The 72,089-nt window shown below is 42.8% G+C and overlaps 1 long non-coding RNA gene across 1 annotated transcript; it reads left to right on the top strand.

The window, feature by feature from the left end:
• The first annotated feature begins 13,066 nt into the window (after nucleotides 1–13,066).
• LOC310835398 lies at nucleotides 13,067–48,087 on the top strand. The gene is made up of 3 exons (XR_014559636.1): nucleotides 13,067–13,134; nucleotides 14,399–14,529; nucleotides 47,838–48,087. It is a non-coding gene; the product is annotated as an uncharacterized lncRNA (long non-coding RNA).
• The last annotated feature ends 24,002 nt before the right edge of the window (nucleotides 48,088–72,089 follow it).

The following is a 72,089-nucleotide window of genomic DNA, read 5'->3' as shown; positions in this document are numbered from 1 at the left end:
GTAAATTCGTGACTTTGGTAAAACTAGTGATTTTTTCTTCTTCTGAATCTAGGAATCTATTCCTGGAAACAAGTCAGGGTCTGTTTATTTAGGGGCACCAACAGTGTTTTCGGCATAATTTTTAAATACAGGTTTCAAACAATCGCAGCTTATAAAACGACTGTGCACTGATAATATTGGCAGAAAATATTGTAGCGCTTCACAGTTTATAAGTACAATGAACATATTCAAACAACTCGGCAGCGCATAATCCTATCACCTCAGATAAAATGCAGATCGATCCTGCCAACTCTTTTGCGTGCATCAGGACTGGCCCATTATTGCATTGTGAAATCAATTTGTCATACCGTATAATTAAGACGAGATTTATTTTGGAAACGTGCAATCTTCTGTTTTTGCTGTTCCAGGCAAAAAACCCAGGAGGTTTATTGAGCCTGGATGTGCAGATGTGAAATATAGGAAGCTACCAACCTCTCTGCTCCACCATGCAGATAACATTTATATGATGTGGGTGTTCCATGTAGATATCTAATCATATGATGGCTCCTCACTCTGCCCTTGTAGAGAGGATGAAATGGGCATTTCACTGGAGCAGGGGTGATGAAGCTTTGGGACTCCAGATGATGCTGAACTACATATTCCATCAACTCAAGATGGAATGGCCGAGAGTCAAGGCTGATGGGAGTTGTAGTCCAATAACATCTGGAAAGCCAAAGGTTCCACAGCCCTGATCTATAGGAAGCTGTCTTGTACCAAGTCAGATCACCAGTCCATCTAGCTCAATAAGTTCTACTACACTGACTGGCAATGGCTTGGCTTTCTCGGGTTTCAGAAAGAAGTCATTTCAAACATTACCTGGAGATGTGAGGGACCTTTTGCACACATGGCATGCACTACTACTGAGCTACAACACTTTCCCCTACAAACCAGGTGTAGTGGGTGAAAAGTTGTGCATATTCAGGAGACAAATCGGTTTAACAAAATGAGACTGTGAAACGTACTGGATGACTTGGGACATTGCACAAGATCTTGGCCTAAGCCAACTCACAGCGGTGCTGCGAGCATAAAAAGCAGTGTGCTTAACATGGGGGCATGTGTCAGTAGGGCGAAGCCATACGTGTTAGTCTAATGTTCATTTTTATGTGTAGCTTGATTCTTTGTAGAGGGTTGGATTCTTAGAGATAATTTGTTCAACACAGGTGGAATTACACATGTATTCATGTATTCATAGGATACAATATACACATGTATTCATGGGAAACTCTATCATTCACTCTCCTGTACAGGAACATTCTATGGTGCCTTTGCACATATGTAGCAGGCAGCAGGTGGTTTTGAGGATATGTTCAAAACATGATTTATAGCATTTCCTATAAAACTGTGTGTAATCCATTCGCCTTGCTTTCTTCCCAGGTTAAGCATGTTGAAAAGACATGGGTAATAGTGATGCTGATAAATCAATTATTCTGAATTACAGACACTGTGCTGAGATACATAACTAATAAATTCGTCTCTGGCATTTCTCTCTTTTCCTGCAGTGTCCCTTTTGCTTTTGACTTCTGTAAGGCTACTGTTCTTGACCCTTGCTTGGTTCATGTTTCCCTTGAAAATGAGGGACAGCAGAGACTGTGGTGTATTTATGATATATGGTTTATTTACACACAGACATAAAAACACAGCCTGAGCCTGCGAATGGTGAGCTCCCAGCATAACACTCCAAGAGAGCCTTGATTCTCCCATAGCTGTAGCTTTGGACCCAAATAGACCCCAGCCATGGCTCTGAGTCTCTATAGCTTACTGCAGTGGTTTCCAACCAGTGTGGCTGTGGCACCCTGGAGTGCCTTGAATGATGGTCTGGGTTGCCACAGGCAACACTGGCCTCTGTCTTTCTTTCCTTCCCTCCATCCTCTGGTGCCCTCTTGCATCTCTGCCTCACAAAGGCTTGCATAGTTGTTTATTGTAGCAGGCCTAGCTATACGCTCCACAGGCAAATGGTGCCTCTGGGACGCACCTCTCTTTGGGGTGGTAGGGGGCAGCTCAGAGACCAGAGTCAGCATTAGTAGCTGCCCAGGGGACTTGCAAGGAGAGGGGAGAGGAGACGAAGCTGAGGGAACACTGCACAAGGGAGTCTAGCACCCACAAACTTTCTCAGGCCAATGCTTTTCCCTGGCACATTAGTGACATCCACACACCCCACAACCTATTCCTTATCCTTGTTATTTTTATGTGGCCTTTTAGATTCAGGTGAGCAGAGAAGCAGCATAAAGCTGGAATAGGGCTATTGAAAATGGAAGAGAAAAAACCCACTACATTTCTTAAGGTTGTGGGGTTTTGGGTTTTTTTTTTTTTTTTTTTTTTTTTTTTTGCTGTAGAGATGACCGACTGAGTGCATAAATTTATTTGAGTGATATGCTTATGTTTGCAATGTATTCATCTGTCTCTCCACCCACAAGCACATTTATCAGTCACTGAAGAAGAAGAAAAAACTCTACCCATACAAAGAATTCAATATAACAGAATAAAAGGCTATATTAGAGAAAGCATCTGCTACAATTATCTGCCTGGTTTAACAACACTAAGTGGTTTTCTCCTTTCTTTTCATCTAGGGTTTTGCCATTAGCAAATTCACATATTTGCCCCTGAGGTTTGCTGGTTTCAGTGCCTGTTGATTACCATAAACTTCAAATGCTGTTTCTTGGGGGTGGGGTGTACGAACTGCCACCGCCCTGCAAAAAACATAGACGTTGGGGTATAATTTCAAATGTGTAATTTCCTAATTATTCTAAAATCTTTTTTCTTTCTTTTTCTTTTGGTGGGCCCACCCCTGATTTAGTGCCTACATTCTTTGCACTATCATGTCATTTAATACTGAGCTCAATTTTAAAGAATTTGCCTTGGGCAAATTAGCACTCAAGTGAAGAGAGGAATGATCTGTACCATGTCTCACACAGCATCGAACTGACAAGGAATAAATCTGTGTGTGGCATTAAAATGATTCACTTTGCAGTGCTTAAAAACTCCCATCCCACCCCATCCTGCCTTCACAATGGCTCCATTCAATTGCATCACAGATCAGGCAATACTCTCCCAAGGTTGCTTTCCTGGGGCTGCATCAGAGAGAAAAGGTGGAAGGAGCACTTGCATTTAAGAGCCAGAAACAATCATGCACAGTTTATGTGTCATGCACAGTTTATGAGTAGAATAAGACAGCCCCCTGTTGACCCAAGGGCAACAAGAACATGAACAGCTCCCTTAGTTGCCACTGCTGGCATAAGGTTCTTTGAGTACCAGATGAACAAACAGTCAGTTTCAGATGCCCAGGAAAAAGGAATAAGAGAAGGAGAAACACTCATGAAAAACCAGAGAAACAAAGAGATGCCTAAGACTTGCTCCCAGCCTATATAAACCACTGGCTAACCACCGGATGATGAGGAATGCCAGCATTTGACATGCTGCTGGGTAGCTTTGTTTCTGCAAAGATTGACAGCTCCCTCTGCTGTTCCTCGTTGTAAGGCGCTGGCGAGAGCGGCTCACCCCTTTGTGCAATTTGCCTCCGCACCATGGTGGACTCTTGCAGTTCCTCAATTAACGGCCATCAAACTGGCGTGCTTTCAAACACACTAGCTGTTATTCAGCCGCCTGACGGCACCTTCAGGACGTCTGCTTGGAAGTCAGAGCCACTTCAAAACCAGGCATGATACTGTTATTAAAGCAAGACACGAGAATCACACCCTCCCTTTGAGGCGTTCTATTTCTGTGCTTGCCCGTCTGCTCTGTTTACAACGGAGACAGGCTTATGAAAGCAGCGCTGACTGGCAATGGAGGAACTTATGTCTTTGGGAAATTATTTTAAAGCGCTGCTCAGACATTTGCAGAGCCGGGTAAGTCTGCCAGTTGCTCATTTACTGGGTTTCACCTGCTCCATATTAAGACTCTACAATTAGGTTTAGATAATTATCATGACAGAACCAAGGTGTCTGTGGTGCGTTCTTGAAAACGCTTCATGGTAACGGCCTGTCTCCAGTTATTAGCACTTGTGGTGTTGGACAGGGCGCAAAGCACACCAAAAATAGGATGATAGAATCAGGAAATATGAACGGATGCATCTAGGACCTGGTTTACATGTTACAATTGCTTCACAGAAGGCATGTTAAATCGGTCCACTTGACAGCTGTCTCCATGGTGAGCTGTTTGTGTGCAGTGGCTCATCACAAAGTACGGATGGGTTCTTCCTACCCCAATAGAAAGCTTCTCCTAAAAAATGGCTTGCAAGTGTGTGGGGGAAATCACACAGTACATGAAAGCCAGTGTCTGCGCATCAATGCCTCATAGAACCAGCCTGCCAGTAGGCAGTCAGGGGACGATGCTGCTGAGTGGTGGAGAAGTGCTGGAGGACAGGGCTTTGTGGGTCATACAGCCTCCTTGACACAGTAGTTCAGAATCATAATTTTCTTCATGTATTGATATTTTGCCAGTGAAAAACATACTCATTCCCTTGCTCTTTGCAAGGCCTGGTGGTAGTAAATTCTCATTAAAGTAATACCGGTACTCTTTCCTTTGAGCAACTGAACTGCTGAGCAAAGTTGTATGCTAACTCCTTCTTGGTGCATGTTTCTATTAGGAGGCTGCCTTAGAGCACCATTTGGACCCAGTATATTTAGAAAGACTGTGCTGTATTTCATGGGAACTATATCAATACACAGAATGTCAAGAACATGCATAAATTGTCAGGAAGGTGAAGCTCTCCTGTACCCTTGTAGTTCACTGGACTGGCGGGAATTATTTAGGGTAGAAGTTGGAATATAAATGTTGGAACAGGATTTTCTGTCCCTGTAAGTTTGCTTTCTCAGGCAGCAGTGAACCAGATGAGTTTCCGTCTAGTACATCCTGAAATTATGTCACTTCTTCAGAGCTATTACCTCCTAGATCATTGTCCAAAGCCTCTCAGTGTGGCAGCTGAACTGCTATAGGTCACTTAAGCGGATTCTCATTAGGGATCCCCCCACCATCTTCTCTGCAATGTAACCTCAAGCATGGTGCATCCAGATCCAATAACTCTATACTTCCATTTCCAGCAAAGGGCCTGCAATCAAATAACAGCGTATGACAGGAATGCATCTGCCAGCTCCACAGAGAATTGAGATGCTGTGCTGGCTCTCTAGTTGTGACCCACTTGAAAATAGCTTCACTATAACGACTAAATGTGAAGCATGTCAAAGATTTATCTACTAATCCTGGCGATAATTGCTATGGAAGGATATTTATGGGCTAGCTCTGCAGCGCAGCAGTTAACAAAGCCATTTATTTATTTGCCAACCGGAGCAGCTGTTTCCTGGGAAAAGTTTCCAGTTCTTGCCTGCCTTTTTTTTTTTTTTTTTTATAACGCTGCATCAGAAACAGATTAGGTCTTGTGTTCTGTGTGCAATTCTCTCTCCACCCCCCCTTTCTGAAGACCGTGGGTGGTAAATGAAAAGCTTCAACCTCTGTTGTATGCAGTGTGAAACCATGTTACAGGCAGCACTCGTTAAAGTAAATGCAAAATGGCTTTAATATATTAAAAGATCCCGGTTAATGCATACTTCTTTGAACACAAACCCATCTTCCTGCAGTGCTTAATCAATAAATTCTATTGGAAGAGCCACTTCTTCTTGCTGCTATTATTTGGGCACAAGTACCCTATCTTCCCAACACCCCAGTTAGCTTTCCAGGCCAAAGCCAGACAATAATGGTTTAGGTCACTTCCAGATGTCCTGCTTAATCATTTGTTTGTCAGGAGCTTAGAATAAGGTTGTGTCAAGCAAGTATTATACAGTGGTACCTCGGGTTAGGTACTTAATTCGTTCCAGAGGTCTGTACTTAACCTGAAACTGTTCTTAACCTGAAGCACCACTTTAGCTTATGGGTCCTCCTGCTGCCGCCGCGCTGCTGGAGCACGATTTCTGTTCTCAACCTGAAGCAAAGTTCTTAACCTGAAGCACTATTTCTGGGTTAGCGGAGTCTGTAACCTGAAGCGTATGTAACCTGAAGCGTATGTAACCTGAGGTACCATTGTATTATCCCACACTTCCCAGCTTATTTTCATGTCATTTCCCTTTGTTTTCCCACAAAGCAGTTGCTGCAGACCGCAGGAGGGGAGCGTGCTCAGAAACCCACAGGCATCTGAGTGGTAAAAGGTAAAGGACCCCTGGATGGTTAAGTCCAGTCAAAGGCGACTATTGGGTTGCGGCGCTCATCTCGCTTTCAGGCTGAGGAAGCCGGCATTTGTCCACAGTTTTCCGGGTCATGTGGCCAGCATGGCAAAATCGCTACTGGCGCATGGAGGACTGTGACAGAAACAGAGCACACGGAAATCCCTTTTACCTTCCCGCTGCAGTGGTACCTATTTATCTACTTGCACTGACATGCTTTAGAACTGCAAGGTTGGCAGGAGCTGGGACAGAGCAATGGGAGCTCACCCTGTTGCGGGGATTCGAACTGCCAACCTTCCAATCAGCAAGCCCAAGAGGCTCAGTGGTTTAGACCACAGCGCCACCCGCGTCTGTAGAACAAGATAAAATAAGCACATTTGCAGTGCTTCTTGAATTCTTCCTGATGCATGAATGATCTCCCTTCAGAGCCATTCCACTTATGTCTAAGTAGCCCCCCCCCCCCAGCAGAGTGGCTGCCTGCCTGTAGACACATAATGCTGGTGGTGTTAAATTCATTTTTCCTTCTCTACTACCTTCTGGATGTGACACATACGGTACTTGGTGCTATCAGAGTAAAGGCTCCCTTTTGTGCATGGCTGCCTGCTGGAAGCCACTCCCAATCCAATTGAAGTACGTAATATTGCTCTATTTTGACAGGGATGGTGGATCTGATTGCAAAACCTGTGAAGGAGGCTTCCTGGGATCATGGTCTCTCTCCTTCCCTCCGTCCCTCTCCCTTCCTCTACATTTTGAGTGAGATGGGTCCTGTGATTACGGCTTCCCATTGAGCCAGCCAGTTTGTTTCTGACGTCTGCAGAATCCCGACCTGTCTGTCTCCTTGATATGAAAAGAAGAAGACGTGCATAGATCTCTGTCTCTTTTTCTCTCTTTCTGCCATGCATACCAATTTGTGCACCACATGACACAGCTCTGCATAGCTCTTTTACTAATTGTTCTTTGCTCCAGGTTTCAGATGTAATAAATTATATGTTTCCCTTACACTCAAACCGACGGGAAGAAGTGCTGCTAGCTGCTTAGCCATTTATATCCATTACTCCAAGGCTCGGTCTGAGTGGGCCTTATCCATACTGCCTTATTTTGGCTGCTAGGGCAGTCTAAGGTTTTCCCCCACCTCCCACCGTGCTTCCTGCTGCCTCTCCCCCTGAATTGCTTTTGCCTGCTATGATTTGGGGATTACAAGGTACTTACGGTATCAGTGCATGCACCCTTGCCATAGCCAGGCAACCCCTCTTCAGATTTAGACTCTTCTACTCCAGACAATCTCACCCCACCCCTTTATGCCTTTATCATATTATGTAGGCAAATTAGCTCAAGCTATCTGCTGATATTTAATAAGGCGCCGAGGAGCAATTTTTCAAGTACGCAGGGATCTCAATCCTTTTCTCCTCAGAAGTGTGTGCATAAAATACTTTATCAGCCCCTATTGTTTTTGCCCATCACCCCCTAGTTTATCATTATGGCAGTGTTAGTGTAATCCTTATTTCTATTCCACATTCTAACCCTCTCATCAAGCCTTAGGGTCAGGATAAGCAAACCATTAATCATGTTCTCACCAGAACCTGACAAATCCTCTTTAATTTGGATCTGCTTTTGTTATATTTGGTTTCCATTCGAAAAGGTGGGGATGAGCTTTGATGGAAAGGATTGAGAGAGACAATTATACAAGCAGGGGTGTTTTTTTGGGGGGGGGGCGGATATGGAATACCACCACCCAACAAATTTAGAGCTCTCTGTTATCATAATTGTGTTTGAAATCATGTTGCATTTGTGGATCCCTCTGCTTATGTGTGATGTTAAAATGAACAGGAGGTGATGGATAATTGGGGGGGGGGGGGAGATGCCTGAATTCTCACTTAATATATTTTTTAACTGTTTCTATTGCACACTGTCAAAGAATTGCAACAATGATGCAACCAGTAATTGAAGTATCATGTACACAACAAGAGCGATGGCTTGTGAGTGTAGTGACCCTCAAAGTACATGAATTGGCTTCTACAGTTATGGACTGATACTTTTATTATTTACAGCCAAAGACCACTGGTGAGTTGGGTTGCAGCTGTTACGTAACCAATAGGGGGAAATGGAATTCCTGCCCCCTCCCCCTGTTAAGTGTTGGGAAATGCCAGGGGAGGAGACAGATAAGACAGTCACCAGGGCATAGGCTGCTGACAGCAGCAGGAACAACTGTCCCATCAGAAAACATTACTTCCTGTGGTACATCCTGCCTTCATCACTTGATCAGCCTATGCTTTTTCCAGCACTTACCGTATTGGCCTGAATATAAGCTTCCCTCTTTCCCCCCAAATTCTGACTGTGAAAAGTTAAAGTGCTGCTTATATTGACCTTACAGTATGCAGCCAGGAGCACTGGGCAAACAGAGCCAGAAGCACGGCAAAGCAGTGCCTGCCTCATGTGTAGTTCCCCTGTCCCCGTCCTCTCCCCCAAAGCCAGGAAGGGAGAGAACAAGGAAGGGGAAAGGCCACTGGCAAAGCAGTGGAGCTCTACCTCTCCCCCCTCCCCAGTATGAAGCAAGGAACAGCGAGGAATGGAGCAGCTTATATTCAGATATCCCCCCCCCCCCAGTTTTAAAGGTGTGGCTTAAATTCGGGTGCAGCTTATATTGGGGCCACTACGGTATATTTCGAGACCATTGATAAAGTGATGTGCAACATTGCAAGAAAGCACCCAAGCCTTCAAAGCTTAGAATAGCAATTTTATAACCCAGTGTTACTTTGGCTTCATTACTTTTCACCTGGTTCAATCTTGCATTCAAAACAAAGCTCTGTGCTACTGTTGTGAAGTCCACACTAGTAATACTGCCAGAGTTTGGATGGCAAAGTTCACAGAGGAAGGGGATTCATAATTGTGAACTCAATGGTTCAGCTCTATTACTAGCCCATTACAATTCCAACGAAGTGCATGTCAGTCTACATCATTATACTGCTTAAGGCGACTGATGACAACAGCTTTTTAAAAATGCCGTTGGTTCACTAGGCAATTTCTTCACTGACATAATTTGTCTTTATTTGGTGGCTGATATGGAACTGCTTAATTTGTTTTTAGTTTTGTATCAATGCATTGATTGTGCGATTGGGTTTCATTAGAGGATTGTTGCCTGTTTTTTAAGCAGCCTTCCCTTTCCTTGGAAAAGTAGGTAGGGTATAATTGTTTAAAATAAAAACAAGAGAAGGGAAAGCATTGGTCAAGCTACAAAGGAGGAAATCATAGTAGCAATGATATACTTTCTGCGTAAATGATCTGGTTACGCACAGTACTTAAGCATGTTCTCTGTGATACTTCAGGTTTTTGTGCGGGGCTTAGACTTGTGCAAAAATCTTAATGATCTGTCATTTTCATTTCCCTGTTGCTACCTTTGAGAATTCTTGGCTGCACACTGTACTTCTGAATCAAAGCTGAAAGTTCACATAAATGAGCAGAGAAATATGGATCCATTATGTCTCTGCGATTGATTAGTTCCTGATTTTGTCTCTCTCCCTTTCTCTCTCTCTCTCTTTAAAAACCCGGTTCTTCTGAGCTTTAAGAAGTTACTTAATAATTTACTTCCTTTATCTACTGCAGTTATCTCTGCCTTTTTAGCTCTCATTCCAGACACAGCAACTTTCAAGCATCTTTTCAGAACTATTGGCTCTTTTGACAGCAAGGAACAAGCAAATCTTACAGAGAGATTTGAATGGAGATTAGACAGTCTTAAATTTGCATTAAAAGCTTAACCTTTTTTACATAATCAAATGTCTTTTATAAGTTAATTTTATGGGGAAGAAAATGATGTAGTCTTGTAACTTTCAGATGAACAAGCCTTCGCCTTCTTGCTAACAAAAATCAACATGCTTGTACTGGAGGCTTGGGTTTGGTGTGTGACCCAAAGCTTCAAGAATAAAGGCCTATCCCTCTACATAACTTACTGAGAGGGACAGGAGAGGGGCTTGGTGTGTGGTGCATGGCAGCAGAGACAACATGATGCTCCCACCATCACACAGCACACCAGGCCAAGCTCCCTGAGCCTCCACCTCCCCCCTCTCAGTGCCCCAGTGTGTTGGAAACCAGGGAAACCCCAATGCCCCATGTGCCCCACCTCTCTGGCCAGTACTCTGTTGTGCCCACCTGCCAGCAAAGTAAGGGCAAGGGAGGTTATTGTTCCAAGGTGGAGTCCCACAACATTTGAATAACCACAGATTCATCTCTCCTGTTTTAATTCATGTCTAAATCCCCAATTAAAAACCGCAAAAGTGAGCAATCTAGAAAGATATCAGAACATAGGAAGCTACCTTATACCGAGTCAGACCAATGGTCCATCTATTGTACAGTCGTACTTTGGTTGGTCGAACGCATTGGAACTCGGATGTTTTGGCTCCCGAACGCCGCAAACCCAGAAGTGATTGTTAAGGTTTGCAAACGTTCTTTTGGAACCCGGACACCCAACGGAAGCTTCCATGGCTTCTGATTGGCCACAGAAGTTTCCTGCAGCCAACCAGAAGCCAGGGGTTTGGTTTTCAAACATTTTGGAAGTCGAACAGGCTTCCAGAATGGATTCCGTATGACTTCCAAGATACGACTGTATTGTGTATTATATAGTCTACACTGACTAGTAGCAATTCTCCAGGGTTTCCAAGAGGGGACATCCCCAGCTCAGCTTGTAGATACCAGGGCTTCAAGCTGGGTCGTTCTGTGGTAGGCCAGTGTTCTACCACAGAATTATGGGTGGTAATACATTAATCAGAAGTTTTTATCTAGTACAATACATAAGGCTTCAAATATATGAACGGGGGGGGGGGGTATTTCTTGGTGGACTAGATGGGTGACTAAAACCATTTGCCATCATGTAATTTTTACTGTTTTACTGTAATTCCTCCCTTCTGCCATTCTATATATGCTACCATTTCCTTTTTGTGTTCCAGGACATCCTCCTCCTAATTTTTGCTGAATGCAGATGATATGAGATGGTTTCCTAAATCTTACATTTGTTGCTCCTCTTGATAGGCTCTTGATCTGATATTTCTTTCTTTATATCTTTGCCTTCACTTTGCACAAGATACTTAATTGCTTCATTTATCACTACTCTGTGTTATTTTTCTGTCATATTCAAGACCTACAACATACTAGCTTTTTTTCTCACATAGAAGCTCAGTCCTTTCATGCAAAAAAATTGAATTTGACTAGGTTCAAATATTGCTATCATTTTATAGAACAGCATTGTGAGCATTATTAACTGGTATCATGTCATAAAGAAGCAATTCAGGAGCTAAACATTTTGTGAAAGGAGCTCATAAGCATTCCTATTTTTTATTTATTTTTTTGCTGCCTCCCCCTACTGTTTTTCAAATCACAATATAGCTAAAATTGGGGATTAGAGATGAAGCTTGTAAATTTCATTGACCCACACACCTCCCCTCATAATTTAAGCCTAACTCAGTTCACGTGACCAATTCCCTGCATTAAAAATATTTTTTCATTTATTTCAGACATTAATTTCTAAGTCTATTTACACACAGGCATACATATCATGACTTCAGATCCTTTTTAATTTCCCCTCCTTGTCCCCCAGCGTCTTTACATTAGCTTTATTGTTCAGAACTCAAAATTCTCTCTTAGGCTGGGCTGGGAGTTTCTCCTGTGTATGTCTCTTGACTATTCACCATCAATTGAGGAGAAAAGATATTGCATAAAAAAATTATCAAAGGGTTTTTTTTTTAAAAAAAAATGTTGCACTAACTTTACTTTTGAGGTCAAGGAGAGGGTGTCTGTGAATAGGTAAAGGTAAAGGTAAAGGTACCCCTGCCCGTACGGGCCAGTCTTGACAGACTCTGGGGTTGTGCGCCCATCTCACTCAAGAGGCCAGGGGCCAGCGCTGTCCGGAGACACTTCCAGGTCACGTGGCCAGCGTGACATCACTGCTCTGGCGAGCCAGAGCCGCATACGGAAACGCCGTTTACCTTCCCGCTGGTAATCGGTCCCTATTTATCTACTTGCACCCGGAGGTGCTTTCGAACTGCTAGGTTGGCAGGCGCTGGGACCGAGCAGCGGGAGCGCACCCCGCCGCAGGGATTCGAACCGCCGACCTTTCGATCGGCAAGTCCTAGGCGCTGAGGCTTTAACCCACAGCGCCACCTGCGTCCCATGTTTGTGAATGGCCTTTCTTTAATTTGGCAACCTGTCTCATCAGGCACATTTACTCTGCATCCTCCCACGGTGCCCATGTACAAATCACAGACCCTCCAAGTCTCCCTATTTTCCAGTGGTGTCCTTGATTTAGAGAAGCTGTCCTGCTTTCTGGTTTGATCCCAGAATGTCCCAAATTTCCTTAGGATGCCCCTATTTTCATAGAGAAATGTTGGAGGGTATGGAGTTATATGAACCCTGGGTGATCTGAAGGCAATCCTGTATAAGGAAGTTTTTTTTAAAAAAAATGTTTTATTATGTTTCTATATATGCTGGAAGCTGTTCAGAGTGGCTGGGGCAAACCCGTAAGATATGTGGAGTATAAATCGTAAAATTATCATTATGGAAAGGGACGTCAGTATTTTCATCAGAAAAATGTTGGAGGGTTTGAAATCAAAGTCCAGAGGAAGATTTATTGCAATAATGTCTCCCATAGGGCCTTTTCAGATCAGGACGTGTGTGAAGTAAAGGGTTGCTAGTTATGGCTGTATGAGGTCGTCCAGCTTTGTTTCAGGGTCTGATCCAGTGATTTGGATTGGGCCCTTATTCACAGGAACACTTGCAGGAGGGCTCACCTTACACCCTGAATCCAAAGCAATAATTGCAAAACTGAAGATTTCGTCCTTCCACTGAATTGCATTGGGAAACCAAAATAGCTGTAAATTTTGGTTTTTTCCACAAAGCTGCATGAAACCTGCTGGTGTAGTAGCCCCCCAAATGGAGATCAAAACTGCCACATTCCAGACAGGTAAGCAGAGGGGTTTCTTTGAAGTTTGCTTTCCGCACAAAACACATTTGTATCATAAAATGCCCATGGGTTTTTAGTTTCATTCCATAGGTGCATGAAGCTTTGCAGACATCGCAGGCCTCCCCAACTTCTCAGAGGATTAAAGGTAAAGGGACCCCTGACCATTAGGTCCAGTCATGACCGACTTTGGGGTTGCGGCGTTCATCTCGCTTTATTGGCCGAGGGAGCTGGCATACAGCTTCTGGGTCATGTGGCCAGCATGACTAAGCCGCTTCTGGAAAACCAGAGCAGCACACAGAAATGCCGCTTACTTTCCCGCTGGAGTGGTACCTATTTATCTACTTGCACTTTGACGTGCTTTCAAACTGCTAGGTTAGCAGGAGCAGGGATCGAATAACCGGAGCTCACCCCGTCTCGGGGATTAGAACCGCCAACCTTCTGATCGGCAAGTCCTAGGCTCTGTGGTTTAACCCACAGTGCCACCCGCATCCCTAGTTCTCAGAAGATTACCCATGCCAAATTTTAGGCAGCTGGATCCAGGCTTGGGGTTCTCTGCTCTGTCCCCCCCCCCCAAAAAAAAAAAATCCATCCCAAAGTGGCTGTAATTAGTAAAACGCTGTGGATGGCATTCAACCTTGCAGTCTTCCGATTGTTCTGCTTGTTGCAAGCATTGTAGATTGTCACATGGAACAATCCCCTCCCGTTTCCCACATGTTGCTCTGGGGGTTCTCTGGACCCCCTCCAGACCCAATCTCAGCAGATGTGAGGGAATAAGACACACCTTTGTGCAAGGAGGAGCCCTTGGGCAGGGCTTCCACTGACAAGGTTCATTAGGTGAATCTCAGCCATTGAAATAACTTACATGCTTAAGTTAGGTCCATACATTTTAATAGGTCTACTTTAAGTAAACCCGGTGGAATACTGCCCCACCAGACACGGAGAATGGAATTTCTGCTATGTTCAGAAGCTGCATTCCATTCTCAACTTACTAAGTTTCAAAAAAGGGAAATGGTCAGTTGAGGGTCTTTCTGAGCTTTCAAGAATTCTTAGGGAAAGCCTGCTGCCAAATTCAGATACACAAGCCACAACTTAACACATTCAGTGTTAAGTAGATGCTGATTGAACCACTGCAACTGGAGCCAGACGCCAAAGTTCAAACCCTAAGTTTTGATTTCCTTTTTCTGTAACATTGGACTTTCTTTTTTTGCTTGCTGCGGTTAATTGGAGCTTCTTGAAAGCTAAACAGCTTTTTCTTCTTCCTTAGAATATGCCTGATTATGACTCATTGTGGTCTGGCGTTCACAGGCTGATCCATGGGAACTCAGTAAATGAATGGTCACAGTGCCTAGCAGAAGGTTTGAAATCAGTTACTCTATCCAGAGGATGCCAATAGAGGTAAGTTGGTTGAAAATGGTACTTTGCAATGAATTGTAATAATATGACATTAATAAAATTATTTTAAGAAGAAAGGAAAATGGAACGTCAGTTACTTATTTGATGGGGAGTTAATCATGACTTATGTTGCAATCCTAGCCCCACTTAACAGGGAGTAAGCTCCACTGAATACAGTAGACTTGCTTCTGAGTAGACATGGTAAGGTTTACACTGTACTTTTGTTGGACTTAATGCTTTAATCCATTAATATTAAGTGTTGTGTTCAAGTAGAATCACATTGTACGGTAAAGGACCCCTGGATGGTTAAGTCTAGTCAAATTCAACTATGGGGTGTGGCGCTCATCTCACTTTCAGGCTGAGGGAGCTGATGTTTGCCTTCAGACAGCTTTTCTGGGTCATGTGGCCAACATGGTGGTGCCCATTTATAATGAAGAAGTTACATTTTCCTAAGAACTTCCATTGTTATTTCTAGACATTTGTAATTCTTATGCACTGTCCCACAATAGAAGCTTCCTAGCTGGTTTTGCACAAAACCCCTTTCACTATGGGTACATGTTATGCTTATGCAAATCTACCATGAGAAAAAATATCTAGATCTAAGCTAAAATAAAAATAAAAATTGTTGGGTGATTGGACTTCTTATCTGTATGTTTCTGAGCCGACAAATGAGGCAACATCAGAGAAGAACCCACATAGGGAAAGGTTATCATGGTAATATGAAAGTGGTACTCTACTTCTTTAGGAACAAGGAGAATTGTCTGCAGAGGGAGCAATTAAGGAAAATCCAAGTTGAAGATATTTACTTAATTAATATCTTATCAATTATTAAGAGCTCCCAGAGCTAGAACATATTTATTGATGTTATGATGATATGACTGAAATACTCACAAAAGTTAATATTTATTTTTGAATGACAAATTCCAGTGGAAAACTAAGGAGTGAACTAAAGTAGGGAGGATTTTTGTGAATCAACATAGCAAAGGCAGGTGCAAATCCCTAAAATTTAAAAGCAGAATGAAAATTGAAAAGTGGTGAAGTTGAGGTAGGGATTAAGCAGGGAAACTCAGAGAACAAAACATGTCAGGTGCAAAAGAAAAATGATCCAAACAATGATGTTGGAATAGAGCCTGGGAAAGAAGTTCAAATAGCAACCATAGGTTTTTTTCACTTGGCCTGAGAGGGTAGGGACCTGACTGATTCTAGCTACAAAAGCTGATCCTGATGTATTGTTTAGGGGTGGTTGTCGCTGTTGCTGATATTATTTTTTGTAATCTTTATTTTTAGATCTTATGATTTATATGGAAATTATTCATTTCGGTTGTGTACTTTTGACAGGGTTTATTGTTTGTGACTACTTTTGCCATGGTTGTAATTATGCAAATCTTTTTATGTTGTAAGCCACCTTGAGCGTAGCTTTAACTATGGGAACGTGGCATAAAAATAAGATGATGATGTTGAGCCATAGGTATGTTTCAGAAATAGTTAAGGTGTGATGAGTCTCATGCAATGGCAATGCATTTTCAGTGACATTTTATTGCACACTATGCCCTCAATATTTTTCTCCCCCAAGAAGAAGATAACGTTTGAAAACCTGTCTACCTGTTTCTAACGCTATCTTGGGAATTAACACGAGAAATCTACATGCTAAATTACAAGATGTGGTGATTGAATTCACTGCCTGAAAAATGGAAAGCAACACTAAAGGAAGGCTGGAATCACAGTGTTAATGAGATTCAAACAATACAGATATGATGGACTCCAGATAAAAGACAAATGTTGGTATCTCTGCATTTTAATCAGCCAGATCACAGTTTTTGATGAACATGCCTAAGGGAGTGTTCTGTGCTCTGCTTTCAGAGTGAGTGAAAGGAAACAAAATGAGCAGTTCTATATGGCACAGTTAGTGACAGATGATGCACTCTTTGGGATTAATGCTAGAAAAATGGGGATAATGATCTTTGCCCCTGCTTAATAAAGTGCTTGCAGCAAATTACCTGGGAAGTAGTACCGAGGTAAATTACTATCCCACTGAAATTGAAGGGCCCAAATGTCTGTTTCCTATTTGAAAAGTGTGCTTTCTATTCGAAATATGTTGCCTGTGAAATCTAAGCTACAGTAATGAAAGTGAAATCTTTGCAAGACACAATTGCTCCGATCCATTGACCCATGTGCACTTGGTTGGTCAGGAAATCTCTTACCCAGGCTGCCTCATTCAGGCTGAAGGAGTAATCAGATCCGTATCCATCGAAAGCTGCTCAGATATGTCTGCTTCCACCCTTGGAACGGCCTGGGAGCTGGTTTACAGCTTACATTCATCTCAGAAAAACAAATTCATGTGATGACTTCTTCCCGCTCCTGCCGCATTGGGTAGAACTTGTAAAAATATATACCCTTCCATCTCACAGCATGAGATATCTCTGCGCTTCTCACAAGGAAGTGGGATATTTTTAACAGCTTGATAGAAATCTCAGGCGGTATGTTTTGTTTTCTTAAGGTGGCAAACCTAGGCATGTTTATTTGGGCCTTGGATGCCATGGCTTCTGCCATGTCTCCTGCTGCAGGGTCTGCGTTGAGCCAAAGGTGAGACTGTCCCAGAAGACTTGCAAACACCATTTTAGTAGCCATGATAACCTCAAAATTAATTGGTTGTTGTTGCGGCAATGAGCTCATCTAAGTTTATTCACACTTGCTTCGATACATGCTAATTGGCTTGCTTTGATGCTATGCTTATCTATGGGTGTGTGTGTGCTGGGCTCTGGGCCCAGAGCAGGGAGCTATATATAAGACTTGGGTATTTGCCACCTATGCCCTCATCAGCCAGGCAGAGTGATGGGAGGTTCCGGCCAAAGTTTGTTTGGGTGTGTGGACCAGTCATGAAGACCTCCCACTGCTTTGGTTTGGTCCACCCTGAGTCTGTAATGGTAGTGGGACTTTGTAGGCCTTTCTTATAGTAAAGCACTAGAACTGGCCACTCTGGTATCCCTGCAGCAAACTACTTGCAAAGGCTCACTTTTGGCCCCATGGATGAGGACAAGGGTCTCAGTGTCAGACTGAGGAGAACTAGGTTTCAGGTGACATGCCACCAGCACCACTCCATTGGTAGCCTTCAGCATGTGCATCTGCCCTACCAGTTGCTGGAAACAACAGAAGGGGATAGTTCTGTTTTCCTCGGGTCCCGCTTGATGATTTCCCACAGGCTTGCCACTGTGAGAACAGGATGCTGGACTGAATGGGCCATTGGCCTGCTCCAACAGGCTCTGCAGCATTATGTTCCTCAACAATTCCCCAGCCTGAGTCTTAGGTTCACCATAGCTTCTCCTGCTCCACAGCCATGAAGGAGTATGAAGCTGCTGAATCAGCTGTGGACCCTTTAAAGGCTGCAGACCTACCAAGTGGGGGCAAAGCCGCTGGAACCTGAGGTCCTGGCAGCTTTCTTCAGCCTTCAGATGGTCATCCTTGCTTGAGACAACATCTTTTATAACTCAGCCAATAGGGCCTACTGGGAACTGCCTAGGACCTCACCTGAATCTGCAGCCTGTCAAGTGGCAAGTTTTAACTGATATGATACATTATCCTTTTGAGCCATAAGCTTGGAGCATTGTTGAATGAAGTAGGAAGCCTTGTGTGATTTCATTCGAAGGGTAGTGGTGAGGGTTCAATTCACATGGATGAGGTTACCCAATAGGCTTGGGGGAATAGGTTGCTTATAAAAGGTTGTGAATGGGATACAGGTGGTGCTGTGGGTTAAACCACAGAGCCTAGGACTTGTCGATCAGAAGGTCGGCAGTTCGAATTCCTGCAACAGGGTGAGCTCCCGTTGTTTGGTCCCAGCTCCTGCCAACCTAGCAGTTTGAAAGCACAAAGTACAAGTAGATAAATAGGTACCACTCCAGTGGGAAGGTAAACGGCGTTTCCGTGTGCTGCTCTGGTTCGCCAGAAGCGGCTTAGTCATGCTGGCCACATGACCCGGAAGCTGTCTGCAGACAAACATCGGCTCCCTCGGCCAATAAAGGGAGATGAGCGCCGCAACCCCCGAGTCGGTCACGACTGGACCTAATGGTCAGTGGTCCCTTTACCTTTACCTTTAAAAGGTTGTCAAGACTCTCCCCTGAGCATTTCCCTCTTCCTGTTTTTCAGCATTTCACTACCATTTGCCAGCCACTTTTCAAAGTTCTGTAGGATTTTTGGAGGAGGTGCACCCTGTTTGCCCTTCAGCAATCCTATGGTCCCTGGGAAAGTGTCCTATAGGCTGGCGGAAGCTACGGATCTCCAGATTTGGACAGAGAGAAGTCCAGTATCAGATGTCTCCTCCCACTGCTGTGGAAACTTCTGCAGTCTTTGCACTGCTGACATTGGAGCTGCGTCATTGGTAAGGTAAAGGTAAAGGGACCCCTGACCATTAGGTCCAGTCGTGGCCGACCCTGGGGTTGCAGCGCTCATCTTGCTTTATTGGCTGAGGGAGCTGGCGTACAGCTTCTGGGTCATGTGGCCAGCATGACTAAGCCACTTCTGGAGAACCAGAGTAGCGCACGGAAACACCGTTTACCTTCCCGCCAGAGCGGTACCTATTTATCTACTTGCACTTTGACGTGCTTTCGAACTGCTAGGTTGGCAGGAGCTGGGACCAAGCAACGGGAGCTCACTCCGGCACAGGGATTCGAACCACTGACCTTCTGATCAGCAAGTCCTAGGCTCTGTGGTTTAACCCACAGTGCCACCCGCGTCCCAGAGCCCAGGGTTACAAGGGAATTTACATGGGGTGGGGGAAATAACATGGGCTGGAAATGGATTCCATCCCCAGTTCTGAAACCATGAAGCCTGCAGCTATTCAGTTTTTCCATCCCAATGTAACAGGTAGAAAAGAGCTAGTGCATATGAATCAACGGCATCTATCATTCCATCCCTTCACATTATTAATAACTGCACTGCACACAGTTCACAGGTTTTTCTCCTATTTTTCTTTTCTAATAATACTTGCTAGTAAAAACATCTGAGAAAACAAAAGAATGGAAGAAGTCAAGGGAGAAGGGATTTTTTGTGTGTGTGCCATTCTAATTAGGAGGGAAAAAACATGTTTTTCTTCTTAAAAATTATACGAATCCATCCAAGTTATAAAACAAGGAATGGGGGTTGAGGAGGAAGCAAATTAATTTTCTATTTGTGTGTTAGTTATAGTCTCTCTCTTAAGAACAGTGAATCACTACTTTTCAAATATTATAAACAGATGGGCCATCACTATAGCAACCGCAAAAAACATCAGGTCAAGCACTAAAAAAACATTTACAAATAATGCTGCCACACATAGAAAGGGACTGTGAAACACTGGACAGGGAGCTAAAGAGACTTAGGGCACAGGTAGTCTTTTCATCACTCCTTCCTGTTGAAGGCCCAAGAAGAGAGAAGACAATACTTGAGGTAAATCACTGACTGCACAGGTTGGGGTAATCAGGAAAGATTTGACTTCTTGGATCATGGTCTCCTCTTCCTTGAGGTAGGACTTCTGGAGAGAGATGGGCTGCACCTCACAGCAATTGGCAAGAGTGTGTTTGCCAAGAGTCTTGGGAATATGTTCAGGAGAACTGATGGAGGAGGGAACACGCTTGTTTTCTCCTACTCTGTAGGGTAGGACTCAAACCAATGGCTTCAAGTTGGAGGAAAGGAGATCCCGACTAAACATTCGGGGGAAAACTTTCTGACAGTAAGAGTTGTTCAGCAGTGGAACAGACTCCCACCAGAGGTGGTGGACTCGCCTTCCTTGGAGGTTTTTAAGCGGAGGTTGGATGGCCTTGTGTCATGGATGCTTTAGATGAGATTCCGGCATTGCAGGGGGTTGGACTAGATGACCTTGGGATCCCTTCCAACTCTAAGATTCTATAATTCTATACTCTTTGCAACCTATGCCTTATGCTACTCACCTACAAATGTCTAAATAACCTGTCACCTGGCCTCCACAGTCACTTACGGAGTCACTGTTAAGACCGTGTTCATGGAAGACAATCTTACTTGGCTGAGTGATCACCAGAAAAGAAGAAGAGAAGACGAAATAACCTGTCACTCATCTACAGAATGTTAAAAGGGGAAAGGATTTCTGCATGGTCATTTGAAATATATTTTGCATTTCAGCAAAACAGAGCTTAATGTCTTTCTCTTTCTTGAAGCCTATATATCTTATTAAAGACAGGACTGCTCACCAAACATTTCATCCATGATTTCCAGGAGTTAGTCGTGATTTAACGCCTGGTTCTGAGGCCTAGCTTTGTCCAGTAAAGCAAGCTGGGCATCTCCTCTTAAAGTAATTTCAGAGGTGATGTGAGTGCTCCTGAAGAAGTGTGCATGCACACAAAAGCTCTTACCAATAACAAACTTAGTTGGTCTCTAAGGTGCTACTGGAAGGATTTTTTTTTTAAAAAAAATGTTTCAACTACGGCTGACCAACATGGCTACCTATCTGTATTATCATCAAGTTTATTTATAAGCCACTTTTCCAAATCATGCCCAAAGCAGATCGCAAAGCAGCGAACACATCAACTACACTCAGTTCATGGGATCTTTCCACTCACATATGACATCAACCAAGTGGTAAGAGGGCATGGGGAGGCACACCCATTCCTGCGCAAAACAGACTCCCCCAAAGTGGAGAATCAAAATTGTTGGCTACCACATTGCAAAGTCTTATGTCAGCTCATATTGCAGGGGTGGGAAACCTTTGCTCCTCCTGCTGTTGCTGGAATAAATCTATCATCCCTGAGCAGAGGCCAGAGTGCTAGAGTTGGAGTCCTACACAATCTGGAGGAGCACAGATTCCTCAACTCCACCATATTGTGATAAGGATGGGGAGAAGCCATAGCTTATCGGAGGAGCACATGTGTTGAATGCAAAAATACCCCAGGTTCAGTCTGTGGCATCACCAGGTACAACTGGAAAATAATTTTCACAACACGCTGGACAGCTGCTACCAGTTGGTGTAAAGGTAAAAGGGTAAAAGGTGAAGGACGACCTTGGGGTTGTGGCGCTCATCTCACTTTCAGGCTGAGGGAGCCGGTGTTTGTCCACAGACAGCTTTCTGGGTCATGTGGCCAGCAGGACTAAACCACTACTGGTGCAATGGAACAAAGTGATGGAAACCAGAATACACAGAAATGCCGTTTACCTTTCCACTACAGCGGTACCTATTTATCTACTTACAGTGATGTGCTTTCAAACTGCTAGGTTGGCAGCAGCTGGGACAGAACAAAAGGAGCTCACCGTGTCACAAGGATTTCGGCAAGCCCAAGAGGCTCACTGGTTTAGACCAGAGTGCCACCCACATCCCTTTTACCATTTGGTGACAATACAGAGCTACATGAACTAATAGTCTAACGCTGTATAGAGAGAGTTATATAGAGAGAACTAATAGTCTCACTCTGCATAAAGCTTCTCCCTATGGGATGCTGATGGGAAAAGGGCCTGTAGCTCTAAAGCAAACCAACCTCTATAGCTGCCTAATCTATTAAATTGGTGACCTTTTCCCACACTCTTATCTTAAGACATATTCAATTAACTAAAAAAAACCTTTATATTTCTCATGTCATGTTAAGGGCTTTCCATGTTCATTCAAGCTTGAGCATGCTGCAAAATTGCAGCCATTAAGGGCTACCACCTTAATAATGACACTCTTTAGGCAATATCCTACCCTGTGAGTAGTTCCAGGTTCACCACTACGTTGGAGCTGGAGGACAGTTAGTGGCAGAGAAATAGACCTAAATGCCAGATTTGTTTGTTCACTGGTATAGACTCCTTGGGTATATAAGCCGCTAGCTATCATGCAACCGGAACTACTTAAATGGCCTCAGTCCTATATATCTGAAGGAGTAGCTCTATCCCCAGCATTCAGTCTGGCCACTAAGATCTAGCTCTGAGGGCTTTCTGGTGGTTCCCTCACTGTGAGAAGTGAAGTTACAGGGAAACAGGCAGAGGGTCTTCCCAGTAGTGGCACCTACCCTGTGAAACACCCTCCCATAAGGTGTCAAGGAGATAAATGACTATAAAACCTTTAGAAGACATCTGAAGGCAGACCTGTATTGGGAAGCTTTTTATGTTTGATGTTTTATTATGTTTTTATATGTATTGGAAGCCGCCCAGAGTAGCTGGGGCAACCCAGTCAGATAGGCAGGGTACAAATAATACTATTTATGATGATGATGATGATGATTATTATTACTATTACTACAATTCCAGAAGTACCATCCTCAAGCTTAACTCACACACACTGTCAAGTTTCAAACCAGTCCTTTGAACCACTTTTTAAATATGAGCCATAAAACTTACTGTTCTCTGCCCACTGGTTTCTCACTGCAATAGTCGGATGAAATTGAACTGACTGACCATTAATAGAGACCAGGCTTCCTCAAACTTGGCCCTCCAGATGATTTGAGACTACAATTCCCATTTTCCCTGATCACTGGTCCTGCTAGCTAGGGATCATGGGAGTTGTAGGCCAAAAATATCTGGAGGGCCAAGCTTGAGGAAGCCCGATATAGGCCCTGCAATACCAAACACCCAGATAAGAATTCTGGAAAGCTCAAAAGCTAGCTCACCATAATGTCACCTATAGATTTCAGACTTGGAAGGAATATCCATTCTTCTGCTTTCTAAATGTTGGCTCCCTTTTTGGTGTTCTGTAGAGTCTAAAGCTGTTTAGTTTTTTGTTTCACTATTGATTGAGATTGGCTCCTCCTTCTCTCAAGTCTTTGGCACACCAATCACTGGTTCAGGAGAAAAGTTTGGGGTAAAAAAGGCTCCTCTGGTTTTAAGCCCCCAGAGAAGTTTCTAGTCCCTGAGCTACCCCAAAAGACACAATTTGGAACGGTTCTCTAGCCTTGGGAGCCAGTTGCTATGCAGGAGCCACAAACTGGCATCACAGAGCAGATAAGGGCGGCGGTGGCGGGGGGGGGGGGGAGCTGGAATTGTCCACAGTCCCACATAATACTATGGCCATCAATGAAACAACCCACTTTCATATCACCACAAGCTGGTAGTCACTAGGCCATGGGAAGACTAACTAGGGCTGGATCTACACACATTAAAAAAACACACACAAAAAAACACTTCAGGAAAATGCATTGTAAACCTCAAAGGGGGAAATCACGCTGGTGAAAGATGGAACGCCACAGCGCCATCTGGTGTCACAGTGTTATAACGCATATAAAATACTTTTTCTTTACTAATGTAGCTGAGTCCTAAGTTCTGTTTGCTGATCCTAATGCCTTTCCTGGACAATGGAGGGCAAGTGCCATTGAATTCAGCCATTTCAGGAAACAAATAGGAGACTAAAGTAAACTCAGGATAACTACCTCAGGTCATAATCTATTGGGGAGGGGAGAGAATCCTTGGAGAGACAGGAAACATTTATGTTGGAATAATTATTTGTGAAGGCAAGAAAGGAAGAAAGAGCTTATTTAAACATGCAGCAGTTCTAATTTCAGTTTTCCCAAACCTCTCTCTCCCTGCGGAAAATATAATTTATCGTTGAATACTACCTATAAGTAGGGCAGTGAAATAAAAATAAACTGAGATTAGAATAGTAGCATTTCCCTAATCAGCTACAAGCAAGGGTGATGTTGCTTGAGGTTTCTAACCTGGTACAAGTTGCTTGACCAGAATATCTGAAGTAGATTTCTGATACAAGAAATAACACCATGTTGGAACACTAATAATAATAATAATAATAATAATAATAATAATAATAATAATAATAATTTGTCATATACAGCACAGTGGGTCACAAATTACCCCACAAATGGGCAGAATTCATCCCCAGAGGAGCCCCACTAGGCTCAATATGGTCTGCTCCTCTTTACAGTTATTTGCACATTATTAGGTCCGTATAGTTAAAGCTATGGTTTTCCCAGTAGTGATGTATGGAAGTGAGAGCTGGACCATAAAGAAGGCTGATCGCCAATGAATTGATGCTTTTGAATTATGGTGCTGGAGGAGACTCTTGAGAGTCCCATGGACTGCAAGAAGATCAAACCTATCCATTCTGAAGGAAATCAGCCCTGAGTGCTCACTAGAAGGACAGATCCTGAAGCTGAGGCTCCAATACTTTGGCCACCTCATAAGAAGAGAAGACTCCCTGGAAAAGACCCTGATGTTGGGAAAGATTGAGGGCACAAGGAGAAGGGGACGACAGAGGACGAGATGGTTGGACATGTTCTTGAAGCTACCAACATGAGTTTGACAAAGCTGCGGGAGGCAGTGGAAGACAGGAGTGCCTGGCGTGCTCTGGTCCATGGGGGTCACGAAAAGTCAGTCATAACTAAACGACTAAACAACAACAGTGTGTCTATACCCCCATGTTTGTGTCAGGGTTTTTTTTGTTTTTGTTTTAGTGAAGTAGAATGACAAGAAGTGTGCAGGTTTCTCTCTGCCCCCCCTCACCTGAAAACATTCACCTCCACCTAAGGGCACGGTTGTACCTTCTAGCTCTCACCCCACTGAGGCATCTCTGCCAGATCCACCCCCTGCCCCCCACATATTGACAGGGAGAAGAGAGACCTTGAAGATAGGCTCCCTCTGCGGTTTAGAGCATTGATAATGCAGGGTTCCAGATCAAGGAGGAAACCAATGCACATAGAGCCTACAAAGTAGAATTATATTTTTAAAAATGAATAAAAAAGTTGGAGATAGGGTACATTTTTGAAATATGGTGACTTTTTCAACAACAGGGGGGAGTCATTCTTTTTAACTTAAATGTCACATTTTGATCTGAACTTCAAACCTGGAAGTTCAGATCAAACCTATTATTAATATGGTGAAGGTGTTAATTACAGGCTAAACCAAGTTGAAAGGAGCAGAAAGAAACTCTGGCTAATTAGATGACTATCAGTTCTTGACTGGCCCTTCTTTCATTTCAGTGTAAGTAAAAATGATTTATCTCAGGGCGCAGCAGTAGATAAGGGTTCAAAATTCTATACAAACTCAAAAAGACTGGACAAAGTGACAAGGTTTCATATCATTTATAACACAATGGAATTTCCTACTGAAGTTTAATTTTAAATGACATCTGTGTAAAACATTATGTGGATTGATGTTAGGGGTTGCTGTGGCAGACAAATCTCTCAAGCTTCTTTGTTTGACTTTTGACTTTTCAATTTATGGAGAAAATATTTTAGTTATTGCGAAATTGAATTCCCAGTGACAGATGTTCATGAGAATTGTTTTCCTAGCCAATGACATTCTTCTCCTTCTCCTCCTTTAAAAATACTTATACTGTCCCACAAGTCTGCTCACCCCTCTTGGTGTCGCAGCGTTGCAGGACGGCAGAGACTTCCCTATGGCCCCGATGAGGGAACTGGAACAGTGGTGCACTTCTTGATGTGTGTGTGGGGAGGGGGCTTAAGCCCCCTCCGCCTATCAGGAACTGGATCCTAGCCTGCACCCGGCTTTGGCTAATGGGGATGCAGGCTGGGGACATGGCTTGTGCCAGGGGGTGGAGCGGATGGATCAAGTAGGCTTCCCTAGGATCCGGCCCTTGCCCATTTAAGCAGCCCACACCTGGGGCACTACCTGTTTGTTCCTTCGCTGGGTTTTTCCCTTGCCCACCCACCCTCAGTTTAAGCTGATAGTCAATGACTTTGCTGGGGCTACGGTGGCCGCCATTCTTTAAGGGGCCATGTAGGAATTTGCCCACCGGGCTAATTGGCACTGACCCGGTGGTTTTGCCTACCTCATAGCAATAATCACAACTGGAGTTGGGCATTGGGGCAATCCATTGTTTTGGATAGAGGGGAGGAAGTGGTCCCCTCCTGCCCCTCCAAGCGCTGGGGTGTCCCATTAAAGGGATCTGGGGGGAGTGGCCTTGTCCATGCCCAGCGAGGGCCAAAGCTGAAGGCACTCTCCCAGATGGTGTTCCCTGCGGGGGTCACCCTATTGGATGTAAGTCTTAGGAACCCCAGTCTGGATTGACCATACATCAGTTCCAGTGGGTGGGCCGGAAGTATTTTGATTGCTCCATGCCCAAGCCAAACCTCTTTCATCTGTATTCAATAAAGTTGTGGCCTGTTTTGACCCCCAAAACCAGCCTCACTGGTCTCTAATTTTCATGAGTTGGGGTATGGGAACCCAATGCCTGGTTCTGCAACCATGTACAACAAAAATGATTTAAGAGATAAAACACCACTAAAAACAACAACAACTGGCTCATCTTACAAGTATAAATTGCTGAAGAGGCCTGTCAACTTTACCTTGCCAGTCAGCCCATTGCAATCTCCATTGATTTTAGCTGAGGTGATAAAACTAAAGGTTTCAATATTATCAATGGATTCATATATGCCTGTCAGGATTATGCCCATTATCTCTGACCAAACCCCAGATGCTCATTCGCTTCTGAAATATCTACATGATAACCCTTTGAGAGGGCAGGAGATCATGCAAAAAATGGCATCAGAAATTTTTATGCAAATTACAACATTCCTCAGGGTGTTCCCCCAATCATAATCTAATAAACAAACAGATTTGGGAATATATTCATCTCTTCTTCTGTTTCCCAAGACGTCTTGCTCATTGCTGCTGGACCAGGTGAAATATTGTGGACGGATTCAACAAGCTGTGTTCAGTGTGACACCCAGGTGTATTTTTCTGGACTGCTGCAACCCAGTTTCACTTCTGAAAAAGACTTCCTATAAATAGGTTTCTTCCCAGGCAGTTACACAAGTTTACTTGACAGGATATCCATCCACATCGCCTGCCACAGTCCCACAAGAATTTCTGAATGGTTGACAGGTTAAACAACTTCAACAGAAATGCTTTTGCAAAGGCAAGAATGGTTCGTGTAATAAGGTAACATGGCTGGGATCCTTTCATCTCCTGACTAGTGGCTTAAAGTCTTATTAACCTTGCATCTACTTGTCCCTAATGAACACCTCATCTCCATATCCCCCAACATTTTGGGAGGGCAAATTGAGGCACCCCCCACTATCCCACTGTCCCCATTGTTTGCCTGCTCCCTTGCCCCCTTGCCACTACCATATCCCTCTCTCGCCCCCTTGCTTATTCACTTCCACTTTCATCTCCCCACTCCCTGCCCCTCTTGTACATTCACCCATGGCCTCCTCCTCCTCCTCAGCCTTAGGAGAAGCTGTACCACCCTGTTCAGCCTCTACTACCTCCTTTGGTGCCCAAAATAAATAGATAAATGAATATTCTGGAAGCTGCGATGGAAGGAGGAAGAATTGTGATGATGCACTCTGGTGTGAGCCAACTGACTCAAACCACAGGGCAGGGCATCTGTCTTTTGGTACAACCAGAGTATGGGAGCCAAAATGGGACATCTGAGATTAAGATCAGAAACCAGGGCAGCTTCTATCAATCCGGAATGTTCCATTTAAAATGGGACAGTTGTGTGGCTTGCCTCTCCAAAGTTGTAAATGATGTCAATCTTCATGCTACTATTGCCTTCTCAGGATGGGTGGCAAAACAATTATCCCATACATCACATCATCAAAGGAAGTTACCCAGTCTAGCGGATTTAAGCATTCAACCAACAGCTTAGATCAGTTATTAGCTGTTTATCTGGATTCTCATTTGCCTGAGGGATCTGAGGCAGCTTGTCAACAATTTGGTCCATTGCTGGGCAGGCAGCTTTGAGATAGGCCTGAAGGCCCATCAATCTGCATTCATGGGATAACATTTATCTGCATCAATGGGATAATAGGACAAACCATCTTTGCAATATCTGAAAAATGGGAGATCTGCATATCCTTTTTATTTTATTTTTGGCCTCCCTCTAGGATAACATAGAGAGTAGTCATCCAGAAGTAGAATTCTCAAACCATTTTGCACCTGAGGCCTGAATAGATTTAGTTGACAACATGCATTGGGTTGTGGTGGGGGGTTAATAAATATGTGTTATAGCCAGTGCTATTTTTCTAGAAAAAGAGGTCTGAAACTCACCAAGATCATTTCCCTTGTTGTCTTATAATGGCAATGGAGCCCACCTGAGAGGTGCTGGAGTTCCAGCTTGGGGGGGGGGGACCTGGTTATAGCTATTGTGCAGTATGGTACTATTATTACATAACAATTAGTACACATTTATCCCTGTCATGCTGAAGAAGAGACCCCAAACCCCTGCAAACCTGTTTACAATTCATAGGTATGTCTCTGAACAAAGTTATTCTAGCTGGTAGTTCCCACTCATTTCCTTAGCATGCCAGTGGACCGCCTGGAATGGAAGATCAAACTGGAAATCAATAAGACTGCACACAGCTGTCAGCTTCAGTTGAACATCAGGTTAACATCTGAAACTGAGCAAATAACTGTAAGTGTCATTCCAGGGTCAGTAATTTTAAAAACAGCCTTCCACAACAGTCTCCCTAATCAAATTTAAATGAGAGATATATTCACAACAGTACTTAATCTCAGGATTTTTTTTTCATTTGCAAACACAACGGCAAGCAGTCTGCATCTTCATAATGTTTCTGAAATGTCGATATGTTGACCTGGACTTTTCTATTAAATGTATGTTTTGGTTTATATAGACTATAAATTCATCTGGCATCCCACCCAGGGTGAAATTTAACACTTGTAAGTGGATATTGAACAGTATCTACCACAGGGAACAAACAGAGCAGCTTGAATCAATTTCCTTATTTCCAATGTACTATATGATAGTCTGGAGTCTATATTTAATATATATTTGCGTGACAAATAAACCTGACAGTCCTTTTTTAAAAAGCACAGCTCTTGTTTTAACAGTTTCTCACTGTGGTTTCTATTTTTTTTTCCCTCTTCAAAAATAGTCTAGTTGGAACAGCATGTTTCCTCTGACTAACCACAGTTTTAGCTCCAACACCTCCAGAGACGACTTGCTGTAATCTCATTCCAGGGTAGGCTGGGAATGATTCCAAAAGGCCTGGAGGATTCTGGGATAAATTGATTCTTTGTGCTCTCATCTGAGTAAAGGTAAAAAGGGCATATCTTTCTGCCCACCACAACTGAAGCTGCTGAAAAGAGCTGGGTGGGAAGCGAGTGTGTGAAACCTAGGAACATTTAAAGCCTACATCGAATAAGAAATCTTGCACAGGCGTTTCATTTCATTCTCAGGATCTTCAGCAAATTTTAGAAGCCCAAACTCAAGATAGAGTTGCTGGCCTAGTGGTGGCTCCATCCAGATTAAGAATTTATGGTTCTAGAAGAAACTAAATGGGAGTCATCCTGTTGCCAGATCAAGACTAAGGGACAGGAGTCCTTTACAGGTGTTACAGCTATGAAGGGACAACAGAAGCAGAGTGTTAGTTTCTGTTCTTATCACTGTGCAGCTGCTTGGAGTCACGGGACTCTGTTTACATTCCTGGGATTCCATACTATTGGAAGTCTCACAGGAGTCGGGAGACGGGATGTGACATTAGTGGTTTCCTGTTTCCTTTGTTCCTTTGTTCCTTTGTTCCGTTGTCCGGTTGCTCTCTGCTTTCATAGAGAGAGGATGTCTTTTCTGTCTGCATAGCTTAGAAATAAAACTCTTTACAATGTAGCCCAGACCTCTCGTCTCTTCCCTGTGCTGGGAACTCTGCTGGATAAAAATGTGCCTTGGAGCCTCATCAAAGGCTCGAGGTCGTTAATGAGCTTTATCAGCTTGGCCGAGCGGATCTTCCGACACAGAGACTATAGGGGCCACATCTTTATTTTTATTTTTTTTAAAAATAATATTTTATTAAGTTTCACAAAAGTTAACAACAATAAAAATTAACTAAAATCACCAAAAACCAACAAACACACACATCAAAAATACAAACAAAAAGACAGAATAAAAAGAAAATAAAAACATAAAAAAGAAAATTCAGCATTAAAAAAAAACCCTCTGTTTCAAGTTAATACCCTTCCAAATCTTATTTTCCTTGCTTCCACCCGCCTTCCATAAATGTATTCCACTTTAAAATTAGTTCAGCAATTATCATGTTATTCAAGTTCATCCTTTATCCTTCCCTTTATACTCTTATTTATCTTAATCACTAGAACCCCTTCGTTTCATTTACAATGCCCTTAACATTCATAAATTTTACAATGTTTTTGTAGATAAACTTTGAACTTCTTCCAGTCCTCTTCCACCTGCTCTTCTCCTTGATCTCGGATTCTGCCGGTCATTTCTGCCAGTTCCATATAGTCTATAACTTGCATCTGCCATTCTTCCAAGGTGGGTAGGTCTTGTGTCTTCCAGTGCTTTGCGATGAGTATTCTTGCTGCTGCTGTGGCATACATAAAAAAGGTTCTATCCTTCTTTGGCACCAATTGGCCGACCATGCCCAGGACAAAGGCCTCTGGTTTCTTTAAGAAAGTATACTTAAATACTTTTTTCAGTTCATTATAGATCATTTCCCAGAAAGCCTTGATCCTTGGGCAGGCCCACCAAAGGTGAAAGAATGTTCCTTCCGTTTCTTTGCATTTCCAACATTTATTATCGGGCAAATGGTAAATTTTTGCTAGCTTGACTGGGGTCATGTACCACCTGTAAATCATTTTCATAATATTTTCTCTTAAGGCATTACATGCCTTGAATTTCATACCGGTGGTCCACAACCGTTCCCAGTTAGCAAACATAATGTTATGACCAACATCTTGTGCCCATTTTATCATAGCAGATTTAACCGTTTCATCTTCAGTATTCCATTTCAACAGCAGATTATACATTCTCGACAATACCTTAGCACTGGGTTCTAACAATTCTGTTTCCAACTTCGATTTTTCCACCTGGAAGCCATTTTTCCTGTCCGAATTATAGGCCTCTCTTACTTGGAAATAATGTAACCAATCCTGCACCTTATCTTTCAGTTTCTCATAACTCTGCAATTTCAGTTCGTCCCCATCCTGTTCCAAAATTTCCCAATATTTTGGCCAGTTTGATCTCATATTAAGTTTTTTCAAGGCCTTAGCCTCCATTGGTGAGAGCCACCTTGGGGTTTTATTCTCCAAGAAATCTTTATATCTGACCCAGACATTAAACAATGCTTTCCTGACAATATGGTTTTTAAACGCCTTATGAGCTTTGTCCTTACCATACCACAAATATGTATGCCATCCAAAAACATTATCATGTCCTTCCAAATCAAGGATGTCTGTATTCTCAAGAAGTAAGCATTCCTTCAGCCAGCAAAAAGCTGTGGCCTCATAATATAGTTTAAAGTCTGGCAGGGCAAACCCCCCTCTATCCTTTGCATCAGTAAGAATTTTATATTTAATTCTGGGCTTTTTGTAGGGGCCACATCTTTAGCCACCGTCCAGTGCCCCCCTCTGATGCATGTTTGTGCCCCCCGACAGTGCAGGATTGTGTGCAAACGAAAGGAAATATTTCTCACCTTCTTGATTGATGTACATTGTGTAGGACTAAGAAAAATATACAGAAATCCCCTGCTGCACCTCGAGGGACTTACATTCTCTAGTGGGTGTGCTAGGGAACAAAGGAGAGAGAGAGAAGGAAGGAGACAACAACTGTGAGTGAAGAAGTCACCCACAAGACTCAAGGCTTAGCTGCCCCCCAGTTCAATGAATAATAACAAAATTCCTTTTCCTCTCCTGCCTTCCCAGTGCCCCCTGAGGAGGTCGGGATGGTGCTGTGCACCCCGTGACCAGCATACCAACTAGTCAGTCTCCCTCCCTTGCCACACATACACACACACACACACACGTATGTCAGAGGTGTTCCCTTTCTGACAGACTGAGCGGAATCCAAAGGAGAGGCGGGAGAACCAGAAATTAGTAGGAATCTGACTCCTTTACACAGTGAAAGTGAGGTAAACTTACCTCGCTCAGGAATGCAGCCTGGCAATTCTGAAAGTAAGAGAGAACAGGATGTAGAAGAGGAGGGGGAAGGGCTAATAGAAAAAGGGTCTCCCAAAACCCAAAGTTTGAGCCGTTTAGCTGAAAGGCGCATGGCAGGAAAGGGGAGGAAGAAGAGGTGGAGAGTGCCTTGCTTCCACTGGAAACAGAGGCTAGATCCCTCCGCTGCTCTACAGCTGGGGGGGAGGCAGAGGGCCATTTTGTCACCCCCCCAGGTGGCATCCAGGGTGCACCCCCCCTTTGTACGCCCTTGGCTAGATCCTGCAACTGAACCCAAAAGTGACGAATGAGACTGTTTCTTGTGTGGGAGAGTCTACCAACCAGACAAGGTAAAAGAAGAAGGCGGTTCTCTGGTTCGCGTAAGCACCTCCTCTCTCTTTTCCCTCCTCCAGGTCACCTCTGCAGTGAATTCAATGTGCTTTCAGCAAATCCCGTTTTAGCCAGCCAGCCAACTCCATTTGGCCCGGCAGAGCTATGTGCTGTGGCAAGGCTCCATGGCCCAGGTAGCAGCTCCACCAGTGGTGAATAGATGGTGAAGGGGAGGTAAGGACTGTCTTCTCTTAATTCCACCACCACTACTACAGCCACCACCAGGAGGAAGAGGAAGAGGAGGAAGCCTAGAGATTCATCTATTCCACACCTCTCAAAAAAGGAATGCTGCAGAGGCTTCCGTTTTGCAGTGCAGTGGCGTAGCGTGGGTTGTCAGCACCAGTGGCAAGGCAAGTAATTTGCACCCCCTAACCCGTGGATTTGCGCCCCTTAACCCTAACCCCAGATGTTGTGCCCGGTGCGGCCGGCCCCCCCTGCACCCCCCACGCTACGCCACTGTTGCAGTGTTAGGGAACATGAACGAGAGGAAGACATTTTTTTGGTGGTGTTGGATGGGGAACGTTGTTTGTTGCCCCTCTAACCTGCCACCCACAGCATGTACCCCCTCTTGCCCATCCACTAGACCCAGGACTGCCATTGTCACACAGTTTGTAACTGTTGCTGCAACCTTTTCTCTTCATGATGGTTCCCAGAAATCAAAATCCCAAGAATGGAAGTAAATATATTTTAATTCTCTCCCCCTCTTCAAAAGTTTTTTTTTTCTCTCTCTCTCCAACAGATAAGCTAATGCACCTAGCATTTAAAAACCTTTTGCATTTATCCTTCTGAAATTTTGCAGGTTTCTTATGTAGTGTTTCCTCTCATATATATAATATTTTCACATGAATTGCTCACAAAACAATAGTGAAGAGTAACTCGGTCCCTTTTTGCAACCGCACCCAAAGTGTAAAGCCTACCTTGCAGGAAAATCACTGCATCTATCCTTCTGAAATTGGGCAGGACTTATCATCTCAGAAGGGGTTAGCAAGCCTGCAAATTTCATGTGCTTTTGCAATAAAGGGAAAAAATAGCCACAACTGCATTTTTGCTTTGCTTTCCATTTCCCCATCAATAGGAGAGGCACTAAGTTTGCTTCTCTGAACTGGGATTTGGTATCAGACACTATTTCATTCATTCATTCATTCATTCATTCATTCATTCATTCATTCATTCAATTTATGTACCACCTTTCCTTCCAGAAGAACCTAGGGGAGCAGGACATTGAAGAAGCCAAAGACCATCATGGCTGTGAGTCTTGGAAGAGAATTTTGGACTGGTGGGTTTTTGGGAGGGTTTGTTACTGCTGATTTTTTATATCTTTATTTTAGGTCTTGTGAGTATGTGGAAATGGTTTGGTTTGATTGTGTATTTTTTAATGTTCTATTTATTGTTTAAGACTATTTTTGTTATGTTGCAGTTATGTATTTTTTCATGTTGTTAAGCCATCTTGAGCATGGTTTAAACTGTGGAAAGACAGCATGCAAATAAAAATTATGTATGTATGCATTAGACATTCTCCAAAGTACTTAGGACCCAATAAAACTGTTTTCTGAAGTATTAAATCAGAGTTCAAAACTAAATTGTGCAGTTGGTACATATGCCTATTCTACAATGTGGTAAACCTTCCACAAGTTGGAGGGTGATGGGGATGGGGGGGAAAGGGGGCAGTGCTAATGCTAGCAGTTCAACCCCACTGTTCCCTTCTTGTGTTTTCTTGAGAATAGGTTATTTTGTGGGATTGTAATTTAAAAGCTTAACAATAACACAAGAGGAATTGCTCTTAAACCCTGTCCTTGTCCAGCTTAGATGCGTGAGACACTACCACCACCCAACCTGCTAGATAAACCACTTTTAAAAAGTCAATATTAGATTTAAGAGTGCCAGTAAGGGGGGGGGGAGAGAAATAACACATATAATTTATTTTTGTGTTCCTTTTTATGGGGAAGTGAAATCTGTTTGACAGAGCTTGGATCATTGGTAAATACACTTATGCACAATAAAACTCAGCCAAGACATGTTGACCACTTTAACTTACTCTAAATAAATGATAGTTGTGATTTATTATTCATATTTAAATAATGGGGGCAATATTTAGTTAAGGTTGGAAATGAATAAGCACTGCTAAAGAACATCATAGGAGACAATTAGGGAGCTGAAGAATGTAAGCTTTTCAAGTAGCCTTTTTTAAAAAAAAGGAAATGATAAGGGAAGCAATTAATGAATTGATTAACTGCTTTCTTTAAATTAGAAAGGTTAAAAGTAACTTGCTGTTTAACTTTTTACTGCAAGCCTACAAATGAAACCAGCAATATGCTTGTGGCGATCACACAGGGTCCCCAGACGTTTGACGGTCTATTGATCCCTGTGCCACCACTGTGATCACTTCCCCACTGCCACCAACCCGTTTCTCTCGGGTACATACTGAGTCCAGACAGTTGTTAACATTAAACCAAATAAACAAGTTTATTTTATAAGCATTAACAAGTTTATGGTTTCAGATAATTTTTCTTGTCAGTTTCTTAACCTTAGTTTCTTTACCAGCCTATACCTTCCTAATACCTTCTGACTGATTATCCCAACTGTTTAACTGACTCCTCTTAGCAGATTCTCTCACTCTCTCACATCTAACTAGCCCAACCCACATATTTATCCTCCCTCTCTCTTCTCTAACTCGAGAGTGACTTCTTAACCTTAGTTTCTTTACTGGACTATACCTTCCTAATACCTTCTGACTGATTATCTCAACTGCTTGACTGACTCCTCCTAACAGATTCTCTCACTCTCTCACATAAGACTAGCTCAACCCACAGATTTATCCTCCCTCTCTCTTCTCTAACTCCAGACTGACTTCTTAACAACTCTAACTCTAACTCCTCCTCATGGGTTCCTATTGGTTTATCATTTTACACTTAGTTAACCCTTTCCTTATGACCCAGTATGATGTCACACACCTAGGAGGGCAAACACCACAATGCTTACTAAATGATACTCTGCAGTTACATTACTATGATGGTCCATGATTTCTGCCCTAATTTCTGTCTGTTGTCTCAGTCTATGTAGGCCTTGAAAGTGATAACAACCTCATTGAACTGAGATTAGGTCCCAGCCACAAACCACGAGACATCAATTCAAGTCCATGGCATCCCACAACAGTTGTTTTTTTTTTACACCAAACTAAATTACCATATTTTTCCATGTATAAGACGGAAACCACCTATCAGCTGCCCGATCACCACCAGCGGTCGCCAATCACGCTCCTGCTTGCTGTGGCAAGGGCAGCTGTCTCTTGGCTGCTGCAGTGGAATTGAGAGGGCTAATGATGGTGATTTGGGCAGCTGCGACATGGGCAGTTGTGTGCTGCGTTCTGGCAGGTGAGCAATTTTTGGCATCCCCCCCCCCCCAATCAAGCAGCAAATGCCGAAAATCACTCACCTGCTGGAATGAAGCACAAGCCCGAGACTGGAAGTGGCAATTGTAAGCGATGCGAGCAGTTGTGTGCTGTGTTCTGGCAAGTGAGCGATGTTCGGCATTCGAGCCAGTGTGGTGTAGTGGTTAAGAGCGGTAGTCTCGTAATCTGAGGAACCGGGTTCACGTCCCCACTCCTCCACATGCAGCTGCTGGGTGACCTTGGGCTAGTCACACTTCTTTGAAGTCTCTCAGCCCCACTCACCTCACAGAGTGTTTGTTGTGGGGGAGGAAGGGAAAGGAGAATGTTAGCCACTTTGAGACACCTGAAGGGGAGTGAAAGGCGGGATATCAAATCCAAACTCTTCTTCTTCTCTTCTTCTTCATCCCCCCCCCCAATAATCCGCCCCCAAAATTCAATCCCACCTATTTTCTAAATTTTGAGGCCCCCAAAATAGGAGTTGTCTTATACATGGGGGTGTCCTATAGAAGGAAAAGTACGGTACTTCTTCTCCAGGAAAAATAAAGGATGACTCTTTGTCCAGAAGGGCTCTTTACAGAGATTGCAATTTCTGCTTTTCAAAAAAAAAAAAAAAAAAAAAAAACCAAACCCTACACACATCCTAGATAGTAATAAAACACCGAACAACCTTTTTTCAGTGTTATACAGACTGACACTGTGCTCACATATACTCCTGCTCAATCTCATTACCTCCAGTAAATAGTGTGCATACTGTCTGCTGAGTGTTTTGCTTTGAATCATGAATTCCATCACAGGGTCTCACTCTGAAAGATATATATCATAAGTCATCTCTTGCGTAAGAGATGGAAAGGCTTCTGTGGCAGCCTCGTTCCCTCACTCAGCAAGTTCAGTTTAACCAATTCTCTGCTCACCACTTTGCTGCAACTTTCAAGGGGTTCCTGGGTAGTACTTGGGAAATAAAGAAACAACAATGTCTCATATGCCTTTTCACTTACTGGAAACACTTCATAACTACCAGCAATCACAACAACTACTCAACATGACTTGCAGCATTCTTGAATAGTGTTCCTGGTCAGGCAAACCTTTCTTTCCTGGATAGGGTGACTTATTTAGCCCTCTTCAGGCATTTCTCTGCAGACAGAAGCAATCAGATGGAGAAAGGAGACCCTTTGCACAGCTATTATGCCTTGTGATACCACTGTACTAGTGCTGCCTATGGCCACATACACAGGTACATTTAAAGTGCTATGATAACAATTTGAACAGCCACATCTTCCTTCAAATTCTGGGAGCTGTCCAGGGTGCTGAAAGTTGTGAGGAGACCCCTATTCCCCTCACAGAGCTACCACCCACAGAGTAGTTTAACTATCAGTCCTTCTTCCCAGGGAGCTCTGGGAACTGTGGCTCCGTGAGGGGCATAAGGGTTTCCCAACAACTCTGAATACCAGTTGCCGGGATCTGAATTGGGCACAGTGCTGCAACACTTATGACCTGCTTGTGGGCTTCCTATAAGCACCTGCCAAGCCTAGATGGTGCTGGAGGAGACTTTTGAGAGTCCCATGGACTGCAAGAAGATCAAACCTATCCATTCTTAAGGAAATCAGCCCTGAGTGCTCACTGGAAGGACAGATCCTGGAGCTGAGGCTCCAATACTTTGGCCACCACATGAGAAGAGAAGACTCCCTGGAAAAGACCCTATTGTTGGGAAAGATTGAGGGCACAAGGAGAAGGGGACGACAGAGGACAAGATGGTTGGACAGTGTTCTCAAAGCTACCAGCATGAGTTTGACCAAACTGCGGGAGGCAGTGGAAGACAGGAGTGCCTGGCGTGCTCTGGTCCATGGGGTCATGAAGAGTCGGACACGACTAAACAACAATAACAACAAAGCCTAGATGGGTATTTGGCTGCTCTCCAAAAGGATATTCTTATCTTTTTAGATCTGCATCACTAACATGCTTTATTACCAAATGCTAGAACTGCCTGGTGACTTAAACTTGCCTGAAAATAAGGTGAGACTATATGGTTTAAAGGCAGGGTTGTCATGTTGTTGCACATCTTCAGGTGTTGAGAAAGACAGTGGCTACCACTTTAAGCCCCATGGCTCTGGGTAGGTGAAAATCAGGGCTCAGGTTAACCCCAAAGGCAGTCTATATCTTATCCCTAGGTCTCACAGCTGGAGAGGTATGTGAGAATCACCTCCAAGATGCCTCCAAGTGCTCATCATCTTTTGACACATAGTTGTGACTAGAATCATAGAAACGTAGAGTTGGAAGGGACCATAAGGATCATCTAGTCCAATTCAATGAAGGAATCTCAGCTAACGCATCCATGACTGATTGCCATCCAACCTCTGCTTAGAAACCTCCAAGGATGGAGTGTCCACAACCTCCAAAGGGACAAATATAACTCCTTTTCTACATGGGTCTTCCAGTACTAACTGTTAGGATATAGTTCTGTTCCACCTTAAAAGGAACAGGCATGACTGTTGTGTGTCACATGCCTGTTTACTTCCAGCAAAGGCTTGCTGGGAACTTTCGTTTGTATATTGCTTTTGCCATTTTGCTTGGAAACGAAGGGAAGCAGACATGTTTTTCCTTTGTTCCTGAACTATGCTGAATAAACACCTGTAAATAATGCTTACACATGTCTCTGTCCGACACTTCCATTGTGAAGATTTATTCACTCTGCTGATAAGAGCGTGCTCAGCTTCTGAATGTTTCAGAGGCTCGAGTCGCTGATTGATGCTGTTCCGAGAACCGGAGTTCACCCGGCTTTGGTCATGAGGTTGCCTTCTTTCCATCTTTTATGCTATTTAGATATCTCTAATCCCATTATCCCCAAGAGAAAGAAGGTTCCCTTTTCCCTATGTGATGGGCCTGTAAGAAGGCAAAAGCCTACTGGGAAATGATATATAATGAGTTGAAAAAAATGTTTAAGATAACCTTTCTGAAGAAACCAGCTGCCACATATTGTGCGAGGTCTGGTTTGGGAATACGTGGGCTTAAATAGCTTTCCAAGCTCCACCCCCTGGCATTGTTGGCAAAACATGTGTCAACATGTTAGGTCAGACATAGTGGATGCTTCCATCTAGGGCACACACCCATGATCCATGCCTCACCTCCCGTCAGGACACACACAAAGCTGTTCCCATCACACTCTGTTATGGTTGGGTCTCTCCCACAGAAGCAAGACAACTGAGCAAGTCACTCAGTGTCGGCTTCCCAGTCTGCTGTTGCCGAGTCTGAGGTACTCCCCTTCCTCCTCCCACTTTTAAAGCCCCACTTACGCTTCCTTTCCTGTTCACGCCTTTCATTAATCTTTGCGAGCCTACGCACCTGGGGATGGGCAATTCCCGGTAGCTCTCCCTCTGAGTATGAGCTACAGATGTCAGTCTGCATCTTCTCCCTTGAACTCCCCCCTCCCTTCTCCTTGTTCTTGGCACTCCAGGCCTCTACTGCAAATTGGCTGCTCCTCCCCGCTTCCACATTCCTGCCTAATTACCTCCACCTGTCTCCACACTCGCCCCCTCTGTCAGCAATGGAACGCAGCTGACACACTATTTGTAGTGGACAGACGAACCCACATGATCAGTCTGAGACTTTGGAAGTTCACCAATGAAGGAAGATGGACAATTTGAAGCAGCACCCAACACTGAGCCCTCTGAGCATGACCTAGAAGTGGAGGTTTGAGTAATTTGGTTTTAAAGAAATGTTTTTATGTGAATGTTGTCAAACATAGGCAGCAATCTTTCTGTTTTGCAAGTTGTCAGTGGTAAAAGATAATAATTCTTCTTTCCCAAACATTTATTATCCTCATTCCATTTATAAAACAGGAATTATCACCATGAAACAAGAAGACAGGTCTTCTCATGGCACTGATGTACACGAATATTCACTTCATTCATTATTTGGGCTGAAATCCGATGCACATTTTCCTGAAGTTCCACTGGCAAATCACGATTATGGAGGGTCTCCGGGAGCTTCACTTCTCACGTGGAGCTTGCTGTTGTGTTGCTGACTGAAGGTATACTGTGTAAAAAGCGCAAACAGAGCATTAATCAATCACTATAATAAAAAATGAGATGTTTGCGTATCAAGCTTGGTGTGTACACCAATGGTAGCATTAATGACCAAACTTCTGTGCATACCAAAGTAGAAGCAACTCCCATTGAAGTTAGTGTCCCTGTATACATGCATAGAATTATGCTTTAAGTTCCATTGATTTCAATCAGTCATAGGCTTTTCTTTGGATGGTGTCAATTACATCTAAATTTTATGCCAACATCCCTATGTTTTTTGTTAAAAAAAAAAGCAAAACCGAAGTGTGTCTTAAAATGTTGGCATTTCATGCTCTTTGTATAAAATCATGGCTACATAAGTGCCACTACATAATAATTTGATTTTAAGAGTTAAGTTGAACCCAGTGAAAAGATAATGGCTATCTCTATCTTTTCAAGAATTCAGCCACATTTGTCCTTACTTTGGTGCTCAACAGCCTTGAATGAAACTTGGGCAATGAAGCTTTGTATATTTTCATTTCTTTCTTTTTTAAAAAAAGAACTTGAAAGATTGTTAGCTTCTGCACATGGTGCAGATATTTGGCTTGCCTTCCTATGTTTGCACAGCTGTGCATCATCCCTTTAGTCACCCCATTGTTCTTCTTACTTGTTTTATTTCTGCAACATTTTCATAAATCAATGTATCAGAGTCACTTTCAGAAGACTTATGTGCTCTACCATCAAGCTCAAGGACCAGCAAAAGTCATGCTGGCAGGGTACTGAAGTAAGCAAACATTTCCTCTCTAGTGACAGAGCTATAGCTGCTGCAATGGATTTTAAATTTCTTAGGGAATAAATAAAATGACATTCACATAGCAGAGGCATGCCTGCTATATGGTGCACTACGAACCTAAACAAATCCGGCTATGCGTTTGTGACTGTTTTGCTGTTTGAAATCACCTCGACTAACATGGAGCGATTGAGGAAGAGGAAGAAAGCATGTCCTCACCAGCATCCACAAGGATATAGTGATGCAAATGGCTCAGTCAGCATCACGCAGGTACCAGGCAAGTGGTAGGTCATTGGCTGGCAGTCTCCATGACATCAGCATTCTACACTCATGTCAGGAGCTCCTAGCCAATTGATAGCAATGCACTTACATGCTAGTGACTTGAGCTGTCCCCTGACTCCACTCCTAGTTCCTGATGGTTACCAGTAGGAAAGAGTTCCCCCTTCTCACATTAGAAACACAGAATCTGCCTCATATTGATACAGTATAAGGTCCATCTAACTTAGCATTGTCTACAAGAGTATATCCCAACCTTGGGTCTCCAGCTGTTTTCAGACTACAATTCCCATCATCCCTGACCTTGCTAACTAGATGATGATGGGATGATGGGAGTTGTTGTCCAAAAACAGCTGGAGACCCAAGGTTGGGAAACACTGGTCTATACTAACTAACAGTGGCTGTTTAGGTTATCAGACAGTTGGCCATTCCCAGCCCCAAGTGGAGATTTACCCTGGACACACTAAGTAGACAATCTACCATTGAATTGTGGTCATTTCCCTTTGATTACTGTGTAGCAGCTATAGTTAGTTCCCAACACTGATCCTTAGACATTAGTCATGGTGCTGTTCTTTGCAATAAATAAATAAGTGCGAATATGCAAATCGCCACACAAAAGTGCATCTGCTCACTCTTGCAGCTTAGGCTAATTTTCAGTCAATGTGCACTCTTTTTGTCCCCCTGAAATGATGTGGATTGATGAAGTGGTAATTGGAGCACTCCATTAAATGCCTAGTACAGCACTTAACATGCTCAGAGATATCCTTTCAATAGCACAGAGTCAGGTGGTAGGGAAAGCCAATTACAAAATGCAGGTTTCAATTCTCTTGCTACAAAGATGTCCACCTGTGTCTGTTTTCTGGCTGCTCCTCATAATGTGAGCAGAGTGGCATAAAGGAACATCAGAAACCTCCTTTACACACCCAGAACACTGGGAATACCCTATAGGATATGTTCATAAAAAAAGCAACCTGGAATGAATAACTTTTAAATTAATGATTCCCTTGGTGTGCCATACAGTAAAATTGCTAAATAGTTCTTTGGAAACTTAAAACACCTCTAGATCTGTAACTGCAACATAAGGAAGAAAGAAAATCTGAACAATAAGACAAAGGTTATGAAGAAAGCATCTTTTTTATTTCCTTGGCCAAGTTTCAAAAGAGTTTTCAAGGGCAGAATAAGCTTCTAATGTGATGGAAAGAATATGCTTTCATGTCTGTACTGTGGAATTAGTCATTTCAGTGCAATGTATTTTGTTACATTTCTGTGGTTTATTTCTCTGTGCTTGGGGTGTGCATGAATGTGTGCGCCTTTTCCTATCTATCTAGGCATCTATCTTCTCTCTCTCTCTCTCTCTCTCTCTCTCTCTCTCTCTCCCTCCCTCCCTCCCTCCCTCCCTGCACTACATTTTAAGCTTATCTATTTATGGATTTAACATTTGGGGGGATGGCACTATTGTTTGCTGAATTCTAACAAAGTCACCTCCCTACCAATGTTAGTAAGTTAGAATGGCATTTGTTAAACACAAATTGCAAAGCAAAAGTGGAGAAAAGATATGGTTTTCTCCAGTTTTACGTACAAAGATACATCTGGTCATTAGTTTTCCCTTCTCCCCTACTGTCAAGCAAAGTGTTCATGAATGATATTCTTAAGAGTCAGCATTCTCTCGCCAAGTATTTGGCAAAGAATCAGATGCTGTTCAGGTTTCAGCTTAGCATGACATCACTTTTTTTTATCCTCAAGAACAATGGCATAGAAATAACATTTTCCAAAGTAATGAAAGTTAGGAATGGCTGAGTTGTAATAATACGCTAGATAATTTTTCTTTCAGAAGTAGGTAGTAGGGGACTGTGATGTTTTCTTTCCCAGTTAGTCTCACGGCTCAGTGGAACAGGTTAGTAAAAACTGAGTAAGTTCAACACAAAAGGCCTTAGATTCTGGATCTACTGAGAAAAATGTTCTTCATGAATGAGAGGTCTATCATTAGCCAGTAGTTAGAAAAGCTCAGAATGGAAGCTCCATATTTAGAGATTGTAAACCTCAGAGCATGAGATGTTGGGGATGAGCAGCTGGTGGAATATGTCATTTTTTGTGGTACAAAGGTTGCAGCAGATAAGGGGAATTGTTGAAAATCACAAATTACGCTTTGAGGAGGCAGAGGATATAAGGCCAGATTCAGCTAACTAGTGGAAGCCCACTCAAGGACTTCTGTTAGTGCAATGGGGCTTTCCCTGTATCTCCTTCCCCCACGCATGTCCCTTTACCCCTTTAAATTGGCTCTTGGGGAGATTGGGGAAAACCCCAGGAAAGTGCACAAGGGAAGAAGAGGGGACATAATTTTGTCTTGCAACTTAAAATGCTTGCTCTGGCGGAAGTATTCCCATAGCACCGCATTGCAATCCTCTCACAGTATCAATATAGTGTATCAAATGAAAATGTTTGGAATATCATTTACTACTTCAAAAGGAGATGTTAGAAATATTATTTTTATTAGTTCAAAAACCTTAGACAAAAGACTTTTGGGAGGTGTGCATGTCAAATTTCAACCCACCCCCAATGTTTTTTAAAAGTAATCTTGTATAGATGCAGATATATTCACTAATAAGTTTTCCATTTCAAAAGTATCCCTGTGCCATGGTACCTGGCCGCCGTGGGCATTTGTTAGTCAAATGAATTTCTGAGTCTGTCAGTGTCAGAAGTACATCATCTAAGTTCAGTTTAAACAAGAGTAAATGGTAAAATATTCATAAAGTTGAACATGCTAGTACTTACACAAGAGATCTTCCTTTTGGAAGTCTGCTCAGATTAGATAGTTTTCAAATGTCTTAAAGGATGTCAGGAAGGAGAAGAATTGCTTATATGGTTGACTGATCATAGTACTAGAAACAATGGTGATAAAAATCCAAGCAGAAAAACCATTGAGCTTCTCACAACACAAATCCTATGCAGGTCTACTCAGAAGTAGATATCACTGAACTCAGTAGGGTTTACTCCTGTGTAAAGAATTATGGTGCTGGAGGAGACTCTTGAGAGTCCCAAGGACTGCAAGAAGATCAAACCTCTCCATTCTGAAGGAAAACAGCCCTGAGTGCTCACTGGAAGGACAGATCGTGAAGCTGAGGCTCCAATACTTTGGCTACCTCATGAGAAGAGAAGACTCCCTGGAAAAGACCCTGATGCTGGGAAAGATGGAGGGCACAAGAAGAAGGGGACGACAGAGGACGAGATGGTTGGACAGTGTTCTCGAAGCTACTAACATGAGTCTGACCAAACTGTGGGAGGCAGTGGAAGACAGGAGTGCCTGGCGTGCTCTGGTCCATGGGGTCACGAATAGTTGGACACGACTAAACGACTAAACAACAACAACAAAGAATTATGGGATTGCAGCCTTAGGACATTTTCAGCATGGATCTCTCTCTCTCTCTCTCTCTCTCTCTCTCTCTCTCTCTCTCACACACACACACACACAGCTGCCTTAGGTCATGTCAGACCAATGATCCATCTAGCTCAGTGTTGGAAACATTGCCAACACCAGCTCTCCACAGTTTCAGGTGAGGTTCTGCCCCAGCCCTACCTGGAAGTGCTGAGATTGAGCCTGGAATTGAACCTACATGTGAAACAAATGTTCTAGCACTACGTCATGGCCATCCCCAATGTGAATAAGATAGCCAAAGAAATTATAGCATCCTTGATATAAAAGTAATTAAAGCCGAGCCTTAATTTGGGGTGGGGTACACACATATCCCAGGAAAAAGTATGCTTTAGTTCATCCCTCCTACTCCAAATCTGCATCTACAGATACATTAACTCAAAAGCCCTTTAAGGTTGGCTAATAAGAATTGCTGAGCTGATGTATATGAGATGCTTTGAATAAACAAGTAGAACTGTAGGCATACCTAAAAATAAGCTCACTGAGCATTAAGGCTGGGTGATATATCATCCAAAACCAGTTTGATGTCCATATTCTTTGACCTGGCAATATTTGTGTGTGTTTGCTATGCAAAAACCACAATGGGGGAAAACCATGAAGCCAGCCAACGCCTCTACATAGCTCCATCCTTATTTCAGACATTGTGATATACTGGTATATACTGGTATATCACAATGTTTAGCTGGATATATGATGTTGAAAACCAGACATCACCTAGCCCTGCTAGGCATTGTTTGGCATCTTGTAGCCATGTTCAATTGCTAGAGCAGATAGACTGAAGGAACTCGGAATGCAAAGGAAACAGGGGCAGGGTCCCAAGACAGCAGGAAGGAGAGAGGTTCCAGAAGCAGAAAACAAAAGCAAAAACCACAGAATTAAGCAACCTCGTTGGTCAGGAAGGAGTTGGAGGCAGACCTGCAAGTCATAGGTACCCAGTGAGTGAATGGATCAAAATGGGGGTGGGTGTTACTTGGTAGAACAAGGTAGCAAGGTAGCAAAGAGAGAATAGGGCTTGGGGTAGCTCTTCTTGCAAGCTGTAGATGGTGCAGTGCAGTGGAAATTATCAACCTCCAACCCTTAGAGATAAGCATTGCATCATTGCACAAGCTGCCATCTGCATGACCTGGCCTGTTCAAACAGCTGGGCAATGTTGTCTTTTACTGCCCTCTGCTGAATATTCCAAAAAGCAATGCTTCCAAAGACAATTGTGTGAAGCTCTCTATTGACTTCAAAGGTGTTTTGCAATAATGAGAAACTGAACGAGAAACAATGAATTTCAGAAAAGAGAGGGGGGATTTTCTTGAAAGGGTTATTTCATTCATTTTTTTCTGTCTTTTTCATTTAAAAAAGAATTGTACATTTTTATGGATGGGGGGCGGGGTTCCCACAGTCCAAAAATCCTAGCAAGGGCAATTACTCTGCCTGATTTACTTTGGCTTCCGAAACACAGCACCCATAGAGTTATTTGTAGAATGGCTAAAGCTCTCATCACAGGAATAATTTCAAAATAACCATCATAGAAATGCATGAACAATTACATACGGTGTGGGCTAATTGGGACCTAATGGTCGGGGGTCCCTTTACCTTTACCTTTACTGTATGCATAACTTTCTTTTGGTCCTTCAAGATTCCCAGTATCTAAAACAAACAAAGTGCAAATCCATTGCTCTCGTCCAAGCTTTTTTTCCCATGAGAAAAATGTACATGGCATTTGGGTTTAATTCTTAAACCCACAGCATTTAAAACAAAACAAAACAGCTTAAACAATTATGGATACCCAAGAATGATTGATTAATACTAGCTTGTTAAAAGTGAGTTTTCAGAACTGGAGAATTGAAATTCCCTACTTACTGTACTTGCTGCCTACAATCTCCCAAACTTTATCAAAGTTTGGGAGGCTTCCTCCATTGATGTGCAATTCAGTTTTGTATACAATTGCTCAAGAAGGTCTTTTTGCAGGCACCTGGATGTCATCAAGTCTGAAATGATGAAGAAGCATAGCTTTCAGAGTTATCTGCAGTCTAAAGTGCAGAATGCTCTATCAGTAATCAACAACCATGTCCTAGAACTTGCATTGTTCAACATGCTCACCAAAAATATTCTGCTGTGCGACCCCCTCCCCCAATCTTCCTCCCAACCCCACAAATCTCCAACAATTGGTGATAAAATAAACTGCATTCAAAAAATGATAAAAAAGTGAAGTAATTGTTGACAAAATCCCCATGGATAAGAGACAGGGTTTTGCTGGATAGTTTTTAGGGCAGGTGTGTGATGGGTGCAACATTTGCCTTGTTCCAGGTAATGCAGTATCAGGCTCCAGCGCCCTCTTTTTACTGTATCTTTCTTTAGCTAATCAACACAGCTGTCAACTTACAGATTTGAAAATAAGGGACCAGCAGCCTCGAAAATAAGGGATCAGCAGCCAAAATAAGGGATCAACAATTACTTTGATAAAATACATATTTTGTTGCGTGCAAATGGCTTTAGATACCTATTAGGTCCATAAATTACCATATAGCATATATTCAACACAAAAGAACAGCAACAATTTGTTGTTGACAAAGGACAGCTGGACATAGAAAGGGCCCCATTACCTTCAGTAGCTTATTTAAGGGACATCATCAATAAGGGACAGCCGCGGGACATGGCCCTGGGATAAGGGACTGTCCCGCCAAATAAGGGACGCTTGACAGCTATGCTAATCAAACTTATGTGTATCACAGCAACACCTTATTCTACGAAAATATATTTCTTATTGTAATGCATGCATCACAAGCAGCTAAGCAAGACCGACTCCTACCCCTCATAAACATCTCTCTAGTTGTCTGGGCAAAAGCGTTGCAGCATTTCCACACAAGGTACTACTCAGAAACACTACATTGAACAGGGGAAGCTGCCTTATAAACAAGACATCTTGAGCAACATTATCTATTCTGACTGGCAGCATCTCTCCAAGGTCTCACCTAATACCTGTTCCTTTTAACTTGGCGATGCCCAGGATTGAACCTGGCCATTCTTAATGCGAAACATGTACTCTACCACTGAGCTGTGACCTGTTGAGAACAGATGTGTTCTTTTAACAAAAAATGATCATCCCAGAATAACACCTTTTGACCCAGCCTGCCAGACCAAGTTCCTGTTTTCCGGAACAGCTGAAACAACCAGCTTAACGAAACAGCCAGTTCCATCTTTCCTCATTGTGTGCTTTTGTATTACTCCTGTTCTCTCCTCTGTCTTTTCCCACCACAGGGTGAGGGCACTAAGCTGGATCCATGCTGCCTGGAAGCCTACCTTTCGGGATCACAGAAAATGGAACCATTTTCTCCAAATGAGATGGCAAGGAGCAAGATTACACGGAATAAAATACAGCTTTGCATTACAACCACTTCCATATATCTGTTTACTTTGTTTATTACGAAAAGCATAATCTCCTTTGGCGATAGGCTTGGAGATCAATCTCTAGCTGAACAAATACGTTAGTGTTTTGTTTTGCTTGTTAGGCCACGGGATAATGCTACTATTTAATGTATATGGTTCTCATTTGAATGGTTTTCGTTTTATTTTACTTCTCTCAGTCCAGCAATAAAAGGCTTAATGAAGAGCATCAAATCCACTTTCTTCTGGACCTTTACGTCAAAGAGCTGTTTATAATTCAACACCAGGATGAGCTTCTGAGGCAGAAAGGTGCTCGTAGTGGGCAGGGGTGCAGGTCTGAAGTCCAGGGACCCCAGATAATGACTCAGAGAGGGGCAGAAGATGAGGGCAGTAGGAAACTGGATCAGCAGTACCTGACCAAAAGCTGGCATCCCGGAGCCCACTGCTGCAGGCACAGGTCATTGCACCATCCTTTCTTCTTCCTTATTTTCCAAACACAAACTATAGTCAGGGGGTAGCCAGATGGGCAGCTACATTGTTCCAGATGCTCCTTTTTATTGGCTTTACTTTATTATCCTTTCCTTGTGGCCAAATGGTGTTTATTCTCAAGTAAATGTGCTTCGCATCGGGGCAGCAGGAGGCATTTTAGTCCTGTGATGCTGTGATTTAAGTGAGCTTAAAACATGAACCCAAAGTATTTATTTATTTATTTATTTTTAATCAGACTGGGCAAATAGTTGTTTGCTTGTTATTCTAACACAGAAATGTGAAATCTCAGGCCTGGAATCGGGTGCAACTCTCCAAACCTCTCTATTTTAGCCCCCAGGACTCTCCCCTACATGACACCTCTTCTCCACCAGCCACATACCCCACCAGCCCTACTTTGAACCCTTTTTGGCTGGAATATGGTAAATCCTAAAACTCAAATAATGGTTCTTGCTTGCCTGAGTGGAAGATAGAGAAGTATAAGGGAGTACATTAACATACTTTTTGTTGTTGTTGTTCCACCCACTTTTGCATTTGTGCCCCATCCATCATGTAGTCTCTTGGAGGTTGCTTTGACAGACCTCAAAATGGCTCCCCTGCCCACCAAGGAAGAAAGGGATCAGGGAAGATCTACATCAGGAACCCGAATGGGGGAGAAAGAAAATTCAACTTTGGACTCGGCTGCCCCAGTGGTCCCCGCCACCTGAGCCAGTTGCCTTACCTCAACTCATGGATGAGCTGACCCTGGTCACTTGCACTGAATAAGGTTACTCACCCCTACTATTTCACAGGAGTGTGAAAGCTATTGTAAAGACTCAGCTGATTTCCAGCTGTCTCATGGTATGTGGGGATATTTTTGGGGTGGGGGAAGATAACTTAGGGTCTCCTTTTTTGCAGTGCAGCTCCATGAGCTTTTATGATGGCTAAAGGACTTCTTCTGAGAGCACCTTCCCCCAAGGCATCACAGGATCCAGGATTCCCAGATCTTGTGGGATATTGACACAGAAGACATGGAAGTGAAAGCCCAGTCCTCTTAGCTCTTGATAAGGTTAGGAAAATAATGGTGTGGGATTTCATCGTGGCATGCCTGGAGCATTTTGTTCAACGTGAGGCATGTCCTGGCTTTGGAGAGTGAAACAATGGACACTTTGCCTTGCTTTCAGTTTTGCAGAGGCCAGCATGCATTGAGTATGGGCATCTGAAGGGGGGGGGGAGCTTTTAAGTTTGGAGGTATACATGTCAGAGGCACTGCCTTGGGCCAAAGATTGAGGGCAGTGGTGCGGTGTGTGCCTGTGACATCACAATGATATGTCATCGGGAGAAGGGGCATTGTCCGGAGGAGCCTGCCTTTGATGCCACACAGCACTCAGCTTGGCAGTTCAGCCTCCTCAGTCCCCTCAATATCTATGGGGCTAAACCCCCTGCTAAGGAATATTGAGGGGGCTGATGATACCTCTGCCCCCTAGCATTGGTGCACCTGGTGCATGTGTAGGCTTCCTCTTTGGATGTCCATGATCAACACATGCTTGCTAAGCCACATTATTTTGGAGATAAGCCAACAACACAGTCCTACTACCTCTCCTATGCACAGCTAATGAGTGAATGAATGAATGGAGGGGGAGATTTAGTTCCTCTGAATTCAGTGAGTTTTACTTCCAAATAAGCAAGAATTGGGCTAGTAGGATAATAATCTATTCACAATACTAACTCAATATATTTAAAACCCAGACTGCTGTGAGTTTCTCAGGAGGTGGAGGGACACACAACCCCACCCATTTCTAACACCTTGCAGGCTATCAGAGATAGCTAGGAAGAAGCATATGAATGTGTGTGTGTGTGTGTGTGTGTGTGTGTGTGTGTGTGTATTATAATCTGTTATTTTGTATGGTTCTGTAGCTGTTGCTACTAAGTCATTTATCTCAAATAAGCCATGTACTGTGACAGCTAGAGACAGTCCTTGAAGCAATAGGTGAGTACATGCACAGTTGCCCAAATAAATATTCTGTGTTGTGATTCATTTAATTCATCCTGCCTTTAAAACAATCAATCAAAAAATTAAACAAACAAACAAACAAACAAACAGTCCGATGGATTTACTCAAACATTGATCAGTTGGTCTTACTTGGACTCAAGCACCCACAAACTCGCTACAGGATTACATATGGATTGGGGCTAGCGTCATGGGCACTCAGCTTCCAATTCCAGCTGTGGGGATGCCCCAGAACCAGAGTAAATGGCCTAAATCTTCTAATGTTTCAGTCGGAACTCACCAAAACTCAGCTCTGGCACTTCTCAGGTGGCCACCATTGCCATTCTAAACAGAATGAGGGAGGTGTTCACTGTGAGTTCCAGCACCTCTTTTTCTGGAAAAATAGCACTGGCTAATATGAAGCAACTAAGTCTCATTTCCTGTATACTTATTTCCTGTATCCAATATACTTATTTCCTGTATCCAATATTTATGGGGAATAAACTAGGCATGATGATTTGACTGACCAAGCCATCTCGCACACGGGACCTTGCATCATTGTTGGACTCTGACCCCCCAGGGCAACTGCTCAAATCAGAATTATTTTTGTGGCCGTGCCTTACAGTCTTTTCACATTTAATACATTTAGGTGCCAAAAAAAGTAAAGTGTGAATATGACAAACAGGTGTGTGAACACCTGTGCACTATGCTGTTATGTCCCCCCCCCCCCGAAAAACAGGAGTGGCTGAAGCTCGTGTTGAGAAAACATGACAACAATCCCAAAATTGCCTGCTGTATAATGTATTCAATAGCTCTTAGCCTTTGTGGGGGAACAACTGAGCCACAGAGATGAGAAGACTCAGTGGAGTCAGATGGATATGGATGTTGTTGTTGTTGTTGTTGTTAAAAACAACACCAGTGTCTTAGAACTATACACAAAAGTGTGTGTTTCTTAAATGCTCCTATTTTCAGGGGGTCCAAACTGTTTCAGACTGAATGTTGGTAGAAAGCTTTCCACCCAGAGCATAAGATGTTGTTTTTGTTGTTATTATATGTGACAGCACTCCATTTAGTTCCAGGAATGTATACCTTTCTCTTCCCAGGTTTACCTATTTTTGAAGCCCACAGACTACTTCAGAAAACTCAGTAATGCCTTGGGTGTAGCAGCCAGTGATGCTGTACTACAAAACTGGGTGGGCTCTCGACAGTGGCATTGCTTATGCTTACAAGGCTGGGGGAGGGAGAAGGCGGCAACCAGATTGGAGCAATGTAGGTGCAGAGGTGGAAGCACCAGACTGGTTCTGCCAGTGAGTCTGCACCACTGCAACCTCACTGCCATCATGCCTCACCTCCATTGCATCCCAGAAGTGTGCTTATAAGTTTTGGAAGCTGCCCAAAGTGGCTGGGACAGATGGGCGAAGAAGAAGAAGAAGAAGAAGAAGAAGAAGAAGAAGAAGAAGAAGAAGAAGAAGAAGATCACATCATATTTTATTGTGTATTTACAATAAAAGAGGTTTATAAACCTCTTCTGTCCTAGAGTAAACCAGAATAGCAGCCATTTTTTCAAATAATTCAGATAATTCTGAGTGATTTCATGTATGCATTGTAGGATCTTATATGGGTAGACTTATTAAATAAGCTTAGCAGAGTGTCTAAATGCCCAAGGAGATCAAGAAGATATTGATTACCATGCACTCAGATCCTACCACCAGTACAGTAACATTATCTTCTTCATATATATCCCTTAAAAGTTAGGTAAAAGAGATTGTTGAAGAGCTCTGCCCATAAATTACCATGACAGTAGAGATGATTAAAGCACATGCTTTGATTGCCGGCATTAATCTCTACTACTCTCCCCATGTTTAATTTAATTATACCCAGGTGTACATTTCTCTTTAATTTATTAGTTTTGTCAGTCACCAATTGCATTGTTATGATGGTGTTTGTAGAGGAGCAAGCACAGCTATGCAGGCTGACACACCAGAGATTAAAATTTAAAATAATGAATATGCCCGGGCATCTCAATTGCCCCCTCAATGTCAAACAACCATTTTAGGGACGTCCACTTCTTGTGATGCAACAAGAGACCTGAGTCCTTGAACTTTGAAGTTTAAGTATGTGTTAATGTTTTCCAGGCAGTATGTTTTCCACAACCAGAATTCACTAGAACTCAAGTCCTGCATCTTTGAGGTGTGAACTATTGCCATTCTAAGAGAACAAGGGAGGTGTTCGTGGTGAGTTCCAGCACCATTTTTTTCTAGAAAAAATAGCACTGGTCCAAGGCCATTTTACAGGGAAATCCTGTCAACCAGTATCTACCAGGTTGCAGTCCTAAGCTAACTTACTTGGGAGTAGATCGGATTCATTTGGGTTTATTTCTGAGTGGGTCTGCCATGTTAGCATATCCTGAATAAAGATGATTGAAATCATCTGGGCATTTACAGAGAATAACATCTTATCTTTTAAAAGCAACAAGTATTGCATAGATCAAACTATCTCTCCTCTGACCATTGTACAGTTAGCTTAAAAGAACCGGACACGCAGCTGTTGCTGTTATTGATTATTTCCACATTGGCACAGATGAAGCAGAGAAGAAATGAAAATTATTATATGCCGATGGGAGAGTAACTGTCAGCTGTCCGGACCACCAGCACTATTTTCTCCCTGTCAGATGAAAAACACACAAACAAACAAACAAACAGTACTGTAAAGTACCTGAAGTGATGGAATATTTGACAGAAGAATGAAATAATGTTTTCATCCCAGCCTCTGAAAATTGTCCATAGGCAAACAAACAAATAAAAAAGAAACCTAAATTCAAATCCACTTGGGAAAGGTATGCTAAGGGAACAAAATGCACGCTTAACTGTCATAATGGAGCAGAGCCGTGCATGTATAATTATTATTAGATTTGTTCAAATGAAAGCATGTTGTTAAATATACCGTGTGACACCAATAAGCATCAATTGTTGTACATGATGAAACTGTCGCATTAAGGGATGTTAATATCATAAAACCTGCCTAAGGAATAGATTTGCTGCACACCATCCCCATTAATGAAGCAGGGTGGGGGGGTGCCTTTTGGGAATTCAGTAAATATGTATTAGTTCTGTTGTGGAGTGATAAGTGCAAAGGCTTGGGACCCCTGTGAAGTAGTGATAGGAGGGTTAATTATGGCGAGCAAATGGATGGATGATTGCATGCCCCTATCATGCCAGCCTCCAAGGAGGAAGGCAGAAACATTAAACAGAGCTAGGGAAACGTTCATTTTATCGCGAGGGTTTTGTTGTCGGTGGGTTTGTCCTTCTCGAGTGAAATGTCAGCATTGAGGCTGCTCCTTCAGCATTGAAGCTGCTTCTTTGCTTTCAATCTTACTATAGCAATCTAGCTCAGTTGGTAGGTGATAATAATAATAATAATAATAATAATAATAATAATAATAATAATAATATTAATAATAATTGTACCTCATCTTTCTTTTTTCCAGTCTTTTTTATTATTAAAGATTTTCTTGTTTTACAGAAGTATGCGTAATGTCTCGTATTTTTTCCATGTAACATTTTTACAAATCCATTTCATTTGTTGAGACATTAGAGGGAGAAAAAGGGGGGGAGGGGGAGGGGGAAGGTGGGTGGGGATGGGGGTGGAGTCAGGTGGCGATATTTCTGTTATGCTTAATGTATGTAGGGTTTGGTGTCAGCGTTGCTCGTGCAGGTTCTCTGCTGTTTATTTGTGTTTCTTTGGTGGTGAGAGAGGTTGGGGTTGGCCTAGGGTGTGGTTGTTTGTTTGCAATTAGCTGTGGTGATCTTTGTTTTCGTGTGTGAGTGGGGTGGGTGGGTGTTTTGGATCAAATAGTATGGGAAACAGCCCTACTAGAAAAATTAACCAATAAACTGAAACTGACACGGGGACAAACAGAAGAAGACGCCTTTACCCTGGTATGGCTCCCCTTTATCACATACACAGCCCAACAAGACAATGACAATAATCCACCAACAGTGTACCTCACCCCTCTGACTGCGCTGCCCTAGCTACTCTGGGCAGCTATCAACATATACAAAAACATAATAAAACATTAAATATTTAAAAACGTCCATAGGCAGGGCTACCTTCAGATGTCTTCTAATGGCTGCATCTCCTTGACATCTGATTGGAGGGCGTTCCACAGGGTGAGCACGACTGCTGAGAAATTCCTTTGCCTCTGTAGCTTCACTTTTCACAGTGAAAGAACTACCAAAAGGCCCTCAGTGCTGGACCTCAGGGTCTGGGTTGAATGACAGGGGTGGAGATGCTCAGAGGGCCAAGGCTGTTTAGAGGTTTGAAGGTCAGCACCAACACTTTGAATTGTGCTCAGAAACTTACTGGGAGCCAGTGTAGGTCTTTCAGGACTGGTGTTATACCATCCCAGCGGCCGTTCCCACTCACCAGTCTAGCTGCCACATTCTGGATTAGTTGTAGTCAGATTAGCTGCATGAGACTCTTAATGTCAGAGTTTGGATAAGTAATAGAATGGAGCAAATTCTGAAGCTTGAGAGGTGGGTTGCTGGCACTGCCTTTGCATATGAGTGTACTATTTTAAATGCTGACAAGGAGATGAGACACCTTTCTGCAGTTCTCTAAGTAGGAGTACAAGGAATGACTTGGGGATAAATTATACCAATGTGCCAATGGTGTGGGAAGAATCTTGTTTGTCTAGGATGTCCTTGGATTTTATAGCCTGAGGTCAACTAACCAGATTTGGGGAAGCCAGGTCTGTGACCTACTATTTGCATGCAATGGTTGTATACAGTTTGCTTTCCTTACAGTCTTGACTGTGTATAAGGAGGCTTCCCATCTGCTTCTGAGGAAAGGACCACAGCTCAGTGGTAGAACACTCACTTTGCAGACAGAAGGTCGCTGGTTCAATCCCCAGCATCTCCCGGCAGGACTAGGAGAGGTCCCAGTCTGGAACCCCAGAGAGCAGCTGCCAGCCTGTTAATACAATATTATGCTAGATGGACCAACTTTCTAGGATCCTAAGTTCTAAGGAAGATATCTCTTTTATCAGAGATGTGTATTTCAAAAGTAGCAGAGATATTTGACCAGTTTACATGCTGGTGAACAACATAGTGCCAAAAAAATTCAGTTGTTTTTTTAAATGAGGGAAGATCATTCTATCGGTTTCAGAAACAACACCAGGTAAGTGGAAACCTAGAATATGGGGAGAAATTTAGGAAGCAAACCCAAGCCTCCAGTGAAATTTTAAGGTAAAGATTTATGTTCCTGCTTAGGGAAAATGTTTAAAGTATTTAGAGGAAAACACAAATGGTTTTCACAATATTACAATTTTTCTCCAGTTACAGGGGTTTGTGCATCCTGCCTGGACTCAGGGAAAACATTAATGCAGGTTGTTTATCAAATTGGTGCAATCTGCTTTTCACCTAGATGTCCCTTTGAACAAGCTAATAAGCATACTCTAGAATTAGACTTGACACTAGAGATAGACAGAGCAGTGAATTCAGTCCCTGGTGCTGAGTCATAGGCCCATTAACACAAGAAGAGCCTGTTGGATTAAGCCAATGGCCAGTCCAGCATCCTGTTATCACAATGGCCAACTAGATACTTGTGGGGAAGCCAAAAAGCAGGCCATGAACGCAAGAACGCATTACTCACTTGTCATTCCTAAGAGCTGGTATTCAAGGGTGTACTGCCTTTGACTGCAGAAGTAGAACATAGCCACCATGACTGGTAGCCACTTACAGACAAATTCATGGAGGAGAAGACTAATCCTAGATCTTTTTACTTCCAGAGGGATGTGTTATGATGTGTAAGAACATGGATGGGACTTTTGCTTCTATTTATAGCCTATCCATTGGGAAGTACAACGTCTGCCTAACATTCAAGCTTCCTAGTTCTTGTCACAATGCCTTTTGTTTTTGTTTCCCGAAGCAGACTGCACATGGCAAAGAGAGTGTGGGGGATGCAAACAAGAGATTGACATGCTTTACAGAAGTCCAAGACAGACTGTTTCACTGCTTAGCAGCTCAGGCAGAACATATAATTATTTTCACATCTCTCAGGAGCTGGAGGTTTAGTCATAGTCTGCAAGAATGCTGCAACGTCGTGGTGTCAAAAGAGTATTTGGGGCACCGTTTGGAGTGAGCTGAACGGCATTTAGCTTCGCAATCCATTCAGACCCTGCAAAAAATTATCAAGCGATTCCATCCATGCAGAAAACAATTATTTTCCAGTTAAATTTGCCGTGCTGGGTCACCCCCCCCCCCCACAACAACACACAACAACTTCAAACCTCTACTCCCATCTTCATAGACTTGACAAGCTGGTTTGAGATGTGGCAGCAGCCCAAGCTGGATTCTTTCTTTGCCTACACACGATACTGACAAGGACACAAGAAGAAAAAGAAAAAGTACATTAGAAGGTATCCTTATATTTTAGTATCTAACAGCCTTAACATAGTGGATACAAAGACTACAAACATACTAATGTAAAAAATATTTTAAATCTACAGTACTAAAATACCACCCTGGCTGTCAGGAACGAAGGCCCCAGAGCGCAGGGTCAGATTCAGAAATTGAGCTAAGTGAATGAGGGACCGACTCTGCAGATGAGAGCTGGCTGACAGAGTTGGCAGTTTGTCACACACACCCCTCCGGAAGAAGACACTGTTAGCTCTCAAGAAGAGGAAGAGTTGGAAGGCAGCCAGAGCGTAGCTAGGCAATCAGCAGATAAGCACAGGTCTGAGACTGTGTCAAGTAGAAGTAGGGTGGGTGGAGGCCAGCCTCTCAGTCCCCATTCTAGGAGAATGGAGAAGGCAACGGAAGGCCAAGAGGGGAAAGGTGGGAGTTTTGTGTCCTTCCTGTTGTGGGAGGAGTGAAGATTCAGACTGACCAACTATTGTCAATGAGAGCAAGCGAGAAGCCGTGCTCTGAATGTGTTGTTGCTTTGTTTTGTTTTGTTTTATAAATAAATGTATATAAAACTGCTGGAGAGTCACTGCTTCTTTCTTATCAGGGCTTGCTTGCCTGCCAGAGATCATTATACTGGCCCAGTGTCACCTCTGACCTAAACCAGATAAGGGAAAGACCACAAAGCAGAGATGCAAAAAGACTCCACCAGTTATTGTCCTACCTTGTCTCTTTCAAGAGCTCATTAGGACCAGCTTGATACTTGCAAAATCTTTGGGTTTCTTCATAACAACAGTAAAACATCGTAGCATGCAGATGTCCATGCTTTGCTGATCAAAGTCAAACACAAATAAGAACATTCAGCTCAAAGGCCTAGAGAGTGCATAGAAGGCTGGGTGCATTCTTGAGCTGTTGGGCAAGAGAGGCAGTGACTGAGAATCCTTGGCGCAGATTGGTGCATTCCTAAGGTGGTTTGAGGAGACGGGGGGTAGGGCTTGAGCCCTATTTAAGGCACAAGTTGCCTTTCCTCTAGTGTCTCCATTAGCAGCACCATCCAACCTCCCTCCCTGGTGTCTGGCATGCTTTGGAGTCACCACTTGGGGGCCACGTAAGAATTTTCCCCAATCCGCAATCTGGATAGCAGATGGGGTTTGGGGCCTCTTCATGCCGAATAGCGGGAGAGAATGCTAGATAATCTGCTGTGTTGTTTAAATAGGTTAATCTTCTGGATTTGGTCCCTTTGGGCAGTTTAGATGTGGGAAACAAAATAGTTACCCTGGTACCTTTAGGCTCCTTTCAGGTGATGGGTCAGCTCCAAGGCTCACTTCCTGGGGTCCTGAGGGGTGGTGACAAGGTAAGGCTTCCCTTCTCACCCTCAGGGTGTGGCCTAGGAATCAGGGCAGGCTAGGCAGCCACACCCTAATTCCTTAAGCAATGTCACACAATGGCTATAGTTACACAGTTAAGTATAGTCCCATAGTCACCCTCCTCTGCTGATTTTAATTTAAGGTCTAAATAAAAGGGGCTCAGCTTACGTGCCTGTCTCTTTATTTGCCTATTGGGGCGCAAAGACAGAAAAAGGTAGACAGCTGAGTTTTACTTACTTGGCTCATTTTATGTATATCTCAATAGCTTGACTCCAAGAAACAGGGATATTTGGGATAGAAAACTAAGCTGAGGTTTAGGGAACCAGTTGTGCTTTCCATCCTCTTGCTCCTAATGCACAGAATTAGGATGGCTTCCTCCCTGCCTACTTCATGATTCAATCAAGTAATCCAATACACACCCACTAATAAGCCATCTCAGGGCCCCAGTGAATAAAACCAAGCCTTGGGGCACTGCAGCCACCAGCCAATACATTATCATCCATTAGCATCTATCAAGGTCAGAAACCTTAACTTGAACTGGGTAGACGAATGAAGTTTATATGCAACTCCACATACATTTTCACTCATCAGCCCTGCCAGGTAAATTCACATTCTGCTAGTATTCTAGGTAGCATCTAGGAAAACTCCTGCATCATGTAACCAAATCTATAAGAGAAATAAACAGCTAGAACTCAGGGTTCTCTTGGCATCAGTTCAGTCTTGTTGTTGTTTAGTCGTTTAGTCGTGTCCGACTCATCGTGATCCCATGGACCAGAGCACGCCAGGCACTTCTGTCTTCCACTGCCTACCGCAGTTTAGTCAAACTCATGCTGGTAGCTTCGAGAACAATATCCAACCATTTCATCCTCTGTCGTCCCCTTCTCCTTGTGCCCTCCATCTTTCCTAACATCAGGGTCTTTTCCAGGGAGTCTTCTCATGAGGTAGCCAAAGTATTGGAGTCTCAGCTTCAGGATCTGTCTTTCCAGTGAGCACTCAGGGCTGATTTCCTTAAGAATGGATAAGTTTGATCTTCTTGCAGTCCATGGGACTCTCAAGAGTCTCCTCCAGCACCATAATTCAAAAGCATCAATTCTTTGGCGATCAGCCTTCTTTATGGTCCAGCTCTCACTTCCATACATCACTACTGGGAAAACCATAGCTTTAACAATACGGGCCTTTGTTGGCAAGGTGATGTCTCTGCTTTTTAAGGTGCAGTTCAGTCTAGTACAGCCCATTGGAAGCGAATTTGGGTTACTTAGCTTCAGCCCTGCTCCTTCCTCCTCAATGCAAAAAAGAAAGAAAGAAGCTTTTTCTTCCCCACTTCCATCTTTCTTATTTTGTACTTGACTTACTCAGGGCTCCAGGGAAATGCAGAGCCTTCTTTCCCTCCCATGAGCTTCTATCCAAGAAAAGCTTAAGGGATTTAAAAAGGCTTTGCTTGCCATCAGTTCCCCTGTTGAAGACACCAAAAGGGCAACCACAGAGGTCCTTCTCATCTCTGTTTCACCAGGAGAAGCTCATAAAACACCAGCCAAGTTCCTAACTGAGCCAACAAGAAACTTGACCCATCACTAGTGAAGCCTATAGCATCCAGCAGAAGCTGTAATGGTTAAGAGCCGGGTGATTTATTTATTTACTTAGAAGATTTATAGAATGCTTACTCAAAGAACTCTCCAAGTAGCATACAAATAAGATAAAACACAGATAAACCCAGATAAAACCCAGATAAAACCCACAAAACAATTCAAAAGTTAATATACATAAAGCTATAATCATTTAAAAATACAGATAAAATCAGGAAAACTTTTTTTAAAAAAACCAATATAGGCAACTAAGTTACTATGTTTGGGTAGGAATGCTGAAATAAAACAGGTCTCATCAGGTGTCCAAAACAACACGGCAAGGGTGCATGCCTAAAGTCCAATACATGGAGGTGCTATACCAGGGGTTCCCAAATTGTGGCCCATGGACCACTCATGGTCTGGGAGCTTTGTTGCATCTGTGGATTTGTGGCTGAAGACACATCCATTGCATTAAATAGGCATATTGGTCTTTAACTGCATTTTATTGCTTCTTTCCTTTCTTTTCTTGCGTTTTATTGTATTACAATTTGAAATTTATAGGAAACATAACATGTAAGAAATAAAGGAAGCAATAAAAATAGAATTAAAAACCATTACGTGGTCTGCCAAGACCCAGTTTCCATCAAGAAAAAAGAGGTTTGGGAACCATTGTGCTCTGTAATCTTCCAAATATGAAATTTGAAATGGGCTGTTATAAATGGACAATTTCTTTTTTTCTTTTTTTTAAAGCCTTTGTCCTTCATGGTGCATTATACCACAGGGTAAATTAACCAGCCTGGTGTGTGTGGTGTGTGTGTGTGTGTGTGTGTGTGAATGGTTCTCCTCTCTATCCCACATACAGCTTAGCTGGACCACAGCCTAACTGTTTTAATCATTGAGGATTTCTGTATTGACAGTTCAGCTAAAATAAGACCACATAGATCCACATTCCCGTGATTACCTCTGGGCTCTCCCATTGGAATATGCTTTCTAAATACTGCTAGCCATTTATCAAACCAAGTGTCAACTTGTAAGGTATCGTAAAAAAAAAGGAAAAGAAAAAGGATGGACTTAAATTTCAGTCCTTGGGTGAGATATTGTGCCTTAAAGGATTAGCAGGATCTATTAGACCTAAAGAAGGAAGAAAATATGTGGGGGTGGGTGAACGATCACACGGCGTCTTTCTTGTGTCTCTGATATGATATGTTTTGACTGCCAATGATTCTGTTTTTCTTTTAGTTGCTCTGCTTCCTGTATTTTATTATTAATTATGCGGAATCCAATGGGAGGCAAATGGCTGTCAGTATAATTAATAGTTTGGGCTCCATATGAAAGGAAGTTCAGTATTAATAATCAAGACGAGACTTTTTGCTTCTGCATGAGAAGCACATGTCGGGCGTCGCATCTCACTTCTAACGACTGACGGGGTGGACTCTTCTGTTTTATTATATTTTTGGCAGGAAAACAAGAAACAGGATTACAGCCATCTCAGTGTAGCAAAATATAGTATGGAAAAGTCTGCCGCAGGGTACTTCATTACTTATTTGGGTGAATGAAAAATGCCTGGTGTCAAACAATATGCCTAAATCACATTGTCTTCAAGCTTTTCTTTCTTTCTTTCTTTCTTTCTTTCTTTCTTTCTTTCTTTCTTTCTTTCTTTCTTTCTTTCTTTCTTTCTCTCTCTCTCTCTCTCTCTCTCTCTCTCTCTCTCTCTTGCTTTCCCTCATTCCTCAACAGTCTGTGGGATGGAAGAAAGGATAGCTATGGCAAGAATTATTCTTAGCAGGTCTGTTTTCCCCAGTGGGCTTGCATAACAGTTAAGTAACATTTCCCAGGGTCTCCTTGCTGTAGCGAGAGCTCCCTTCAAAGGACTCCAATCACATTGTTCTTACTTGACAGGGAAGAATTGAATCTCTTGTGATTTTGAGGATGCTGACAACTCCCCTTGGATAGAAATTATTTTACATCACAAAGAGAGGACATGCCCATTGCAATATATAATAAAAATTAGAATGGCACCAAATATTCCTCGGTTTCAGCTAGAAGGTAGGCATTTCAGTGGGGTAGAGGGGTATTTTTTTTCAGGAAAAGAAAAGGCACTTATAGCATCTCTGTATAATGTATGTTCAAAAGGAAACCTCATTGAGCTCAATCAGATTTATTATCAGGTATAGGGCTGTATAAGACTTTAGCTTATTGCAAAATCCAGCAAAAGTTAAATTCTCATTGATTTCAATGGAAGGGATTTAAGTGCTTGCTGAAATCAAATCAAAGGTACTCTGTTTTGATCAAACTCCCTGGTGGGTCAGTGGGAGTGTCTGAAGTCCTGAGGCAGAGCATCTTTAAAGGTTCTAAGGAATGTTATTGATGTGCCCTTCATTCTTTTTGTTTATGTTTTACATAGCTATTGTGTGTTTGGAGATTATCCAAAATGACCCCTTAGCACAAAGTGCCCCGCTAGGTAGGGAACACATAGTGCCTCTTGTCACATATCTGTGCCCACCTATCACAAATTGGGATATATGTGTTCTCTGTTCTCTAGCTGGAGCAATTGTGTACTAATGTTATGTCACTAATGAATCTTCATTGAGATTTCTATCTTCTGTATTTTAATATTTTGTTGGAAGCCCCCAGAATGGCTGGGTAAACCCAGCCAGATGGGTGGGATATAAATAATAAATTCTTATTCTTATTCTTATTCTTATTCTTCTGTTGCAGCTGTGTGGGAGAAGGGGAGAAAATGGGGGGCAGTTGTTTTGGATGCTCCAGCAGCCTGTGGCTATTGTGTATTTATTTACGCTCCTCTTTTTCCAACTATGCCATTGTCAGGTTGGAATGAACGCTTCAGTAAGGATCCCACTGTTCCCTAAGTCTGCTCACCCTTCCCCGTGCACTGAAACATTGCAGTTGCAGTGGCATAGAAGAATAGATTCCTTTTTACCTATCTAGCATTTGTCTTTGTCCATCGGCACATAAGGAGTGGTCCCAGCCCTGCCCAGTGAGCAGAAGTTGTGGATTGATCAGAAGTATTATCTGTTCAGACTGGTAGTGACTGTCCAGGGTTTCTATCACCATCACCATCAAGTGCTTTTCCCCAAGAAAAATAGGTGCCAGAACTCACAACGAACTAGTTACAGTAAGTTGCTGGGTGACTTGGGGCAGCCTTGAACAGATGCTGGTTTGACAACAGCCACATTAACCGCGCATGGAGATGCTAAAACCTACGGCAAGCTGTCTCCCTAGCTGGGTTTTTTTGGGGGGGGCTCACCTCTGGTTCTGCTGAAGGTCAAATAAATGTGCCCCCACCTTTCCGTACACCCATATACAGCCCACGTCTTCAGCGCCTGCATAGACTGGGTGTCGGGAGCACATTTTCCGACCTTCCAATCACAGGAATGTAGGAACAGCAACACAGCATTCCCCCCAAAATAGGTCCTGGTGCAGTGGACTCACATTTGCTCGTGTGAGCACCTCAAACGCAGCAGAGTAACGGAAGCAAAGCTGTGGAGGTTTTGTTGCATACCTAATTTATTTCTTCTAATTAAACAAATAAAAGAACATAACAAACATGTACGAGAGAAAAAGCTCTCTTATGCTGCCATCTTGTCTCTAGACAGATAAAAGAAAAAGCCCACAGTACTAGGGATGGAAATCTGGAAGAGTAGCTTCCGCCTCCTCCTTTCTCTCAGACAGAAAGTAAAACAAACATGATCTGGTGATCCTTGCAATGGGAGGGATGAAAATGCTGACATGTCTCATTCTCTTAGATTCAGGCAGATGACTAGGACAGCTCGGAAGGGCACTTGCGCAAACTTGTCTCTGTGCAATGGTAGAGGTCTGGCTGGAAAGCCTAAAGACTGCCACTGCTACACAGGAGACAGATTGAAGAACAGGAAAGTGCCAATTCCCAATGGTACCCACCCAAGGGGGGCTGGAACTGCACCCCAGCATGCTCCAGCTGAAAAAAGCACTGTTGTTGCTGCTGCTGCTGTTAGAACAGCCCTATACAGTCCGGCCTATATAGTCCGGTTTAGTCTAGGTCTCACCATGGCCAACCCTTGGGAGGGTCACCAGCAGGACATGAGCACAGCAGCACTCTTGCCTCCTGCCATTTGCAGCAATTGGAACTGAGATGCATCCTGCCTCTGGCAATGGAGGCAAAATATAGCCGTCATGTCTAGTTGAAACAGCTTTATTCTCCAAGAATTTATCGAAACCTTGTTGAAAGCTGTGCACCTTGGTGGCCATAACTGTGGAAGCATCATTTTACTATGCAGTGTTTTAACACTCTCTTTGGTCGGTCCTGAATCTTCTGACATTCAGCTTCATTGGACTTCTAATATAGCCAGAGAGCGATAAACCCTGTTTTTCTATCCGCTTTCCCCATGCCACACATAATTTTATACACCTCTATCACTTTTCTCTAAACTAAAAAGCCTCAAATATTTTCAAAATGCTTTCTCCATCCCCTTGATCATTTTGGTTGTCCTTTTCTTGAACATTTCTCTACTCTGCAAGATCCTTTTTGAGCTGAGGCAACCAGAACTGCATGCAATATTCCAAATGTAGTCACACCATAGATTCATATAATGACATTATGATACTGGCAGTTTTATTTTCAATTCTTTCCCTAATGATCCCCATGTCATAAACTGGGTTGACATCTTCAGCAAGCTATCCACTGCAGCCCTCAAGTCCTGTTCCTGGTCAGTCACTGCCAGTTCAGATCCCATCACTGTCTACACAAGATTAATATTTTTTGCCTCTATGTGCATAGCTTTACACCTGTTTACTCTGAATTGGATTCCCCATTTTACTGCCCATTCACTCAGTCTGGAGAGGTACTTTTGGAGCTCTTTGAAATCCTTTTTGTTTTAGTGACGCTGAATAATACTATCATCAAACTTGGTGACTACACTGCTCACCTCTAACTGTAGATTGTGTATGAACAAGTTAAAAGCACAAGTCCCAATACTGTTCCTTGGGGCACTCTACTTTTTACACCCCCTCCATTGGGAAAACTGTCCATTTATCCCTACTCTCTGCTTCAGGCTTCTTAACCAGGACCTCACCTCCTATTCCATGACTGCTAAGCTTACTCAGGAGACTTGTTGAGGTACCTTATCAGAAGCTTACAAAAATTCAGGCACAGTATTTAAACTGGATCACCTCTGTCTATATGTTTCCTGACACGCTCGAAGAACTATAATAAGTTTATGGGACAGAAAGTATCATTGGCACTTGCATTTTGACCAGCCGTGCATTGCAGTGGTGTCACATGGAGGGGCATAGGAGTGATTGCCCCAGGTTACAGCAGCAAGAATTTTAATGGCCCAAAAATGGAAACAAGAGGAAATACCGGCAATCCAAGAATGGAGAATGAAACTAATGGACTACTCGGAACTTGATAAACTGACCGGGAAAATAAGATATACTCGAAACCAAAAGTTCATCGAAGATTGGGGGAAATTTGTAGAATATCTGAAAAATATATGTGAGGTACAAACAACGCTAGTGGGGTTTCAAGAAGCACTGTAAAACTCTAAGAGGTATTGTTTAAAGGAAATAGAAAAAATGAGGGAAGATAAATGGCAATATAATGAAAGAAATGTATATTGAATGGTAAAAATGGATGATTACCAGAGAAACCAAAGGAAGACCAAAATTTGAATTTTGTTAAAATCAGACAAAATGTGTATGAGTGTGATGTATTGAAAATTAATAAAAAAAATTTTTTTTTAAAGGAGTGATTGCCCCAGGTGCAAAATTGTTAGGGGTGCGAGATTTCAACACCTGGTGCTGCCTCAATACAGCTGCACTCTTCCATCGCTGGGCTCCATTGAAAACAGCTTCTCCAGACGATGGAACATCTTTTCTTATCTCTGTGACTGCAATCTTATGGGTGATGCAGACACTGTTAGGCAGTTGAATGTGCATGCGTACTTTGTCCGTTTTCCTCCCACCCTTGCTATTCTGTGCCCCTGCCTAGTTCTACACCTCCAACATTTAAAATTTAACTAATGTTAGACTTATCATCCCAGGTGGAAGGTTCATTCCATACCAGATCCCTTTTAGCTCCTGCTGGCTTCCCCACTGCAATCAGCTTAAAAGCTGCTCTGTCCAGACACTGAGGTCCAGTGCCGAGGGCCTTCTGGTGGTTCCCTCACTGCTAGAAACAAAGTTACAGGGAACCAGGCAGAGGGCCTTCTTGGTAGTGGCACCCGCCCTGTGGGATGCCCTCCCACCAGATGTCAAAGAGAACAACAACTACCAGACTTTTAGAAGACATCTGAAGACAGCCCTTTTTAGGGAAGCTTTTAATGTTTGATGGACTATTGTATTTTAATATTTTGTTGGAAGCCGCCTAGAGTGGGTGGGGAAGCCCAGCCAGATGGGCGGGGTATAAATAAATTATTATTATTATTATTATTATTATTATTATTATTATTATTATTATTATTTTAAGCACCAACAGTCCACTTCTATCCCTTTCACACAAGCCCAGCTTGTTCCATGCCTAACAAATCCAAGTACCTCCTCCTGAAGCCATCATCTCATCCATGCATTGAGACCACAAAGTTGCACCTGGCTGGCTGGCCCTGGTAGTGTTTCACAGAAAGTTGCCTTGGAGGTCCTGCCTTTCATATTTCTATATTTAATTTAATCAATTCTTTCCCATCAACTACTACTAGAGCCTTCTAACTGAAGGTGCTAACAACTAAACCTTGGGTTTCTTCCTGAAATGCATGTGCTCTGTCACTAAGCTATTGTCTTTCCCTCCACATCTACTCCGACCCCTGCTACTTCACGAAACATAACACCATGGTTCTATTGTGCCACAAGTAGGTTGCAAAAGCAAAGGTTTCCATGTTGCCATTATCTGTATTCATTTATCTGCTGCATTCTTATTAGTCATCTATTTGAAATGGAAGTAGAGCTGATCAGCTTTCAATAGAGCAACTGGTTTGGTGACAGCTGATGTAAATCAAGACTTGGCATATATTTTCAAATTGATTTAGCATTTTTATTTTTGCACTGAAGTAACAAGATTTATGGCACTTCGGCTGGGTACAAGAATAAATTGATGGGTATATTTGGTGGGGGGCAGGAATAATGCAGCAAATGGATATGCTTATCAAAGTGCATCAAAGAGCTTAAAGGGACATGCCAGTACAGGAAACACAGGTAGATAAAAATACAGCTTTTTCACTCCATAATTGTGCTGCCACTTCCAGTTATTTCTGATGTGCCATGACGAAAGTGTGCTCCTGATGGACTTCATAAAGTTGACTGCTAACTGAGGGTTATTTGAAACTGATATTTCAGTGTTACTTTTTATTACAAATGCAGGATTTTCAGTTCCCCAGAGGATAGAGCAAGACGTCTACTTAAAAAAAAAAAAAAAAACACACACACACACACACACACCACATAATCCAATAATTCCAGCTATCCCTAACTTTAATAGCAGTTGATCAAAGGATGTGTGATGATCTGGTTCCCTGTAACCTCACTTCTTGCAGTGAGGGAACTGCCCGAAGGCCCTCGGAGCTAGAACTCAGTGTCCAGGCTGAACAATGGGAGTGGAGACACTCCTTCAGGTACACAAGGCCAAAGCCATTTAGGGCTTTAAAGGTCAGCACCAACACTTTGAATTGTGCTCGGAAATGTGCTGGGAGCCAACATTGGTCTTGCAGGATTGGTGTTATATGGCCCTGAAGGCTGCTCCCAGTCACCAGTCTAGCTGTCACTTCTGGATTAGTTGTAGTTTCGGAGACACCTTCAAAGGTTGTCCCACATAAAATGTGTTGCAGTAGTCCAAGCGGGAGATAACCAGGGCCTGTACCATTCTGGAAAGACAGTGCACAGGCAGGTAGGGGCTCAGCTGGAATACCAGATCGAGCTGGTAGACAGCTGCCCTGGACAGAGAATTAACTTGTGCCTCCATGAACAGCTGTGAGTCCAAAATGACCCCCAACATGCCCACCCAGGCTGGCTTTTGTTTTCCTTCTATTTATCTTTTAGTGCCAGGTCCACACAGTGAACATTTGAGCAGCCAGCTTCCCACAAGATATTGAGGGCTCATCACCTTCTAGCTGAATGCAATCCAGAAACCACCAACACATTCTCTCTTATGAGGGGGAGAGGGAAATATGTTTCTTTAAAAAAAAAACCTCACGCAATCTCAACAGGAGTGCAAATGTGGCTTTTGTACTTTGCCTGTATATTGAATGTGTCACACAATTTTGCCAGGAGGGAAGCAAATGGCAGGCAGCCTTTAATTTTCAAAATCATTGGCTCCGGCTTCTTCAAGATTGGGGTGTGACAGTCTGGCTGAAAGAGATCCCCTTGCCTTCATCTTAGTACCTCATGACAGTCAAATCAGCACCCAGGATTAAATGGAGTTCTGATAGCAACAATCCTCCTCTCTGTCCCTCATCTCAGGAGCTTTGTGAAAGAAAAGAGACCTTTGTTGATTTCTTCCCACTGCTCCGCAGGATAGGCATTATCATGAAAGTATCTTATGGCCTCCTTTCTAAACAGTGAAACATGATGTTTCTGCAAATGAGTAGCAATTCCTGCTCTACGTACTATGTGTCAGGACCAAGCTTATTATATTTTGCTGGTAGGGACTCCGCCCCACTCCTTGTGTTGGCTTAAATAGGTTGTGCATTTCATGTACAGAAGGAGGGGGAAGCAAAGGGATATAATTTTATATATACATAGGAAGAAAGCTGCTACCTTTATCAGAAAGATTTACAAAGCTGATTTAACTATAAGCTACCACATGCAGCCTTCGCTGCTAATTTTCAGGCTGTGTGTGTGTGTATTCTCATATTGCTCAAGTTTCAAGGATGGTTTGATACATTAGCTCTTTTGCCCTTGCTTATATTTTGTTGCAGAACTATTGAGCAATTCTCTCCCTTTCCTCCACAGTTCCTTGCTTAGCTCATGATTCTCCTGCTCTCATTACCCAATACCATGAGTGACTGATACAATATATAGCAAAATGTGACAAACAAGGTCAAAAAATACCTTTTATATCAGCACATTTTCCAGCTTACCTTTTAAAAACAGAGGAAATGCTCAGGCGTGGCCAACAAAAAAACAACAACTTTTTGTTTTGTTTTGTTTTGAAAAACGAATGAGCTGGAAGTAGAACGACATGTGTACAACTGTCGTATTATTCTTACTGAATTCCCTTCCATCTTAGCATCTTCTCTTAGACACGCTCTGCTTTCATTGCCTTGTAGTACCAGCAAAGTCAGATGTTTGGGGGGAAATGGATAATTGTGTGTTGTCAATTAAGAACTAAAATGTGGATATATCTCAGGTGATAATTAAAATGTCTGTGCAAGCCTGAAAACAACAAACTCTGTCCTCAGAACTCAATAAACACCTCAGCCTCTTTTAAATGCAAAATCCAATTTAGATTCTTTTATGCTCTGATGCCATGTTGATTCCGTTTACAAGATGCGTTTTTAATAGAAATTTCTCGTTGTGAGAAGGAACAGATTCTTGAAGTTTCACTTCCTTTGTGTGTTTAGCATTAGGACTTGTTAAGTAGATTTGGGTGAGATTCATTGTCAACAAGTTGCACCTCTGGGTAATGGCAAGAGGGGAGAAGAGCAGAACATGATTTGCAGAGTGTTCTGGACAGCCATAGCACGTTTAAACAGATGTGCAGATGTTTGAACTGACATGTGCAGATGTGCAGAACTTTAAACAGGCATTTGAAGTTCAAAGGGACATAAGGAAGGATTCAGATAAACTGGTTCAGGAAGAAATAAAGAAAAGGAAAAGGAAATAATGCACTTTGAGTAGAATGAATTCTGTTTTTTGTTGAGTGGATGAGCCAATTGGTGGGTGCTGTTTCACAAGGACCTTTCCTGGGGGGAAGGTAAAGGTAAAGGACCCCTGGCAGTTAAGTCCAGTTGCAGACGACTCTGGGGTTGTATGGATAAGCCCATTATCTCTTAGGACTACTTTGGACATTCTCCAAAGCAGTGAAAGAGGAAAGATGAGTGACTTGCTTTCAGTTCTTTTGCTGAACAGATGGCATCACACCAAGCTATCATTTGATCATTCCCAACTATGAGGTCTGCCCTCCCAACACAAACTAAGGAGTATTGTGACAATATATAGTAGTAGGACAGTGTCCTACTACTCTCCCAAGTGCTCTCCCAAGCCCACATTCCCAGTCTGTTCACAATCCTGTCTCAGTGACATCTATGCTGGCTTGGTCACGTCCACAGAATAGAAGATGGCAGGTTGCCCAGGGATGTGTTCTACAAGGAGCTGGCAGACCCACTCTGCACTACAAAGATCTCTGCAAATATGACAGGGAAGCTGACAACATTAACCCCACCATGAGAGAATCGCTTGCAGACAATCGCAGTCCCTGGAGACATGAAAGATTATGTGTTCATAGCAGTGACCAGAGGAGGAATGACCACGGTGAAGAGCGCAGAGAGAAGAAACCCCATCCAGCACAACTGGATGTCTTCATCTGCCCCAGCTTCAAGAAAACATGCCTCTCCTGTATGGGTCTCTACAACCACAGCAGGCGCTGTAACTTTCCAATGGTTTTTACTCTGCCCCCAAGGGTGCAATCTTCTATTGTCTCCAGAGACAGATGGAGATGTGTCCCTCCAACATAAATGAAGGAATATAGTGGCAATATTAGCACACACATTAATTTTCAAATAAACATTTCTATTCATGGTTAAGTTGTATGGTTAAAAAAATAAAAAAAAAGTTTAAAACCATATACAATGTAGGTGATAGTATTGTAGAGACACCAAATTCTAATAGCACCGTGGTTACCATGGATCTGCCACTGTTGATCATTCTTAGAGTGAACAAACCTATAAAAAGTGGTATTGCTTTAGCAAGAATAGTAAAGAATGCTTGTTTCTGCCCACCTGAGCTGCAGAATGTAGAGATTTACCTGTCTGCTCTGTTTATATAACAGAAAATTGTTGCCTGCAGAAGCCAGCAAGCAACACTGATTATAATTGTTTCCTATTTGTTCCTACCCAGGTAATCTACAGAGGATGAGGCCTTCTCTGTCGGTCTATAAGAAGGCAGTTGCTGAAGAGCAGTTTTTAAGCATGCTTAGTGGCCAGTTGGTGACCTTATATGCATCTCTCTCATTTCTCATTTGTAATTTTCATTTAACATAGCTTTTTATTGATTGTTTTAATGTTTTAAATGCAGTACTAAACCTTTGCCTTACTTCAATCTATATCTCAATCCCAACAGTCTTGTGTCTTTGATATACAACAAGGTGACAAGGTAAGGAGGAATATACACACAGAAACTGTAGGTCATGGTAAACGGTAGATTATGGCATGCATACCAATGGTATGGACCTGTCCTCAGAGAGATTCTTTGTCCTGGTCCACTTCTCAGTCCTGTGACATGATGACTTTCACTCTTTGACTTTATAGCTGTGTGAAATTTGGAACGCATCCAGCTGAACTGGCTTGGATGCTTGTGCCATATGGCCTCACAAAGGTTGCTGTGGACCATATGTCAGGAGGATGGCCCATGTAGGCTTCACACACATTGCATGAACTACATCAGCAGTAATGTGGGGAGGAAAGACTCAATAAAGCTTCAGCAACATGGTCAAGGTTCATTAGCATTCAAGTAAACTGCTGAAATGGCTAATCTCTCGGTCCCATTGCCCTGTAGGAAAGAAGCCAACTGGCTTCTACATACATAATTCACACATTCTGCAAATTATTAGTGCAATCAAAGTAACAAAAAAGTAACAAATTTATGTGCTAAGATGGACTATATAGACACTAAACAATCAGAACCATCCCCCATGCTCTACCTCCTGTTTGCCCCTAAAAAGAATCAATCTGCAGTGTATTGGCATTATTCCTTTTAAAAAAAAAAAGACAAAGGAGAAGATAAAGAATAGGTAAACGATTTTGATTTAAATGCCTGTCAGTCTGTAAGCAATCTCTGGAAAAGCAGGCAATCTGTTCTATTCATATGCAGCTGAACAGGCAAAATTTCACTTCCTCTTTCAAACAAAGGTTGCCATTGTTTGTGGCAACAGATGATTCCTGTTTATAGAAATATGCACTTTCCACTACTAGGTGGGTGGGGAATGATTAGTGCAACTAATACACATCAACACTGAAAAGAAGAAAGGAGAAAAATTGAGAATTCGGGAAGACGCAACCGCAATGTTTCTATACTACATTCCCCACATGGCGCATCTGTGCAATACCTACCGCTTCCATGCAGAGATCATCCTTAGAAGTAATTTTACAGGAGCAGCAGCATTCAAGCTAAGAAGCAGGTCGCTGTGCATACTG

This window comes from Podarcis gaigeae (genome assembly GCF_964106915.1).
Source record: "Podarcis gaigeae genome assembly, chromosome: 17".
In the NCBI taxonomy this organism is placed as follows: Eukaryota; Metazoa; Chordata; class Lepidosauria; order Squamata; family Lacertidae; genus Podarcis; species Podarcis gaigeae.
Note: the sequence above shows the minus strand (reverse complement) of the source record. Positions and strands in the feature narration are given on the sequence as shown.